At 47.9% G+C, this 72,089-nt stretch overlaps 1 pseudogene; it reads right to left on the bottom strand.

Moving 5' to 3' along the window:
* Positions 1-34,094: 34,094 nt before the first annotated feature.
* LOC144177792 (uncharacterized) lies at positions 34,095-38,582 on the bottom strand (annotated as a pseudogene).
* Between the last annotated feature and the right edge of the window lie 33,507 nt (positions 38,583-72,089).

Below are 72,089 nucleotides of genomic sequence, written 5' to 3'. Positions count from 1 at the left end.
AAATTAAATATTTTAAGCTCAGAATTTGAATTCTCCCCCTAAATCGCATATTTCGTGATGTCGGCAAAGACGTATCTCGAGAAGTGCCTTAAAACTAAAGATAGTATGCTCACCACAGGCATTCTACCATCTCACAGACGGCCGTTTGGTCATGGCCTCCGCTAGCAACGGCGCGCTGCTTGGGTAGTGGAAAGAGAGGCGCCTGCTCTTCACGGCACCCTTGAAGGCGAACATGTTAACCGCCAGTCCTGGCTCTGGTGGGCCCTTCTTTCTTTCGAGGTTTTGAGGGGGGGGGGGGGGGAGGAGAAAGGGACCCGAAACTGTCTGACTGCTTATCGACACCTCATCAGGTCCGAGGGGAGAGGGGGGAGGGGATTGAAAGATTTTAAGGAAGTGTGGGTGGGAGGCGGGGAGGTTGTTGGGATTTTAATCAGAGAGAGAGAGTTTGAATTGGAGGGCGGCCACCTGTATAGGTGTGCACGCGGGGGAATAGCGCCGTGTAAATAGAGGTGCCTATGAGGCCGGTGGAGAAACAACGGCGTCAGTAGTTAAAGAGGGTGGGTGGGAGTTGGCTTATGAGAGCACCTCGGCCCCGGCTTGCGTGGCACAGTTGACTTGCGAGCGGGCCGTCGCAGTTGTCCTGCGGGCGCATCGGCGCAGGTGTCTTGCGAATGTGCCGGCGCAGTTGTTAAGAGAGCGTGCAGGCGCAGGAGTCTTGCGAGCGTGATGGGGGCGGCTGGAGGGGAGACGGGTTGCCCAGGGCCGTTGTTGTTGCGGGGATGAGCGTCTGTAGGCAGTCTCGTAATCCGCACAGCTCAGCACGAGCACCAGGGGAAGACAAAAAAAGGGGGGTAAAAGAATAAAAATAGTTGTTCAGCGAGCGCGCAGGCGCAGGAGTCTTGCGAGCGTGATTGGGGCGGCTGGAGGAGGGGGGGGAGGGGGGGGGGCGGGTTGCCCAGGGCCGTTGTTGTTGCGGTGAGGAGCGGCTGTAGGCAGTCTCGTAATCCGCACAGCACAGCACGAGCACCAGGGGAAGAAAAAAGGGGGGAAAAATTAAGGTAAAAGAATAAAAATAGTTGCGGGGGGGGGGCATCCGCTGCAGTTCAAAGGGCGGGCTGTCAAATTGTTCATAGCACGCGCGTCGAGGGGTTGAATCGATAGCGTGGCTATTCCAGCATCCGCGGTGCGAAAAGAGGAGAGATAATTTTAGAGTGGCTACAAGAGGGTAGGAACAAGACAGCGGGGTTTGTCCGCTGCAGCTCGGGGTCGATAAAGACTATCGATAGTCTTTATCGATAGTCTTTATCGATAAAGCTGATAAAGACTATCGTCTTTTGACGACATTTGCAACGAAAGTAGCAGATACGCGGCCAATTTTTCTTCTCCGCACCTGTCCTTGCTTCAAGAGTTTTAAGTGCAGAGCACTTTAGGCGCTCGCTCGCCTCAAGTATAGAGATCACCAAGGCGGCGTTCCGGGGTAACGCTGTTGTTCGCGGCGTACCCAAGAGGCTTTGAAATCCAAGCAGTTTATAGAGTCATAAGCGTTCGAAACTCCCGAAACGCTGGCGCCTGTCATACATCTTCCCGTTGTTTAGCGCAAAGAAAACTTTAGGTACATTTGAGGGAAAAGGTACGTAATTAACCGCCACCACCCGCGTTCCTTTAGTTAAGGACACCCGTTGGGTTGGTTTTTCCGATAGAAAACGCAAAATGTGGCACTGCAACGCCGGCACGTGCGAGGAGAAAAGCACAAAGAGAACAGCACTCCCGCTGGAGCAGTTTCAGGCAACGGGAGCGCGAGCTCTGCGAAAGCAGTGCTCGCATGAATTGCATGAATTTGAATTGCATGGGGTGGTAGCAGTAAGCGGCTAACGGCGATACAGCCCATTATGGCGAATGAATCAATGCTCTGCCCTTTCAACAGCTTTCACATTGAGTGAAACGGCTTTAATTTTTTTTCTTTCGCACTTGCATTTTGACGCTCACTTGTGGTTTCGGTTCTGCTTTTCCCTTCGTGTTCCTATAGTTAAACGCGGCGCGCGTTAGTTGTGCTGCATGGGCGGGAGCACACATGTGGTAATTATTTACATTCCGGAAAGCGAACAGCTACAATCAACAGATGACACAATGTCATTGCCTCCCAGCAGTTAAGCCGCTGCACATGATCCTTAAGGGAAATGGAAACCAGCTAACCCGCTGCACAGGATCATGCTTTGTGAAACTGAAGAGGAACCTAGCAGGCACCACACTTGTGTTAATGTTTGCCGGTTCTCTCTTTGTTTTTAATCAAGGGTGTAAATAATTAAAGGTAAAAAATGTGCAATTATTTTCTTTTTATGGGTGTTTTAGTGTTCCAAAAAGTGTGCAGTTTTAAAATGATCGCGCATTAATATGATGCCATGTGACGGTGCTTTTCTGAGAATTAAAGATCGCGCAATAAGATGATGTAGTCTGACGGTACTTTTCTGAGAATTAAAGATCGCGCAATAAAATGATGTGGTCTGACGGTGCTTTTCTGAGAATTAAAGATCGCGCAATAAAATTATGCGGTCTGACAGTGCCCTTCTGAGAAGTGCGGTCGCGACTCCTGTATTCGCATTATAGTCGTTGACTTGACTGAAGTTCTAAGACATTTTCATGCGTGCTGCGTGGGTCAAATTTGGAAAAAGACAAGGGAAACGTTTGCGTTCGTACGACTCTGTTTCCTCGATAGAACGTGATAGAAAAATCAGCAAAAATAAAGAAAAAAGCACAAACATTGAAGAATGAGAGCCAGTCTAAAGCACGCCGCTCTTGCCTCAGTCGACACAACCCGATAGGAAAATCATCAAACAACGGAGAAAGAAGTATCCGTGCGCTAGCCTCGATCGCAAAAGCACGGCGTGCACGGTCTGTTCGGTTGGCCAAATGTGATGAAAAAATGAGCAAACAGTAAACACACGACGTAGCCACCTGCCCATAAAAACCTTGGTACATTATTAGCATTCTAAACGATTTTTACTCGGAAAAAAAGACATCCCCCTCGCGAGGGGCACGATCAAATGCACAGCATTTCCGAGGGGGTGCGCCGGCAAGTCGTATCTCTCGATCGCGGGACCCGCGGGATCTTTCGGAGGCGCGGGACAACTTGTGGCGCTTTCGAAACAAACCAGAAATGAGTGAAGGATATAAGGCGCGTTCGGTGCATCGAAATCTGTGTCGATTTCGTAGCTCAGTCGGTAGTGCGCCGGGCACCTTGCGTTCCGCCCGCGGCGTCATGGGTTCGAAACCGGGCGCCGGAAACTGTTATTTCTTTTATAGTGTAGTGGCCTGGCTGCGGACTACGACAAGGCACGCCAACGCCGCGTGACATTGAGAGTTACTAAAATGCTATGCATTTAAAAGAACTGCACCTTCTCTGCAACTGCCCACGACGCATTCCTGCCCTCGGCTTCCCGAGGCGAAAAAGCACACGATGATAATGATTATCGGATTTTCTTTCGAAACGGGGTGTCGGTTGTCGGCAACCGACTTGCCTGTTTTATTACACTTACTTGCCCTACTCCTAGCTAACCTAATAGTACCCCGCCACCTCCCCTCGGCCCTGTTTTAAGCTCTCATCGCTCCCACCCCAGGTGGTGCTCGGGCGGGGCACGCGAGCGCCACCTCGTGGGGTTGACACTAAGTGCTTCACTCGGAGCACGGCCTCCGTGATCGCGGTAGCCGTGCTCGGAGCATGGCCTCCGAGATTCCCCCGGGCGCGTCGCGGGTTGATCGCGGAGGCCATGCTCGGAGGCAGCGGCTTTTTCCACGACCAGAGTATTCTAGTTCACTGTAAGCCGATCACGGAGGCCATGGTTTGGTCATGGCCTCCGAGATCAGTAGGCTGTAGGTTTGGGCAAGTTGGTGATCCATGCTGTACTTCAATTGCGCACTTCAATGTAAAATATGCCAACCCAGGCCATTTGCCAATTTATTGTCGGGATTGCTAATGTACCCCCCTGTTTGATAAGTGTTATATTATACCGATGAACAGGAACCAAACGACCCGCGAGATCATTGAGGCGAATGAAATTGCACGTGCAGGGGGCCGCTGCGTAAGCACTCCCTCCCTCGGATTTACGGAAAAGGAGATGCACTTCCTTGGGCAAGACAACGGTTTGTCGTGAAACCGCAATCGCAGTGGCACGTGCCCTAAGATTGTGGTAATGCACAGAGGGGAGGAGGCGTTTGTTCCTTGTTTTTTGGATGAGTGTGTATGAAAGACAGTGGGCTGTATAAATTTGTGACTTCTTCTTAATAAAGTTTGTTGAAAGTGCGCTCTGTCTCGTGTCGTCTCTCTCTCCGGTCTCCGTTACTTTTGTGTGCAATTGAAGTACAGCTCCGAGATCACCCCGCGCGCGTTTGCCTCCGGCCGTACTAATCGCCGCGCGCCCCGGCCAAATTTTGTAATTTTTGTAAGCGCGCTGCTTGCGCAAGGCTCCGCCAGGCGACGGTGCTCACCTATGCATTGAATGCGTCGTTTTTTTAGCCAGTTTAGCGGCATTTCGTGGTATATCAACGCTGCAGTTTTTCTAGTTTTGGCTCGCGAGTGTATTCGCGAGTTCATTTGCCGCATTTCTGCTCAGCTCCTGACGAAGGTGTTGACACAGAATGTCTGTAATCGATGTGTCCTTCATTCGAACAGGCGAGAACTCGACACTTTCAAGGCACAGGCCTCCGGCATGGCCTATCGACCCCCTCGATCTGATTGGTGCATAAAGAAACCCCACCATCGCTCCCTTGCGCTCTTCCGAGAGCGGGAAGCCAAGATAAAACTGTAATATACGTTTTAGGCCATGAGGCATACAATCGCATTTAGAAAAGGAACAGCCTATCATTGCTGGCTGGTTCTAGAGCGAACACACACAACCACCGAGTACCCAAAGTACGGCACCAAATGTGCAGCCCTGCATTTCCACAGAAATGCAAATTGGCAGAGCCAGTACAGGAAGAACTGTGCGCAGGCTGTGGCAGGGAGCCAGAAACATGCGACATATTGTTACCGAGTGCAAAGGTATCCGTCGTCATCGGTGAGGGTAACATCCAGCTTCCGGATGCGCAGAAAGGTGAATTAGATAGCAGTAGAGATGAGTAAAAGAATGTCAGAAGGTTGGTGAGAAAAGAGAAGGATCTGGGAAGGCCTACGAACAAAGAGTCAGATCAGCACAAAAACTCCACAAAGGGCTTCATTCTCTTACTTTTAGGACGAGGTGATTGTGCAGTGGCGTTACGCACTGTAAAAAAAATTCTCCGGTGTACGAAACAACCCGGAGGTAATTTATTGCCGATAACTTTCCGTAATTTCAAAAACGGACAATTTCAGGATTACGGAAAATCCGTAATACGGACACTTTGACCTCTATTACAGAACTTCCGGGGAGATAAAACCTAAAGTGTCCGTTTTCTGCTAACGGAAATTCTGTAACTCGGAATTTTACGGAAAGCAACGATTCCGTTACTCAAATATAAGGTGCCCGTTATCGGGTAGCAATTCCGTAACTGGTATGTATAAATCGGGGTCGCGCAGCGGCTTGAGTGACCAGGTGTCGAAAACATAAAGGCGTTCCATGGGAGCCCAGTATATTTGATCATACATGTTCACCGTATGCGTGCACGCAGGCAAAGCCTGTAGCTCTGTCTGCAAAAGTTTGACGCGCGAAGGGTTGAACACAAATACATACAACTTTTTTGCAAACTGAACCATCTGCCTTGTTCTGTGGCATCACCTAAAAAGATAAAGAAGAAAAACACAACAGCAAGCAGCCACTCCACACAAATTGAAATTTAAGACTAATTTACAACTTTCTATGATCCATAAATACAGACAGAAAAAGGAGTGACAGAAAAGCTGTAGTAGACAGCTTTACATGGCCGCAGCTACCTTTCTACTCAACAACAGCGTCGTGAGAAAGTGAACACAGTTATAGCAAAGACAAGCAGAAAAATAAACAATTAAGTGCTTCCAGTAAAACGTTTCTTTGTATAAAATGTAATTCCCGTTATAGTCAGCGGCTGCACAAAACAATGCTAACAAGAAAGCGAAAAAAAGACAGAAAAAAAGGCTGATCACTGATTTTGCTACATCTGGCACGTAGTTGATGCTTCGAAAATGTATGTGTACACATCAAAATCAGCCCTAGATACCACCCAAGGTTCTTTATTCCTTAAAGGGTAGTTTTTTTGTCCACACTGAGCTGAATTACGCATATGGATTATATTAGTGTTTCTACTTTAATTGGGGCATGAGGGCAAAATGCAAGTTTTGGGTCATTTGAATGACTCGTTAGAATAACACTGACTTTTAACACATGCTCACATCCCACTCTAGAACCTATGACGTATTACGGGCAGCTGTGAGATTGGCTGAGGCCGCCAAACGCAAACACAAATTAGGCCAGGCTTATAAGCTTGCAGAATGAGCTATTAAACTTAACTAAATGCATAATATTTTTATAGCAGTAAGAATGATGGGACTAAACCACGGAAGTTACAAAACTACGCTCTTCGCACTCGGTCTGTTTTGAGTGGATTTGCACCTGGTTTATTTTTGTTGGGGTTGACAATAATTGTTCCTGGAGTGAAACAATTATTGTCAACCTTCCTCTATTTTCCAGTGTGCCTGATAACACATCGAGAAACATGGGCACACTCACAGAAAGAGTTCGAAAAGATTGTCCTTAACCAAATGTCCATTAATCTTGCCGATGGCGATATCGCTCGTGTTCATGGGGTTGGCACACCGCATCGCGACAAAGCACGCCCAATTATCGTAAATTTTGCAACCTACAAAACTAAAGAAAAGGTACTGTGCCTAAAAACCTAACTTAAACGATCAGACATCACAACAAATGAAGACTACTCGCCAGCTACATGAGATGCTTGTAAAATGTTAGTGGATTCAGCGGAACACTCAGCGCCGAATGAAAAGTTCTTCTCCACAATAAAAAGCTCACCTTAAACGATAAGTGTTACGAGTATTGAGGGGAAACCTGTGGCCATACGATTACAGGCGGCTGATACCCGACCCAAGGCTGTACATGCTTTCGTGCAGTGCCGTTTCCACTACTACCATGATACAGTGCTTCGTGTACCCAGACGCCACTAAAACTTGAGTCTTTGGGCGGTTTATAAGTTGCATATTTTTTAGCAAACCTGCTAGCCTCTCCTTAGTCGGAAATTTTCGGGTCGTAAATAAAACACCCGGGCAGGACCCAGCAATTCGCGGCCAATACACCGAGCCCTTGCTTCAGGCCAATCAAGGTTGCAGTATAGAGCTTAGTATCCGCGTAAAAAAAAACATAAAACAAGCATCGATACCGCACGATGGATGATAAGGCGCCCGGTAAAAATGTGTTCTGGTGAAATGGTCCATGTGTTCTGGTGAAAATTAGGTTTGCAGCTGCTTTCGAAACTGGAGGGAGGGTTGGCGTCATAGGAGGGCTAGCGCATGCAGCAGGGTAGGCAGCACCCACCACTTCTCGCCCCAGACACCGAGCGCATGCGTCAGGACCCAGCATTTTCTGCCAAAGAAGCCGAGTGCAAGCGACAAGCCCGCGGAGACAACTAGGAATATTTTATACCTTCCTGATCAGCACGTGCAGTGCTTTACGACAGCTGCGCTAGACATCCGTTCGTTTCCCGGCCGCGGCGGCCGCTTTTCTGATGGAGGCGAAAAGCAAAAACGCCCGTGTGTACGAGATTTCGGCGCACGTTAAAGATCCCCAGGTGGTCAAAATTAATCCGGAGCCCTCCACTACGGCGCGCCTCATCGCCTGCGCTGCGTCGGCGCGTTAAAACGTATACAATCAATCAATCAATGCGCTAGACATCCAGTTTCTCAGGGCGGGACGGAGTCATTTTTTAATTTACTGAAGTAACTTTATAAAACTTTTATACTTTGTATTTTTGTCATTTTTATGGTTATTTTCGTTTGGCCAATTACTTTGATTTACCTGATTATAACAAGTAAGTATGTCATTTCCGCAAATTATGCGTTTCTGTGCAAATACAGGGCGCTACACACTCTTGGATTAAGGGGGGGGGGGTACTCAGCAAAGAATATTGCTATGCATTAACAGATAATACAAGAAACCCCGGAGCAAGAACAAAGAAACAAGAAACCGAAACAAAGAACATATTGTTGAAAAAGCAGAAGCCATGTAACGTCCCGTATTGCCACACAAGTGTATTTTTGGTGACGTTACCACGTATTCAATCGCTTTAATAGTGTAAATGTCGACAACTGTACCAAAGAACCAAAGATGGAGCGAGCGACGTGAAAATGTCTCTTCATTATTACGCAGTTCTCTGTATTTCTGTACAACTGTGATTGTGGGATTGTTTTCTTGTTATTATACTGCTATTTTTAACATAAAGAAACCTGGAGCTAATCCCCGAACCTGCCTCTCATTCAGAATTCCAGGCTACTGTAAACAAGCAGCTCCTCACAAAAATCCCAAAGAGTCAAACCAAATCTGGCTCGTCACCAAATATAAATAAGTGACAATAACTACACGGAACAAGAAATAACGGATAACTTTAATAGTAAAATGAGCCAAGTAGGTTACAAAATGTCAGGCAAGCTCACCGAGCCGTATACCGTAGGTCAAGGAGTAAAGGAACCGGGGCATGAACTTTGAACTAAGGTTTCTGACCTTGCAAACCGCTAGTAAAGACACAATGCAATGATTAATGGGTTAATCTAGGAAATAAGTTGAGATAGCAAATCCATTGAAAACCGAGTTCCACAGTAAATATTTAAACAGTTGCTCAACGTCCAACTCAATCCAATCGAGCGCATTGATTCGCTAGGTGGGTTCTGATTCTTTGAACACGCTGCGAAACAACGATGACTAATGCTGAGGTGCATTGGATTCTCTGACAAAGTTTGAAGGTTATCATGCGGAAAAGTGATACAAACGCAGAGTTAAATATCAGAATATTTTTCTAAAAGCGTTCGGTACGGTACGTGCGTGCGCGGTGGGCTGTGATGCTCTCTAAGAAGGACGCAACTGAGCAAAAGTTTCGCTCTTTTTTCCGTGAGCTGCGACACAGGGCTTATATTTAAAAACGCTTATAAACCACCGGGTGTAAGTACACGATCATGTGGCAGGTGTAGCATGCTCCATGATCTTCTGGTTCTGCCCTTTCGACCACATGAAGTCGCGACAGAAATGAGAGTTCGTAATTGAATTGCCCAACTTGCTTAGCTGAATGCAAGATGCTGTTCACTCGAAAGCGCGATCTCCATAATACACATGTCTTACTAATTTCACAAACCCGAGTAAATGCACATGTACCCCCTTCAGAAGTCGTACCGTGTGCCTGGAACCCTATTTGTTAAAGAGGAGGTGAAAGAGTAGTTATTGCATTGAAAACAATTGTATGCACTCTTTTGATATTAACATAAAAGGGGCATTGCACTCCGAAGTCTAATGGCAAAAGTGTCCTTCTTTACGACCCCTGAATGCGTCATAGAAGTTCTTAGAAGTCACGCACGAATATCTTGCAGATAATACGAATTCCCGACGAAAGGTTGTGATAACGGGAAACTTCAATTGCTGGCAGTAAATTTTTCAAATTTTTCAGATGATTCCAAAATTTCCAAAAAAGATGATGAGTGCTCACTACTACCTTTAACTTTTCCTTACACCTAGTGGTCTCCGGTGCTAGCAGGGTTCTTAATTTAACTCATTGATTTAGTACTCGTTGTTTGTTAGTAAGCTAGTGTTGCGTTAGTGTGGCATATCAGATATATAATTCCACGTGTATTGCTCTGTTGTGTGCCGCCTCAGATACACGTTCTTTTACTAATCCGTCTGAAATTCTCGCGAGAGATTACCCTCACGCGGACAATACTGTCCTAAAGTTTTCCGTCATGCTTACTTCAGTTTAGCCAAACAAATGATGGTAAGGAAACTTGGTCAAACATAAAGAAATTGTTCTCTTTTACAAGAAAGTGTCTGCCTTCAGTAAGAAAATGATCTAATTGGGAACACCATGATTTTTATCAGATATCGATTAGGACGTAAAATTAAGCAGTGACGGATCAAACGTATTAACAGAAGTGACTTATTTCTCAATTTTCGGGTGCTGGCTCACTGGGGATAAGGCGACAGTGTGCTGGGCCCAAGGATGCCGGATCAATCCGGACCGCAATGACCGTCTCTGTGAGGAAGAAAAATATAAAATAAGCTGCGTGCAGAGATTTCGACGAGCTTTGGAGGTTCCCTAGTGGCCTATATTGTTGCAAGCACCTTCACTACCACGCGCCGCTTTCCACTGGTGTAGCTTCAGCGTGTAAAACACTCGTATTTTAGCAGTTCCTTTTGCCAACCTGATAGAGAAAATGCTATCGGGAAAAGAACGCTTTTTTTAGATACTTTGCAGTCTTTGATGAAACAAGAACGCCGAAACTTTTTGTGCTTTTATGTCAAAAGAAATAGAGGCAATTCGGAGAGAAATGTTTCGGAGCAAAATATCGTTGTCTAAAAAAATCCTGTCGCATCTGCTTACTTCGCTGCAAATTTCTTCAAGATACGATCGTCTTCCGCCGCCTCTGCTGCGTGCATGCCAGTCTTTTATCCCCTGACCACCTCTCGTGTTCTTCCCCTCCCGTCTAATTCCACCCATAATGACTACGGAGGAGGTTGGTTAAAGTCAATTAAGTTTTTCCGTATTCCACTTCTCGTGCCGTGTGCTGGTACTGTTTGTTTCTGTTCAAACTGAACACTGCCAGGAGGTCCATGCTGGCCCCAGCTCTTTATTGTGGGGTGCAATTATGGTTTTCAAGGCGTATTCTTTATTTGCTACTGCAGATATGACGCACACATTTGTTTGGAATTTCAAGAACACTGCAATTATCAGTTGTGTATTGATGCTCTGCCTCAAATATGCCTAATGTTTTCGTTTTGGTCAGCAACATTGAAAAGTGTCCAGTATGTCTCCAGATATACAAACATACAGACAGGAAGGCCAGATGTTGCGTTTAAGTAGCCCTAGAAAATCTATTGCCTTTAATAATTAATGCCTTTTTTTTCTTATCAGTGTTCACGCGGAGAGCCTCGCATGCGCTTTTACAATCACATGTTCTTGATTGCCTTATGACAGGTGTAGAAACTTGAGGCTGGTGTTCTTGGGCTTTTAAAATGGACTGGGTGTAAAAGAGTCACCTGGTTTTGACCAACTATCACATGCCTTTTTGAGTATATATGCTTCATTATTGGTAAATTCATACTTGACGGTTACGCAATATTTCAATGTTCTGAAGCAATTATTAATAACTGCCGCTTAGCACAATATTTACTACTCGATAAATATAACTTTCCTCTTAAAATTCACAACTGCACGCCCATTTCTTCACATGTTGCTAAGTTACAACTAGAGCAGATAATTTTAACCCGGTTTTTAACACACTCGAGATTTCATCGTTTGCTTTATCCATAACAACGTGAGCTCACATCTGGTTGATCTAGAGTAACCCTACTAGCTGAAAAACTATTGAGTTACAGTCATTATGCTCAATTCCGCCTAACTGCAGCTTTCTTTTTATTTCTCTATGCCTTTTGATATCTTTTCTCCACAGGGCTCATCACAAAACTGCTAACAACTGGCAATAAACAAGAAGTAGCCGTCGCAATTTATACTCGTAACACAGGAAGCAGCGTATTAATTACCATAAATGAGCGCGTGTCTAAACAGTTGGATAGCTATCCTGTGTTTCATGGGGCGCAGTCTTCAGACCACTCCTTTGTAGTGATGTTAATGATATTACAAGCAGTAAACCAATAAACGTCTCACGTACAACGGGGCGCTGAATCAGATGACTACAGTTCACTTTTAAGCACATGACTATCATCCATGAAAAAAAAAAGAAACTGCTCAGACATTATTTCGCAGTCTGTTCAATTTTGTCACAACCTAGAGGCGAGAATCCAAAGAGGAGTCACCAAGAAATGTAAGCAGGGCTTTAACGGCTAGGCTTTGCTTCCTGTTGTCAGCCCACGTGCCCAAATTCTTTTGTTCGGACAGAGGGCGAGTGTCCAAGCGTAGTAAAGCTGTCTCAAGGTTCATTCGCTCACTCGAGTACTTTGGACAAGCACTAAGCAAATGTTCGATAGTCTCAGGACAACCGCACAGAAGGCAGTCTGGGCTGTCCTCTCGCCCGATTGTGTGAAGATACTTCCGAGTCAATGCTACTCCAAGACGCAGCCTGTGTAGCAATGTCTCTTGACTTCGACGAAGACGAGGAGCATGACTGACCCAGAACGTCCGCTCTGGATCGAGCTTGTGAAGGCGTTCATGTCGATTCTGCGGGTCTGACGAATGCAAGGCTGCAGCTTGTTTACGCGCTCCGTAGAGTATCGCGTTAGCATCCTGCCTTGTGATGGGTATAGACAGGAGAGTTCCATTGTGGTGTGCCTGCTGTGCTTCTGCATCCGCCAACTCATTTCCAGCGATGCCACAGTGACTTGGTATCCACTGAAACACCACCGTGTGGCCCTTTTCATTCAACTCTTTAAACAGGATAGCGACATCAGTGGTCAGCTGATCGTACGCGCCTCTCTTCATTGGGTACCTTAGTACCTGCAGCGCTGGTTTGCAGTCGCAAAAGATAATTCACTGCTGTGGCCTTTCACAAGAAATGGTGCGGAGCGCTTCGCGTAAACCGACCAGTTCTGCTGTGGTAGACGACGTCCTGTAAGCAATCTTGAAACGTTTGGTCAGGTCCTTCCCAGGTGTAAGGTCCACTTATGAGATTAGCGGCCAGGTGCCCGGGCTGCGCGTGAGAACGCGCCGCTCTGTCTGGCGACGTAGCACTGCCGACACTGCGCTGCAACCACCGCTAATTCGTCGCGGCGTGCGCGGGAGACGGATTGTCTGGCCCTCCGCATTCCTCAAGGATAATCCCCCATTGAGAAGGCAGACTGCGGCGCCGGATTCCAGGAACGCCTGCCGGACCCGCTGGGATTACCGGAGTGTCCCTATTGTTGTCGCGTCCTGGTCAGCATGACGCACTGTCGCCGCCTTTCGTTTTCACCCCGCGGTGTCGCTCGAACCTGCTCGTCTGCGGATGTGCCGTTGACCATAAGGTGGCGGCGCCTCAATGAATATTCCGTGGCGTGCTGAGTGACAGCTGTCTACGTGTATTTGGGCACGCCCATACGCGTGTACGAACGCTACAGGGGCGTTCCCGAGAGAGTGTGATCTCGAGGTTATATAAGACCAAACTTGGCCGTTGGAAATCGTTCTCGTCTGAGCGCTGAGCTGGCAGTTCCCGGCGAGACAAGGAGTCTCGACCGTTAACGCTAGGTTGGGATTTAGGAGCCCCCTAGTCGAAGTTAAGATCGCGTCGGAGGTTCAGGGTGCAGCGCCGCACCGGGCAACTAGACGGATCTTGCGGCGAGACAGAGTCTCGGCCGTCGTTTCTCGAGCGGTTTGTGTACGCTCCGAGAATAGGAAGAGTTAGACGAAGTTGAGGAGCTCGAGTGATTTGTGCGCACTCGGAGCTAGCTTCTAGCTGAAGTTTGAAGTTTTTCTTTTCATTTCTCATGTACCCAGTTTTCATACTGTAAATAGCTGTACATAAACTCCCGTTTTACTTAATCGACTTCAACGCCTCGAGTTCGTCAATTCGACCGCCATCTCCAAGAACTTCAACACCATCACCCAGCCAGCCTCCTGCCAAATCAACCGGAGCCTGGGCGATTGGGTTCCTGATCGACACCGGACTTCGGGGAAACGATCTTCACTCCAGGCATAACCACTGCCGCTGCCGACGAAGACGCCGTGACCGAGCCGTCAACAAAAACATGCGACGCCTCTCCGTACATTTAACTGATGTAAAATAGTGAAAGTTGTCTTAGGACCGAAGACGCCATGTGGGATTTTTTACCGATTCCAGGAATCGACAACCGCACCTGTAGATCAGGTACAATCCATAGAGGCACTTCTGATATTTTGGCGACTGCAAATCTGAAGGGAATCAAATGTTGCTGCGCCGAAATACTTCGGGAGTAGTTTGAATTCGGCCGGTACCTGAAAACAATCGACAGTGGATGGCACTCATGTCTTGTCAGATGTCGGAGGTGCACACGAAGAGGTTCTTGCGCGAGGTAGACTTGAATTGGGCAGACTCGCGCTTCTGCGATCGTTCCACGTGTTGATGTGCATCGAGGCAACTCCAAACAGATTCGTAGGGCTTGTGCCTGTGCACTTTGAAGCACGCGTAATGACGATCGCCGAAGGTTACACAGTATAGGGGCGCTGTATTGCAAATAGCCAATAAAGAGAGCCTGGTAAAGGCGCAACAGCGATGAAACCGATGGGCCTCATGATTTCCCTGCCATATGTTGAAGGACGTGGGTGAAACTTTGTAATTTCCTTCTTAGTGCCGAGACATGTTTTGACCATGACAGATCTCTATCAATTGTCACGCCGAGAAATGTATGATGCGTGACACATGGAATAACAGCTCCTTCGATCTTTACAGAGCAGCATATCATGGGTTTTCGGGTAAATGCCAATGTTGCACTTTTTGACGTTGAAATTTCAAGTCCTTGGCGACGTAGGTACGTCAAAGTGGCAGATACTGCTTTCTGAAGCCGTGCTTGCACGTGAAGTCGCGTTAAACCTGATGTCCAAATGCAAATATCATTCGCATAGGCAGATACTGATACTGTTTTAGGGAGCCCTTTAGTGATTCCTATGAGAGCCAGGGTAAATAGCGTAGGGCTGAGGACTCCTCCTTGTGGCACGCCGCGCGTGACGGGGTGATCGGATGTCACTCCATCAAGTGTGGACATAAAAACCATCCGTCCGCGGAGATAGCTTGCAATCCACTGATGCAACCGTCCTCCAATACCAATGGACTCAAGGGCATCCAGAATGGCATAATGGGACACATTATCAAATGCTCCCTTAATGTCCACGAACACGGCAGCTGTAAGACGACGGCGGTGTTTCTCATTCTCGACGGTAGTCACAAGGTCAATAACGCTGTCTATTGAGGAACGTCCTTTGCGAAAGCCTGTCATGGCGTCTGGGTACAAGCCACGCTTCTCCAGAAACCATTCCAGACGAGCGAGCACCATACGCTCCATCACTTTGCTGACACAGCTAGCCAATGCCACTGGCCTGTAGGACGAAATGTCTCGTGGAGACTTGCCAGGCTTCAGGACAGCCACTAAACGACTTCTTTTCCAGTGGTTTGGGATAGACCCAGAACACCAATAGGAGTTGTAGAGGTCTAACAGAGCTTTGTTTCCTTGCATGCCGAGATGGCAAAGTGCACGCTATGTTATTCCATCAGGCCCAGGAGCTGTAGAACGAGCCGAAGCAGAGAGCGCTACAATGAGCTCGTGGAGCGTAAAAGGCGCGTCTAGGCGGCACCTTGAGTAATCTTGGTGACCGTATTGGTGACACCGTGGACCCAGAGCCCCCAAACATAAGCTGTATCCAACAGTGGCGATGTGTTTATAGGTGGAGGTTGAGAAACCACGAACGGTGGCCGTCGGAGCCCAGGTCAAGCTCCGGTGAATGGGCTCCCTGTCTGTATACCAGGCAGGGACCTCCGGGACCTCTCTCGGTATAAGGGTAACCCGAGCGAAGGAAGTACCCCCGTTCTCTGCTTTTATACAATAGCATGTGATATTTTCAACCCCCTCCCCTAAACATGATCGGTCCCTGAAAAGGGGGCACACGGAAGTTTCTTTTCCTCCTTTTCCTTCAATGTCTCTTCCAAAGCCCGATAATTTCTCCCGCTTTTTGATAATAGAATCCTGGGATAAGTCAAAGCCCATCACCTCCCAGTCTGGCTTTCTGATTTCCAAGTTTCTCGAAAGCCTTATCGGAAAGTCGTACAAGGCTAAGAAACTCACTACGGGAGACAATTTGATTGAAGTAGAAAATAAAGAACAATCCTCTAACTTCCTCAAGCAAACATGCATGGTCGATGTTGACATCAAGATCACGCCCCATCAAGCCTCAATAGCTGCCAGGGCGTGATCTCTGATCGGGATCTAATAAATGAGACTGAAGCAGATCTGCTAGAAGGCCTCCGAGATCAGGGCGTGCCAGCAGTGAGGCGAATTATCATACGCCGAAATGACCAAATAACACGAACCAAGCACGTAATTTTGACATTTGACCGCTCAACACTTCCTGAGTAGGTCTACGCAGGTTTCATGAGACGTCCGATCCGACCCTACGTGCCAAACCCACGCCGCTGCTTCGAATTTCAGCAGTTTGGGTACGGCACAACCTCTTTACGTGGTAAACTGGCATGCGCAAAATGTGCAGAAAACGTGACCATTTAACCGACAAATGTGCATCCGAGAGTTTCACGTGTGTGTACTGACAGGGACCACACGCAATCTATTCTAGGAGTTTTGAAAAGTTCAAACAAGAAAAACAAATCATCACCTTAAAAGTCAATGAGAACATCACCTTTCCAGAGGCGTGAAAGAAGTTCGCCTGTTTCCATCTGGGGAAGTACGCCGACGCAGCTCGCCGGGGGGCGGAGCGGCGTCTGGTTTCGGCGGGGACCCAGTACCGAGAGTCGGACTTTGTCCCGCCCCGCCCCCCATCGAGTTGCCTCCGGCGGCCCGTCCCGCCCCCACACAGCTTCATAAGCCAGCAGCGGTTGTGGTGGCTGCGTTGGCGAGGCCGCTGCATCAACTGCTTCCTCTCCACCGGCCCAAAGCACACGCAAGGGCATGGAGGAGATGGAGACGGAGGCAGCCGCAGCGACCCCCTCTCCCGCCTGACTGCCTGTGCTACTGTGGGGCTACCCACGCCCTCGGCACTGGCAGCGCAGTCAAAGAACACCCGAAAGGGTACCAAGTCAAGGGGGCCCAGTCCGCTGGGCAACCCCTTGCCTTCAGATGACAATATGAACGTCGAGCCCTTCCGACTTTCATCGCAGCGGAAGGAACGGGCTGCGACGTCAAGGTCAGTAGAGAAGATCAAAAAACCCTTCCAAGACTCCAAGACCCGAAAAAGCTCACATAAATAGACACACTCCAGTAGCTCTGAATACTTAATAATGGGAAGAGAAAATATTGTTCAATAGAACTGCAGAGGCCTTCTGAATAATCTTGAAGACGTGTACGAGATTCTGCATGCTAATCAGCCAAGTGTAATGTATGTACAAGAAACACATTTAAATTCCAATCATACTATTTTCTTAAATAGCTATATGGTATTCAGAAAGGACAGGGATGGCTGCACACTCTTCGGGCGGTGTGGCCATAATCGCCCGGAAATCCTTAGCATGCCACCCTATCACCTTGAACATTGTCCTTGAGGCTGTAGCAATTCGCACAATAATGTTTGATACGGTAATAACGGTGCCCTCCATTCACATTCGTCCTGATTTTGCACTTTCGAGATCTGACTTCGAGGCGCTGGTTGACCAGCTGTCCGAACCATATATTCTATCAGGCGACCTTAATGCGCACAATTCTTTTTGGGGCTCTTCTCGCACGGATGCCCGAGGTCGCCTGATAGAAAAGTTTGTAACATCCTCTGGAGCATGCCTTTTCAACAAGAAACAGTCTATATACCATAACTTAGGACACAACACACACTGCTATCTTCACTTGGCTATTGGCTCGGCAGTTGCAGTTCTCTTTCCGTGTCTCGAGCGGGGCGTGGAGACGGACCTATATGGTAGTGACCACTTCCCCACTTCACTAACATATATAGGTAAAGGCCCACGCAGTCCATCTTTCCAGAACAGGTTCAATGAAGCAAGAGCTGACTGGAATAAATTTACAGAGACATCCAAACTACACTACACAGCCATAAGACACCTACACATTGAAGAAGCTTCCCAACTACTCATGGTGCACATCCTCGACGCCGCCGAAAAGTCCATTCCGCCCGCCTCTGGTGCCCCGCGCCACCACAGGAGACCGTGGTGGAATGAGGACTGTAGGCGGGCACGAGAGGCCCACATCAAGGCGTGGGGTATCCTCCGTCGGTACCCCACGTCAGGTAACCTCCTGTTGTTCAAACGGGGCAAGGCGTTTGGAAAACGTGTGCGCCGTGAGGCAAAACAAGAGAGTTGACACACCTTCTTGACATCCATTAATTCATACATGGACACACACCACGTCTGGACACTAATACGAAACCTCAAAGGACAAAAAACACACAGCCTGCCCCTTGTACGTACTACAGGGGACACACTCGTAAACCAGGCTAACACTCGCACAACACTTCCAACACGTGTCCAGCTAAGCACATTACACTAAAACTTTAAAGCAACAAAACCATCTGCAGAGAAAAAGCCCTTACATGACAAAGACAAATCAAAAACTTCTTACAACTCTGAATTTACACTCTATGAGTTGATTGATTGATTGTGGGGTTTAACGCGCCGACGCAACGCAATCAATCAATCAACTCATAGAGTGTGAATTCAGAGTTGTAAGAAGTTGTAAGAAGTTGTAAGTAATGAGTTGAGGGCTGCCTTGAGATCGTGCAAACATTCAGTTCCAGACGCAGATAAGATTACATATGCCATAATACAACACCTACACCCAGACACTCTTGAGACACTCCTACACCTATACAACAAAATATGGCTTTCGGGGCAGCTTCCAAGGTCTTAGAGGGAGGCCATTGTAGTGGCTTTTCTTAAGGAAGGGAAGGACCCTTCCTCTCCCGCTACCTATCGACCCATTGCCCTGACCAGCTCCTGTGCAAGCTTCTCGAGAAGATGATCAACAGGAGACTCAAGTAATTCTTAGAGTGCAATGATCTTCTCGAGAGCTGCCAGGCTAGCTTCAGAGAGGAGAGATCCACCAACGATCAACTGGTTGCGTTGGAATCATATATAAAGGATGCCTTCGTTCACAAACAGCTCTGTGTTACGGTGTTTTTCGACATCGAGAAGGCCTATGACACCGCTTGGCGTTACGGCATACTTAGTGACCTCAAGTCATTCGGTGTTCCGGGTAACATGCTAAACACCCTTATTAGTTACTTGTCGAAGAGAACGTTTCGAGTGAGAGACGGTAGTGCACTCTCAAGGGTTCACGTTCAAGAAAACGGCGTGCCGCAAGGTGGCGTGTTGAGCTGCACTCTCTTCATAGTAAAGATGAACTCTCTTGGGAAGGCATTGCCACCTACAATCTCTTATTCCATGTATGTAGACGACGTTAAGATTTCCTTTAAATCATTTAACATGTCAATCTGCGAACGGCAAGTCCAGCTGGGCGCGAAGAAACCTGCCGGCTGGGCCGACAAGAGTAGTTTTAGACTGAATCCTGCACAAAGCTCTTGCGTTGTGTCCTCCAGGAAGCGTGGGGTTCATCCGGACCCAGACATTACTCTGAATGGCGTGTCGCTTCCTGTGAACAAACAGAATACGTTTTTGGGTGTTGTTTTTAACTACAAACTGACATTCATTCCTCAAATCAAGCAACTGAAGCATAAATGTCTCAAAACAGTGAATATCCTTAACGTCCTCTCACACCAATCGTGTGGTGCCGACGGAGAACTCCTGCTACGCCTGTATACTTCTTTGATTGGGTCTCGTTTGGACTATGGCAGTGTTGTGTATGGGTCGGCGACAAAACAGCATTAATAATGCTCGACTCAGTGCTACACATGGGGCTTCGGCTTTCGTCGGGTGCTTTCCGCACTAGCCAAGTCCAAAGTTTGTATGCTGAGTGTAACAAGTGGTGCCTTGAGGACCAACGAACGTACATGGACTTGCTCTACGCTTTTCAAATTTCATCGCTGAATAACCATCCTTGTAAACTTGTTTTTAATTATACATCCGCATCTCGACTGTTTGTAAATCACCCGTCTGTTTCTTTGCCGTTCTCACTTAGGGTGAGGCAGGAAGCTTCGGGTTTCAACATCTCCTTTTTAGACATTTACACATCTTTTTTACTGACGTTTTACGACCCTGGCAGCTTCAACCTGTATCTTGTGACTTGTCCTTCCTGAATATTGATAAAACCTGGGTACCACAAACTGCTATTTTGCAACACTTCTTGTCCCTGCAGTATAAGTATCAATGTGCAGAGTTTTATAGTGACGCGTCAAAAACAGCAACCATGGTGTCTTGCGTGCTCATGGGCCAAACTTTGATGCATGCAGACCCATGAGCACATACACCAAAATTTACTCAGCTGAAGCATATGGCATCTTACTCATTGCACAACACATTCTTGAACACAAAATTCTGAAGTCCTTCATATATACTGATTCCTTGAGTGTTGTGCGCGCATTGGCATCACACAAGCCGTGCAACACTATCATGTCTCAACACTATCATGTCTATATATGCCCAAAAACTATTTCTGGTCTTGTGATGGATTCCAGGCCACGCTGGGATCGCTGGCAATGAGGTTGCTGATGAGAGGGCCGCTGCCGCCGCACTCAGGAACACAGTAGGCATAACAACACTACCACACAGTGACCTTAAGCTAGAAATTCGACAATACTTTCGTAACAAAGGGCAAGCACAATGGAACGAACAGACAGATAACAAACTACATGTAATAAAGCCACACTTGGGAGGATGCAAAACTGACTCACAAAACAGACACACCGAAGTGACCTAACGGAGTTTGCGGATAGGCCACACACATGCAACGCACTCGCACCTGCTCACTGGATCTCCAAGACCCACGTGCAGCGGGTGTGGAGAGGGCCTATCCGTAATCCATATACTCATTCAATGCAAGACACTAGAAACAACGTGGCACAAACACTTTGCACAACTATACAGAAAACACATTCCACTACACCCATCGTACTTTTTAGGGGACGACCCTATAATCACCCACAAGCGTACTTTTAAGTTTCTTAGCGATGTCAAGTTTTTACACCTCATTTCTTACCACGCGTAGTTTTCAAACCTTATTTCATGCCACGCACCATCACAACCTGGCCTTTTACACCATCCATTCTCATTGTCTTCTACTGATTTTACTTTTGTTTTTGTTGAACGATTTTAGAGTTTACGTTTACATCCTTCATACCTAACCACAGTTTTGGCGCTCTTTGCTCTAGCTGACCTTGCGCCATAAACATCCAACCATCATCATCATCATTAGTGGAAGGAGTGGAGAAGAGCACCTTGTATGTGAAAATAAACAATATAAAAATGTCCACAGCTTGCACTAGTGGTGCAAGGCTGGAGAAACACCAGACCTGGCGGCCCCTCTACCTTCGCGGAAACCCGGCTGTTGCATCTCACATGAATTTCCGAACTTCTTCTCAAAGCTTTTTCTGTCTGCGGGGCCGGAACGTTTTGTCCGCGGCCTTCGACATCTATCCCAGAGTGGACCGCGTTAGCGCGTGCTAAAACCAAAGGCAACCGGCTTCGTGAACTCGGCGTCTGTAGCGCAAGCTGTCTTGCGCTCCCCATCTGAGGCGCGGGAGCATGCAAACTGTTTTCTTTGTTTTTTTTTCGAGCTCCTCCTGTGACGCAAGGCAACGTGCAAGCCTGGACGACGCCATGCCACCGGACCAAGCTCAGGCTTAAACATCTTCGCTGTTAAGAGCGGCTGACAGCAGCTGAGTTGCGGCAGTGAGGCCTATGCGAGCAAGCGAGCGAACGAACGAACGAACGAATGAACGAACGAACGAACGCTCACGTGAAGTCCAAAGCCAACGCTACAAATAAAAGTAAAGGAGCGACCGAGGACTACTCTTCCAAAACGGGAGCGACAGAAAGCCCAATCCAGCGGGGTCACCGTTCTGGGTGACGCTGTTTTTCCAGATGATTTGTTGCGTCTAGTACAGAAAGGTCCCAAGTACAGTGTGGAACCGCCTGCTACAAGGTCCCGGATGCTCGCCATGGTTCGGAGTACTGGCGAACGTGCGTGTGAACAAGAACGCGAACAGGCTACTGGGGATGGAGTGGACACCCTGCTGAAGACTGTGAGTACTACGCCGGCACTTAAACTTCCTTTTAGGAGGATCGTTTGTGCTCTCAAGAGGGATGAACGGTCCATCGTTCAAGCGGATAAGGAGGGTGGCTTTGCGATCCTTCCTCCTGGAGCATATCAAGAAAAAGCCTTGAGTGCCGTGGAAAAAAACTTCAAGCATGTACCTTTTGACCCTAAGAAACAGAAAGCAAGGGCCCTCAATCTAGTCACCGATGTCAACTTGGAGTCCCTCAAAAAGGCTATGACCAAGACAGTGACGGGAGTCCTGGAAGTATTCTTCATGGCCAAGACACACAACCCGGAATGCCCGTTCCGTGCTATAGTTTCTGGGAAGGCTACGTGGCAGGCTCAGGTTGGGCTATACCTACAGTGGCATCTTCGCCTCTTGCCACTACAAGATCCTTTTTTGGTACGGAGTTCAGATGAAGTCGTACAACTACTAGAAGATGGTCGATGGAATGGAGTGCATGCCTTCTCTATGGATGTTGTAGACTTGTATTACAGCGTTTCCCATGATGGTCTATTCAGTGCCTTGAGAGACAAAATAGATGACTTCGGTGAACTCATATTTAACGGAAAAACCGGTGTTATCAGTGACAGTTTTTTGGAACTTGTTCATTTTTACCTTCAGAGTACTGTTGTCGAATTTCACGACAGGTTTTATGTCCAATGGCGTGGAATTTGTATTGGTTCGTCACTAGCTCCCATTCTTTCTGATATTTAATTTAGTGCCTTTCATAAGTGCGTAAAGACAAAACTGGCAGATGCTCATCATATCACCAAACTTAGATATGTGGATCTTGTTTTACTTAATCAAGTGGCTGGAACCAGCTTGAATGATTCGGTAAATGGCGTCATTTAAACGTTTGTCAGCTCTTCAAAATCACTTAAAGGTGTTGTGCCACCAAATTTTAAGTCTGTAAAAAGCCTGCTGTAGGCTTCCTCTGCATGCAACGACCCTCAACACGAAGTGCTGGGTACAGCAAGCGCTTAATATATTTTTTAATTCGCTTCTAAAAATTACCTAAATGCTCTTCTGGAAATCGGGACCCATCGCTAGCGCCACTAACCATGACGTCAGTGAATTGCCAGCGCAGCAAAGTTTGTGACGTCATACAACGCTAGCGACTCGAGCGACGTGAACGTGAACTCCAGTTACCACAGTTTGTTTGGTCGCTTGGTCGTATCGACACACTATACCGATACGACGGCGACGACGACGCGACGCCGACGAGTCGTTAAAACATCGGCCAACTGCCGAATTGCCAGACCGCGTTGTCACACCACGCCGACGGCGACACAAACACGTCGGCCGATGGAAAGTCGCCGTAGTGTGACTGACTCGCCGACCGAAGACGCCAACAAAACCGGTCGCCTGACTGGACGCACGACGCGTCGTCAATCGACCGAGAAGCGAAAACTGCGCCCCGACAACATTCGTGCCGCAATGACCGCGGCTCTATTTTGTTAGTTTCTGGAGGGTAATAAACTCAGTAAGTTCCATGAAGCCCATACAACTCAACACTAGCGCTAATGCGATCCGTATTTTGGCGTTCGACGCTTCGGCCGTGCTCTTCGGCGACGCCGCTACCCCGGAATGCGTGTGCGATCGGCTCGCCTGTAGAAAATATAAGGTCAGTTTCGTGCAGAAGAACAGTTACGTAGGGTAATTTGGGTAATAAGAGATCAGTATCGGGAAAGGTTTTTAACGTAAAACGTAAAACCAAAGTACGGCAAGCACTATCCCTTCAGTGCAAAATCGCAGTCGCAGCCGGGCACACTTATTTTTGCGAGCGCTTTCGCAGAAGAGCAGAGTTGATGGCGATAAGCTGTCGCGGGGCCTTCGCGGAACCTTGCTGCGCAAGCGCTATTTAAAAAATGTGAGTTTACAAGCCAGGAATTCTGTAAACTAGCAAGTAAACACCGACGTACGACTCCAAGGATGGGCCTCCATCTAGTACACCGGCTATATCGCGGGGTGGAATCGTTTGTTCGCTGGCTGAGTGGTCTCGCGCGTTCCGCCCATCCGGTCAACGCTGCCGGTTCGATTCGCGGCGGGGGCAGCTTTTTTTTTTTTTTTTTGAGCGTTTTTTTAGCATTTTATGGTTTGCAAATCCATGGTTTTCATTTGTCTGCATCCGAGGATGCAGACAAAGAATCCGCGTCAGAGCTGTCGCGGCTTGACGTGTAGAGTCGGCGTGTTTACTTCCGTGGTGAAGCACGTATGTGGGGGAGCAGACGCCGCAGTAAAGTCGCAACGTACCGCAGCGCCGCCGTGGCAGAGCCTCCTCGCAACACTGTGACGTCACTGCTTGAATCGGCGCCCAGAAACCGAAACCGAATCCTATTCACATGAATCGTGCGATAATAAATTTTTCACTCAGAATATGTGCGTGTGAGAGCATGTATCATGCTTTCTAACGAATTATAAAACGTTTGCAACAAAGAATGCACAAGCAACAAATTTGGTGGCACAACACCTTTAAGTTTACGTTGGAGCTGCCAAGCAATTACTGTCTGCGGTTTCTAGGTTTGAGCCTGACATTTCAGAACAGGCACGTGTGTTGGTAATACAAGCCGCGCGCTAACAAGCAGCTGGTTTCTTTTGATAGTGCTCGCTCCAAACTAATCGAAAGGGGTGTGGCCATAACATGCAACAAGGCAGCGTTAAACAAGTCGTGCGAGCACAAAGTACAAGACGGGTTTAATGAAGAGATTGCCCGGTTGGGCAATGCGGGATTCTCTTGTGAAGTTGTTTAGGACGTTTGCGAAGCTTTTCTGCAAAAAAGTAAACGAAAACCGAGAAAGGTGACATGTAAACGAAAATACAAAGAAAGAAAGTTCACGTCATCCCGTATTGGCACAGGATCTCGCATAATCTCAAAAAAGTTGCTCAAAGGTACGATATCAATGTGGTGTTTAGCGCGCCCTGCAAATTGGCGAAGGTTTGCCCTATGATGTCGCAAAGGAAGCGGCAATCGTGCTCCAAATAACACGGCGAATTATACACAGATTGCACCATGGGACATGTCTACGAGATTCCCATGAGTTGCAACAAGTGTTATATTGGCCAAACAGGCAGATGTTTCAATGACAGAGCGCGCGAGCACTGTTGGGCAGTAAAGAACAATGCTGGGGGCCACATGGCTTAACACTGCAAAAGGTGCACTCTGCAGGGTACAAACTGCACTCCGCTCTTCAAACAGGCCACGTTTCTAAAATGGGTCAGAGATAGGCAAGGAAGAGAGATAGTGGAGGCGTACTTCATTCACAAGGCGGGAGACAAATGCATCAGTTCACCGTTGGTCTCATTATCACTCAAAGAACTCGAGTTCTTAGATGGACACGTGCAGGCTGGCACACGTTGTTGGCATGACGTTTCCGTGACGTGAGAACAGTGTATTTACCTTAAGGTTTTTCACTAATAAAGTTTAGTTGGAAGTGGCACCTTGTCTGTGTCTACGTGTTTCTTCTGGTCCCCGTTGATTAGCGCCTCAAATTTATTCAGAACGTAAAGGAAACACTGCTGTGTGCCCGTAATGCGATGATGGCACAGTATTGTCTATGCCCCAGTTTTGTACCAGTTAAGCGCTATCGTTACTTAAAGAGAGCGCTTTTATTATATGTACCGCTGTTTCTTGATTAGGTGTGAAACCGGCAATAAGAAAAAAAATGTGATGATAGCTCAACCGGATAGACGACGTTTTCAGAACGCGATTGTCGTTCCCTCCGAGGGACGTGTTTTTTTTCTTACCAATTGGAAGGTATCGGTTGGCGTTAGAAAACTTACGGCCCGGTTAAACAACTCCGCTGTTATCACAATTTGACATGCCAAGATCCCCACTTTCAGCCTGGTTATTGAAGCACTGTATGAAATGGAAGACTCTAACTTTGAGATGGTTTGCATTAACAAGCACTCTCAAATAGTGAGTAGTACAAGGCTACCACTGTCATTAAAAATGGCATCCAGCCAATCTGCCCTGCCAGTGATGACTTACGATGCAGCAGTTTCAGGACTCACAGAGCCCCTCGATCTAAAACCGAGTACTACAAATCATCAGAAGTAGAATGATGAGAATAACGTTTAGGGATAGGAAACGAGCCTCTGGGATTAGAGAGCAAACTCGGGTGCACCACATTTGAAACCGAATTATGGTAAAGAAGTAGACATATAACATTGAGACATATAACATCGCTGGACATACAACATCGAGAAATTTAAACTGATGGACAAGGATAACAAAATGACTACAAAGAGACCAAATTAAAAGCAGCAGAGAGACCTTGACGGAAAGATGTATAAACTTGGCGGCAAACAATGAATTCGGATAATGGCGGATACAAGCATAAATGAACCCAGATGTGGCACATCTCCATGCCATGAACGAAAAAGCCGCCATTTTTCTCGCCATGGTATCGACCTCAGCTACGGTCATTGTGTCTACCTTCAAGGCTGCTATTCATAACCACACTCCAACATGGGCTTAAAGAGAAGTAGCTAATATTTCCGCCCCTTCATCGCGATAGACTTCGGCACGTTAAACTGATTTGGACATCGGCCCACATGGCCGTCCCTGGAGATGAGCTGGCTCACTAGGCAACCTCACATGAGGGAAACTGGACTGGCCTCGGGGAAGTAATTCAGCCAGGCTGAATGAAGGCAAGGGCAAGGAAACAGCACTGCAAATTCGGCCGCTTTGTTTACCCTGTGGTGCTCCCACCCTGAAGTCGATAGCACTCTTTCATGGAGCAGGTGACGGCCACATCATCTACGGTGTTTATCTGGGTTCATCAACGCGGACCACAATTGCGGCCAGGTTAAGCCACAAAACGTCCGCGACCTCATAACCTTGTGCTCTGTGCTCTGCTTTGCAGTACATTAGGGACAATAAGCTTTTGTGTGGGTGATTTTCACAGATTCAAGGGCAGCACTTGAAGAACTAGCCTCTTTCCGCGGGGACTTGTCAACGGAATGCACACTCCGCATACACAGGCCACCAGCTGGCTTCATGACATACTTCTAGAGTGGCTACATGGACAGTGTGGGGTGTTTGGGTATGTAGTGGCCGATGAAACAGCTTGCGTGGCCCCCAACCGGTCTAGCGTGTTCATTCCGATTCCCTTAACTATACGTGTTGCCGCAACGCTTTCGTACTTGATCGCGCGGCAGTGAATAATGAAGGACATATTACAACATTATCAGCCATTGTATATAATTGATTCCGCCTGCACTTTCCGAACGCCGTTTGGTCTGGAAAAGCGTGAAGAAGCAATTGTTCACCGCATTCGCCTGAACATCGCTTTTACCAACCAATACCTGCACAAGAAGCACCGAGTTGCCTCCGCTCACTGTTCCGCTTGTAGTGTTCGTGAGGACATAAAACATGTACTGTGTATGTGTCTCCGTTTTGAAACTTCACGGCTAAGCACGAAGACAACTTTGGGACTGCGTGCTGATGCACCACAGAAACATTGCGACGTCATCGGTCCGTGACACTAGCTGCCGTGGCAACACGGAATACAAGCGCCTTAGTGTCATTCCTCCGTGACTCCGGCGTGAACGAAACTCTGTGAACGTTTGCCCTTTAATAATGTAGAGTGCGCAACACCCTTGTCTATAACACTCAGTTCAACTTCAACTAGTCACCTCTCAAAACTGCGGACTGAAACGTTTCACAACAAACGCTAAGGTCAAAATATATGGTTAAAACTTCAGAATGACACAATAGTTTTCTTCAAATGCTTTTCGGACGAGGCAAGATAAGGCTATCAGCACCAAACCTGTGTTATAGACAAGTGTGTTGCCCTCTGTACGTGTGCTGTGTGCGTGTTCCTGCGTCTATCAGTTTCTGTGTGCTTATCTGCGTTTGTTAGTGTTGGAGATCTGTATCTTCGTTTCTTTCACTCGTTTTCGCCCCTTTTATGTTCATATGGTGTAGAATGCCAAAATCGCTGCCAGGCTGACTTCTCTTTGTCATTAAAGGCATCCCTCTCTTCTCCTCTCCCTATACCACCGCAACTCTTGTTGCAACCTGGGAATTAGAAAACATCTGGACGTCCAAGAATTCCTGCATGGCCTCCAGAGCAAAGGCTACGAGTTCATCTCATGGAGTCCTGGAGTAGGGAACCACTCCTGCCTCAACGACTCAAATAAACGTTTTCTAGTACTGACACTACCACTACTACTACTACTACTAATACTACCACTTTGGCTACTACTACTACTTTTGCTACTACTACTACCACTATTACTATTACTACTATTACTACTTTTACTATACTACTACTACTACTTTTGCTACTACTACTACCACTATTACTATTACTACTATTACTACTTTTACTATACTACTACTATACTACTACTACTACTACTACAGTAAAAGCGCGTTAATTCGACTCTCGTTAATTCGGAAAATTGGTTAACTCGGACACTTCATCTGGTCCCTGTAAATATACGCATCACTCTATGAGACAGGGCGCTCGTTATTTCGGACAGATTTGACCGCAAATCGGATAATTCGGCGACTTTCAGGCCGCTGGCGAGGCTCAAAAACGAAAAAAGAACGATTCGGAACAAAAGTGAAGCTCAAACGCAGCATCGCCATGGACATCAATTATCGACTTGGCTTGACTTGAGACTGGTTGAACGTCTTTTCTTCGCGTGTAGGTTTGGCGGTGCCATCGGTGCCATTTTGTGGCTTTGTTCCCGTTGCTGAGCACCTTGAAGGGCTCAGAAAAATTGTGTCCGCGCGAATTTCTGCTCGAAAGCAGACAAGCATACGCGATTACTTCGTGAAATAAAGGTATGTAGAAAAAAAGTTGCATTTATTGTGTTTATTTCGACCATTCGATAATACGGACATTCGGTTAATTCGGACATTTTTTCCGGTCCTTAGAAATCCGAATTAACGAGCTTTTACTGTACTACATATTTAGAACCGTGTAAATAGCCCGAAATCCTCTACTTACGCACCTGCTGTGGGCTTGGCGTCAAAAACCTCCCACATTAACAGCCCACATGGCTACCATTGACACTGGACAAGGCTGAGGAGCAGAAAGCAAGCATCAGTAAAAAAACGTCATTAACCCGCGGAGGATGAAGCCACTGTACAGGCTACTTCCCGCCATCTGGCGAAAAGGAGCTGACCCCCTCTCACGCGAATTAACCCTTTTTAGGCAAATATTAGCAACAAAGTTTATCTAAGCCTCTCGTTACCTGTCCGGGCAGGAGCAGAGGGCAGTATATGGTACAATACTCCGTTGCAACATTCCGTTGTTATGTAGATACAAACCCACGGATTTCCGTACGCATCCGGCGCCATCTACCGATTCCCTTGGAACACTTTATCCCCTGTCTTGAGGAACTGCTAAAAAGACCCCGCTATTTCTTTCGAGTAGGCTAGCCGTAGGGGCGTTGGTAGTGACACTGACGGCCTGAGTTAGAGCACCTTTGATGCTAGAATTTTATGCCGAGACCGGTGACCTTTAATTGAAAAATGATCTCGTACGTTAATTCTATGCATTATTTTCGTAGAAAATGTGATTTGGTATTCTATGAATGATTTAGATGTGGAGCGCCGCATATAAACGCTTTTAAAAACGTTCCGCATTGTACAAAAGTGCCGGTCATATAAATATCTCGGAACAGAACGTCACCGATTCCTTCCTGCAGTGGACATGAATGCACTGTGATGAATATTATGATGATCATTATGATAACTAACATGATCATGATCGTGGTGACGCAACTGTTAAAGCGGATGTAACATGCGCGTATGTGGGTTTGATTACCCATGCAAGATATTAAAAGGTCCAGGATGCCTATTTGTGAACGTTTGAACTAAAAAGTCGACACAAGAATGCCTGAAAAATATATCCAGTAATAAACCTGGAATGTGGCCAAAAAAGCCTCGGTGCATTGCATCCATTACGGAGGATTCGGAATTTCTGGCTGAAACCAACGGCAAACAAAACATTGGGTACACAGCCTCGGAAAACGTTGTAACAGCGGAGAAAGGTCGCTTGTAAATGTCGGCCGAGCATAAGGCCGCATTGTCTTCTGCAGCGGCTGAAATCCGTGAAGTGCGTCAGCAAATATCCCAAGTCGTTGACCTTCCTGCACAACTGTCATGCCGAGTTCACGCAGTTAGCGTGTTTTTTATCCGTACAAATGCACGTTACTGGAACCTAAATATACCCATTTCATTTCTCCGATTTACCCTCTGCAATGTTCTGTTTGTCCATATGATGAATAGTTTTACAATATTCTAGGCCACCGTTACCGACCCAACCGAAAAGTAAAACGCCTGTTATGCGAAATTATGGAAATATATTGTTTTTACGGAGAGTGACACACCGAAGCCTTACTTCAGAAGACGTTCGTAGAAGTTTTATTAAGCTGAATTAACTGATTAGTATGTAAACCCCACATTACAAACCCTTTTTGTTTCTACTACTCGTGTAGACACGCTCCGGACAACCGTGTTTTGTGTCGTGCACTCGATTGGGTAAGCTTACCTTCCAAGTTCCCACAATATCGAACAGTTTTAATGTGTATTGTTCCTTTCTTTTATCTCTTTCTTTGGATACTTTGTCAAACACTCATAGCGTTATTGAACATTTTAAGCCATCCAATCTTTTAAGGCGGACAACCGCGGATATTTTTACCGCACGCTGACGCAGAATTTAGGGGAAAGGTATCAGCGAATTTGATTTCTTTTCTTTGGTGACGGCGGTCATTTTTAACGAAGAGACCTACGATTCCAGCCGTTTTCTGCTGATAATTCCCGACAACGTTGGCTTAGCCAAAAGGCGTTCTTGTGCACTCGGAAGAAAAACATACGCTTCCCCTTGCGGTGTCGGCACCACACTATCGACGCGTTCAGGACGTGTGCTGCTCTTCAGACCAAGTCGCAAGCTAATCTAGTGAGGAAGACGAACATTTCGGTGTGTTCAATAACTGCGCGGTCACCGTTGATACAGTGGGTCAACTGAAAATTCTGCAGAAATTCAGAGAATCGTCTACTACTGGTTAGCATTTCTATGCCGCTTGTGTAGAGTGAGACTTCTTTACAGCCAAATATTTTGGTTTTCCTCAGTTCTCTCCGACCAATAATCTCATTTACGGTAATATAACGATTGCAGGCATTCCTTCCGCCAAATCTGAAATATTGTGTAAAGGCGTTACGCGGTTGCTTCCGCCAAATCTCCATTTTTGTGTAAATGCAGGGAGTTGCACGGTTCACCATTCTCGCTATTTCTTTTCTATTTTTACAATTTCTTCTTCTTGAAAATTCTGTCCGACCATTAAATACGCTGCTATAACGATTAAAGGTGCCACTACCACCAAATCCTAGTTTTCGTGAAATTGCATGGTGATACACGGTTCACCATTCTCGCTCGTTCTTTTGTATTTTTCTTATTTGAATTCTTCAAAGTCATGTCTGACCAAGTATCTCCAACTACGCTATTACAAAGATCAAAGGTGTCACCTCCACCAAATCTGCATTTTTGTGGAACTGCACGGCGTTACACGGTTAACCATTTTCGTTTTTTCTTTTTCAGTTTTCTTTCGGTTTTAGCAGGTATTTACAAATTTTTAGCTGTTTAGAATTCTAAATTCTAATTTTTCCAGTCGGCCGTTAGCACCCGCCCGGCCGTTCAAAAACAAAGCAAATGCCGAACAATCGTGTGTGCATGACTCACGACGACCGCCCAGCGTCGCAAGCACACGTTTGCCAAGCCTAGAATACCCACTTTGGGAGATTGGCCAAGGTTGCGGCGACCGCCGGGCAGTTAAAAAAATCCAGAAAATGTATCGTTCACGTGTGCGTGTCTAGGAGCGGCCGCCCAGCATCCCCGGCGCACGTTTCTCAGGCCAAGCATACCCGCTTAAGGGATTAGCTAAAATTGGACAAAAAGAACTCCAGCGTTCGCCGTAATCATAGCAACACTTTCTCGAGATAAGAAATACTCCAGTGATAGCCATAATCGTGGATACACTTTCTCGGACCTAGAACGACACATCATAGCGTACGCCCCTCCAAGGTGATTTCGCGTGATTATCACTTCTAACATAATGAAGGACGCCCACACTTAAAGCAACAATGATGCAGTAAAGGTCGTTGTGGCAGCGAAGAAGAAGCAACTTGGCTGCAATGGGGGATCTAGAACGTGGTGATGGTCGTGAACGTTACGTACAGCTTTGCTACCTTCCAGTATTACGTGTTAGTGTGAGCCTCCTTCACTTTTTTTTTCGAAATTCTGTACGACCAATTATCTCCATTTCCGCTTTTTAATTTCATTTCATTTATTATACCCTTAAGCGCCCGGAGGCATTACATGGGGGGGGGGATAACAGGGTTTGCAGGAGTACTATTGAACGAACAGAAAAAAAACAAGAAGGTGAACATGAAAGCCGTAAAATAAAAAACAAAGAATACCTTAAATAAAAATTACACGAAATTGTACAAGGGTAGCAGGGAAGTCAGAGAACAGAATTCAAAATACAAAAAGCAGTTGAAGCATCAATTGGGCCATCAAGCCAGAACAGTAGAATTACATCGTTAATGCATCATGTGAACGTCTTTTCAAGCTTATTTCTAAATTGTTTGGTATTGGTGCATGTGGCGATGTCGGGGGGGTAAAGCGTAAAGTGTTCCATAGAATAATAGCGTTAGGAAAAAATGACGAAACAAATGCTGACGTTCCGCCGGTTATCGGAGCTAATGGGCAAGTGTGATTTAAGTGGGGTGATATTCTGTGAGGCGTCCTTAGTAGCGTGTGTCTTGATTCTGGCCGATAAAAGAAATTATGGAAGAGGCATAGGCGAGCAATAACGCGGCGTGATTCAGGAGTCGGAAGGGATAGAGATACTTTAAAGGGGTCCTGAAATACCTTCCACCGATGCATGGATGTACATGTAACCAAATAAAGCGATGTATTAGCAATATCCTCACGCAATAATTTTGTTAAAGCGATCAGTATTAGCTGAGAAATCGTAAATCAAAAACCGCGCATTATCGTCGCGCCGCGTTTCCTCCTCCTTTCAACTTACTCTCCGCTGTTGACGGCGCGAGAGCCTTCCCTCCCATGATGCTGCGCTCCTCAGCGGTGACGTACTTCCGCTATTGCTCTGCTCAGAGTGCCGTCTGTTACGGGCAAGCTTTGTTGACACCATGAATCCCGCACTCCGCTCACGGCTGGAGAAGCGAACGAAAAATCTGGCCGCATGTGTGCGGCGGCCTGGCCTTGCCCTTTCGCGGTGTACGTTGCTGAAGTTGCTATCGGCGGCACATGACTTTTTATGGGCGGCGAACTCGCAGCCGCACGGGGAGGATCGTGCGCTCGTTCTCTTTGATGCACCGCGCACTGTTTATCCAAAAAGCGCCGTATCAGATGTGGCCCTGCTGATGCCGGGTCTTATTTTGCGGCGGTGGTAATTCCTGCCGGCGGCATGTGAAAAAGACATTTTAAACTGATACAGAACCCGTGCACAAAACGTTTCAATCATGTGACCAGTTCAGCTTGGGGCGACGCGTGGTGGAGAGCGGCAACGTTGGCAAAACATGCTCCGCCGCGGCTCTGAGATTTCTAGCGATGGAGCGAGCGCCATTTCTTTGACAATCTCAAACATCGGTTGCCTTGGCAACAAGGCACAAATCACTCTAGAAGTCAGTTGCGGTTCCGTGATCCCGGTCTAGCTCGAGGCTCCCCCTCGCGACATGTGGGCACTGCAGGCGTACCACTCACTCCCAATGGGAAGTGCGAGATGCGTTTGGCATTACAGGAGGCGATGGTGTGTGTGTTGTGGACGCCTTTGTTTCGCGATGAAATGCGACGTTGTGCTTCTGCGGGTGGATAGTGCTTCCCATGGTCTGGATTATCTTTCTCGAGCGACGTACGACTCAACCTCGCATGCGGCATGTGCAGTGTTCGTGGCTAAAAGCCATCTCGGCTTGTGCGCGAGAGTTAAGCGACTTGCTGTTCGTCCCCGCAAACCGCGCGCGAGGTGAGTGCCGAATTTACGACGGGCAGGAGGAGGCAACCCATCGTTTCTCAATCGCGGTTCAGACTTGAAACGCATGTTGTGGCGTTGTGTTCGTTCGAAACGCATCTCTCGATTGTTTTGAAGTTGAATAAAATGTGTGCGTCAAATCAGGGCATCTGGCTCAGGGCGTTCGCTGCGATTGCACGAAAGAAGTGCCACGAGGCTTTAACGCTTTTATATGGAACGTACTCAGGTAAGAGAATATCCATGTCGTGTTATGGCTGTGTTGCATTCAATACAAACGGTTAAGCGTTTCTTTACACTTGTTTCGTTGGTCATAAAATGTCCAAGCTCTCCGGCACTACGCTGAAAGATCAGCCGGCGAGCCGACGCTGAGCAGAAGACTCATCTCTTTGCCGGAAGTGCGTGAAAAAGTCGCCCAATAGCAGGATGTCTAGCTCATGACGAACATCTGGGAATCGATGACGTAGACATGTGAAGATGGCGGCGTCCAAAAACACGAAGGGAAGGGTGAGAAAAAAGCGACAAACTTTGCAACAAAAGTGTGAGCTTTCCGCTGCGCGTAAAAGAGTAATGGCACAGATGGCGTTGACGACCCAATCTAACGATTGCGCTAGTTTATTTAGTGTGCTCAAAACACCTTTCAGGGCCCCTTTAAGGGCAGTGACGCTGACATGACTTGAATATTGCGAGGTGATAAAGTGTGCAGCGTGGTTTTGAATGGATCCAAGTTGTACAGCTAGGTATGCTTGTAATGGATGCCAGATGGCTGATGCATATTCCAGTTTCGGCCTTACGAATGTTAGATAGGCTATTCCTTTTATTTCTTGAGAAACAAGTTTAAGGTTACGGCGAAGATACCTGAAAGTGCGTGAAGCTTCTGAGAAAATGGTGTCGGTATGCGTTGACGAAGAAAGAGATGACGTCATGTGAACCCGGAGGTATTTATATGATAGGACTGAGCTGATTGGTATATTATTGACGTGATAGGTGTATTGAGATATGGCATGTTTCCGAGAAAATGAGAGCGATTTGCATTTTTTTTAGGTTTAATGTCATGTGCCATTTTGTACACCATATTGAAATGCTGTCTAAGTTTGATTGCAGGTTACAATGATCATCGGCGGCGTGAATGGTTTGGTACAATACACAGTCATCTGCAAAGAGCCTCAGTTTTGCTGTAATGTTAGTAGGCAGGTCATTTATGTAATTAAAAAGAGCAGAGGCAATAGATTTGCTCCCTGCGGGACACCGGACGATACGCTGGTTAGACAGGACTTGGGCTCATTAGCGGAAGGGAATTGCGTGCGTCCTTTTAGGAAGTGTTCGATCCATAATATCAGGTTAGAAGGGATGTTTAGTGATGATAGCTTATCAAGTAGGTGGTTGTGGCTGACACTGCCGAATGCTTTAGAAAAATCCAAGAAAATTGCGTCTACTTGATGGTTATTGTCCATTTCCTCTAGTATATCATGTATGAATTCGGCGAGCTGGGTATGACATGAGAACCGTTTACGAAAGCCATGTTGGTGCGGATAAAAAAAATTAATTGATCCTAGGTAGGTCATTAAGCTAGAGGTTAGGGAAATTGGTTGGGAAAATTGGACGGTTGTTTGTAATTAGTCAGCGAATACCGAATTTAATAATGGTACCATCTGAGCAACCTTCCAATCGTCCGGAACGCAACCTGAGCGCAATGACTGGGTGAATATTAGATGTAGAATCAGGCTGGAATAATACTCAGTGTTTTTTAGAATCTTGCTACTAATGTGGTCGCAACCTGATGATGATAGCTTAAGGTTACGGATCATGTTCGATATTCCATCCGGGTTGATCTGGATATCGGGAAACGGGGTGGAAGAAAAGGAGCGTGGTACTGTGATGGTGTTGGAATTACATGTAAAAACGGAGGCAAAATAGTTGTTAAGAACTGTTGCGCATTGATTGCTTCCTATCGGCTCCCCATTAGGGCTAATGAGTTCAAGTTGCTCAGTCCGGGGTTTGGGAGAGAGTATTCGCCACAATTTGCTAGGATTTGTTTTGAGGATTAACAGTAAATCGCAGGAAAAAACTTGTTCTTTGCTTCCGTTATTGCTTTAACGTACTGTTTAGCGCACGCGAGGTACTTTTGACTTGTGGCTGTCTTGTTACTGTGATTAGCTGATCTGTAAAGACGCTTTTTTTCCGTTAGAAATTGTTTGAGGTGTCGGTTAAACGACTGGTTCTTTGAATCAGATGGGTTAGCGTCGGAATGTATTTGTTTTGCAATTTAAGAAGCTCATTTTTACACAGTTCCCAGTTCGCGTTTACGGTGCGGGTTAAATGTGAGTCTTTGAATTGTTCGTAGAAACTGCATAGTTCATCATTTATAGCTTCATAGTTCCCTCTTTTGTTATCAGTTATATGTTTTTTGTTGGTAGTTTCTTTCTTAGTGGCAGAGACATAGAAATATGCAAAAGATTATGATATGCATAAGGATATGCAAAAGGATATCTTATCTTAAAAGGAAATATGCAAAGAAAATATCTTAAAAGGAAATATGCAAAAGGATATCTCCAGGAGGTACGTTTCCCCGGCCAAGCAAAATATGCCGTCTGGGCTGCCGCACAGCCAAGGCTGGTATGGGTGGATGAGCAGACCCATCTGAAATAGTTGGAAATTGTTGCAGTAAGGCATAACAGGGGACCAAGCAATATGCGGCTTCTAAAACACTCCCATAAAAATACCCATGTTTTTAATCCCTGCAAAGATCAATGCATGAGCAAGCCTAATTCAAAGCAGTTCCACAAAGTGTTATATTCCAGTGACATGAACCAAGCCATTTTTAAAATCAATGACCATCATAAAACAAAGTGCTGTCACTATTCAGTTTTTTTACCATTTTTTCTTTGCTTTGGCTGTTATTATTTTTTCTGAAGCATTAACTACTGTGAGGGCTAGACAAAGCATACACTCACCTCCACAACTTTAACACCTTGGTGACGCTCAAACTCCATCCCAGCCAGGGGTTCTGTGCGAAGTCCTGTGGTTGAGTACGGGAAATAAAACTTGTTTTCAAGCCCTATCATTGTCAGCCCTTAAATATGCAACATTGAAAAGAAAAATCATAGCAGGTAGGAACTATTGTATGTGCATGGCTTGTCCCAATTTTGTACTGCGTATTCCACAATAAAAAAATTACAACTGTACACATACCATACGTTGTACCATCAGAGGAAAATGCCCTTGTGTGCAGGATGACTCTCAACTTCTTCTGGACTTTTACGAGCCCGTAATATCCTGTGAGTAGTGGTACTGCTGATGCGGAACTTTATTTCTTTCCGCCACCTAAATTAGAATGCACATACCTGAAGTCAGAAACACGCAGTGCTAATGTCCCTAATTCATAAATAAACAATTATGTCTGCTGTCACCGTTTTCATACCTTACACAGCTTGACTGGCCCATAATCCCCACACACAGGTCAGATAGTGATGCGCAGGCAGCAGTTGCATCGTAAAAAACTTTCTGCTGCTGCGAAATCCCCTCTGTGTGATCTTTTGGCTTAACAGATTGCCTGGGATACATGCCCAACACCTGCAGCTCATGTAAGGCCTTGCAAGGGGTCGGAAGCAGCTGCTTTAATTTTTGCAGCTGCAACAACTGCCTGGCTTTTTTTTTCTGCTTCCATGGAGGCTACCTCCTCCTCTGTCTTGGTCATTTCAGCTAGTGTTTCCGTGAATGGGCAAACAATGCCCGAAAAGTACTCCAGGACGTAAAATGGATACAGCTCTGCCGGTTTTCTGTTCCCTACAAAGGGGCTGTTGTAGTCTCGGAGGAAGAATGACGAAATTCACTGCATATTAGGCAAAATGTAAGGGCTAATCAGTGTGCTGATCACAGAACCACATCAATAGTGATAGCTAGAAACTCGATAAAAAAACGAAATACGGGATAGCTAACGCTTACGAGTAGGACACATGCAAGCAATTTTGCACCCGAAAGCATCTATGTAACAAAACAAAGTGCATCATAGCTCCGAAAAGTTCTTCAATGCTGGCCTTATCGTTCAGCAGCGGCTTCCCTGCAGGTTTTCCCCAAGCCTGAGGCTGGCTCGTGCATGATGCATGGTCGAAGTTATTCAAAAAGAAAGCAACTGCGGCACAGTGCTTACAGTTGCCCGCACTGCCGTAGCGACAGCTGCACTGGCCGCTTTCAATTGTCCGAGGCTGCACCGTCAGCTGCGAATTTAAATCGGGCGAAAGGATACCTCAGGCACAAGGCGAACCCAAATAAAGGCAAGCATTGTCGTAACAAAATACTTTTCTCGAGCTTTGTTGAAATTCAGACTCATCTCCCATGCGTACATGTGCTAGGCAACGTTGGTTTGTTTACTTACATTCAAACCAATGTCGTAGACGTGTTTGCCCTGTTGGGAAAGGCATCTCGCTGAAAGTTCTGTGCCGTCCACTTCCTGGACCCCGTACACATGCTTGTTGTCGTACAGGCGGCGTCCTTTTCGCAGTATCGACGGCCGAAAGTATCGGTCGAGGCCGTCGACCGACTTGAAGCCGCAATGCAGCACCTGCGACATCGCGGTTGCTTGTCGCCTTTCACTCGATGCAGCCGAACTACTGGTAAAGAAAATCGCACCAGAATGACGTGCACGGAAAAACTAAGAGCCGCGCACCGTTTAGAATCGTTAAATGACAGCTGCCCGCATACCACAAATGAATGCTGGCACGGCCACAGCACTTCACAGAGCGCCTGAGTGTTTGGTGCCGCCGCCGTTGGTGGCGCGCATGTCAGCTCCACGGAGGCACCGCCCGACGATTGCAGGGTGCCTATAGCGCGAACTGTCCTGTGCGCCCCACCTCAGGTCCGGAACAATGCGGATAATATGCTTGTATATGAAAAAATTGCTAGAGTAGTATGTAAAAGACCCCTTATAAGATCAGGTGAGTTCCTTCATAAATCGTCGTCTCTCTTCAATGTAATATTTCTGTCTGTCAGCCTTGGCATACGTACTTGCCTCAATGTGTACATGTGCGTGTGCGTGCGTGCGTGCGTGTGTATGTGTGTGTGTGTGTGTGTGTGTGTGTGTGTGTGTGTGTGTGTGTGTGTGTGTGTGTGTGTGTGTGTGTGTGTGTGTGTGTGTGTGTGTGTGTGTGTGTGTGTGTGTGTGTGTGTGTGTGTGTGTGTGTGTGTGTGTGTGTGTGTGTGTGTGTGTGTGTGTGTGTTTGTAGAAATAAGGGTTGGCAGTCAAGAATGCCTCGGAAAGCAACTAGAGAATGCGGGAGAATGCGAAGTTCCCCGTCACCACGACTTGTCCCAGTGGCGCTGGCTACCAGCCCCAAGCACAGGAAACAACACAAGTGAACATAAATACCCGAGAAAGTGGAGGGGAAACATCCCCGCCGGGAGCGTAGTGGTTATTGCACCAGATGCGTATTCTGGAGGTCGTGGGTTCGGATCCCACCCGGCGGGCATTTCTCTCCACCTTCTTTATGTCTTTCAAAATTCATCTGTTTGAATGACCTACCGCATTCTCCCCTATGCTTTCCGGGGCATTCTTGACTGGCGACCCCTATTTCTGTCTTAATTCAACGAGCCCCTCATATCCAATTCTGATTCGCTAAATATATATAAAACATTTCTTCATGTGAGACGCGCTCCACCCTGGCTTGACGGAGGTAAATAGAATGCGGTCTAAATTATGCGCATGTGTGATTCATGTGTTTCATGAGTTTATTAAGGACGCTTCTTATTTTCTGAACTTCATATTCATAATTAACACATCCAACTCGTTTCTTAACACAGGTTCAGCTTGGCTGCGCCAAATACCAGGCTTAAACAGCAAATTTTCCAAAAACACCTGGTCTGCTTACTTGTGCCGATTACCTCTCCCCATCCGAACCCCGGCGTCTCCGCGAGAAATTATTTATCATCGCATGTTGACAAAATCGCATCGAAACCCTGCGGAGAAAAGCCGGGAAAAAAGAAAACAGAGGCTGGAACTAACGTTCGGTTTTTCTTTTCAGTACTAGTATATCGCGCGCTGATTTTGCTTTAATAAATGGCCTGGTATTGTTGGCCTGCAAGCTAACGTTACACACTTAAAGGGTGCGGTAACCGCTGTTGCATTGAGGTAGCAAATGGCTTCCCAGAATACTACATGGTTCGTGTCTAAATTCGCTGACATTTTATAAACAGACTATACACCAGTAGAAAAGTGAGTAGAATAAATTATCGCGGAGAACCACACGTTTAAATTGGTGACCCAAGGAATTATGTGAATAAACTTAAAGGACATGACAGGAGATAAAAAACGCATCCTTGGGTTGTTCGGAAGAAGAACCACAGATATTTTCTTGGGAAAAATGTTCGCCTACCGCGGTCATTCACTCTGGTTAACGTAGCCAAAAGTGGCATCATTGCTGCGGACCACCTGCCGTCACAGCTTACGTGAACGACCGATATTGTTATGTTTTTCCTGTGAAAATGTGTGCGATGCACTTAAGCGAACCCATTAGTGCAAAAAAAGAAAGTCCTCGTCAAATAGTTAAGAGTTTCTTCCAAAATAAAAGGACATTGTCTTCGGCAACGTGAACGTGGCGAATAGACAAAATGACCGCATACCTGCTCGTTTGGCGGACACTGTAACGGAAAGGGGGTAATCTTAATATCCCCTGTCCATAACAGCCTCCCCTATTGCCCCAAGCCCCCTTATGCTCTTCCCTCCTTTAATTATACCAGTGCAAAAAACAAGGATACAGGCAGTACGACAAGGACTCTTCAAGAAAGATCTGCTGATATTCAGAGCATTGACTACCAATGCGTAGCATTGTTATGCCGTTTTTCTAGAGTCGGTGAGCTCTCCTTGAATTTCCTGGTTTATCAATATTCTGTTCGACACATTATCTCCATTACGCTATTATAACAATTCAAGGCAGAATTAACTTCCACGAAATCTGGATTTTTGTGGGATGGCAGGGCGTTACAAGGTTCGCCCTTTTCGCTATTTTCTTATTCTTTATTTTTTGGTTTTTCAATATTCTGTTCGACCAGTTATCGCCTTTTACGCTATTGGAAAGAATAAAGGTGAAGTTTCATGAAATCCACAGTTTTGTGTACATTCCGGTCGATACACGGTCCTGGCTGTGGAGTACTCGGCAAAAATTGCTACGTATTAACGTAAGGAGACACACGCGAAGACGTTCGTTTTTCAACTCTCCGATGTATACAACCCATGGCGCTTTACAAGAACTCTGGTTTCGAAGCCGCGTGCAGTTGTGGTAATCTATGTTGGGAGATGCAAAAAACACAAGGTACGCTAGCCATATAGGCTTCTCTGAACATTTGCACCTCGTCTATATGTGCAAAGTGCATACGTCATGGTTAAACATGTCTTGCCATGGCATAAAACGAACAGCGCTCTCATACACAGACCTTTAGCCATGTAAGCTCCGCTTACAACAACGAAGCTGTATATGTCAAATCCCCACCCCCCACCCCCCGTTGTCACGCCAGTGTGGAACGAAAACTCGCCGTGTGGAACCGAAACTGGGGACTAATGCTCCGGGTATGGAAATCTTAAAAAATATGTATTATATTGCTTCTGAAAAAATGTCTTCCCTGCAATGCATATGTGTTTGAAGGGGGTGGGGGGCACTGGGGATGGTGTGCACGCGCAAGTGGGCATGACGCGCTCACCATTGATACGCCCGGCTTGCTGGGGCGTGAATTCAACGTGTACGTCTCGCAGCCCGATGGAACCTGTCCTCCCTGGTTGAGCAGTTTGGGTTGGTGTGTGAGACAGAAAGTAAGATGCCGACGACACGGGAAGAAACGGACAGCCCCGTGGTTTTGCGCTAGAATAAAACTCGAGTTTCAACCGGCTGAAGCGTGGAGGTAGGATTGTAGACAACTGCCAATGTTGTTCCTTGGCTCCTATCGCTCAACCTATGAGCATTAATGAGAGGTTGAGAAGGCCTTTTGATGTGTTTTATAGCACCTACACATGCCTTTTTGGTGTTTGTGACTAAATGCCTTTACATGCCTCTCTTTCAAAATCTGTGCCTATATGAGCCCTATTTAGTCTCCACTTGTGCTTTCGGGTACAGTTTGAGATAGTTAACCATGTTACCGGGCAGCATTTGCTGTGCGGAATTATACGGTGTTCAACCTACAGTCCTCTAGTTCACGCAACACGCGGAAAACAACCGCTAGCAGCAGTGTAATGGGACGCTAATTCCCAGGGACAAGAGGCATAATTTTCAATCTAACAATTAGGGATTGTGACAGTTTTCAATCGATTCTACCATTTTTCCAATAACTCTTCGACTACGTTCCGCGTGCTCTTCTAACAGATTTCTTAAAATATATGTGCAGTCGCATCCTTCTTTCTAGAAGCAAACTCAAATCTAACTTCCCCGCAGAGGTCGAGCATCGCACTCCCCTTTTGTTAGCAGATCATTCCTATATTCAAGAGCCAATGGTTAAACATTACTGCGCAGCTGCATTTCCTTGTACCTTTAAATCCACGCTAGCGGCCTGATTTAACACGCTTTCCCATCAAAGTTATGTTCGACTGCTAGAGACCTCTTGAAAAAATTGGCGCACTTTGAACTAGTGGTGCAAGTCTCGAAAAACAGCAAAGCTGGCGGCCCTTTTTCCTTCGCCGAAGGTGCTGTTGCCGAAGTTGCCGAAGGCTGTTGCACCTAACATGGATTTCCATACATCCCGCTGGAATTTCTGCATAACTGGTGGGCCGAGGTAGTTATGTCCGATGCTATCACATCTCTCCCAAAGTAGACCGCGTTAGCACGCGCTTTAAACCACGGTATCCGGCTTCGCAAACTCGGCGTCTCTAGCGTGAAGTCTGCGGTGCACCCCATTCCAGGCGCGAACGCACGCGGACTGGCAGCACAACAGCACACGAGAGCTCACGCCACGAACGCTGGGAACAGTTTTCTCGAAGGTCGAGCTGGCCGGCGCCGGGAGCTTATCACAAAGCGCACGCTCACGTGCACTCGGTATTTTTAAAGACGATAGTCTTTCTTGGGCTACTTAAACGCAGGAATTTTGGTCTGTCTGTATGTCGGTCTTTCTGTCTGTGACTCACTGTTCCGACACGTATGGTAGGCCGGAGTGTCACCCCGCGACGCAAGAGCTATACTCAGCCTCGACCTTAAAGGGGCGTTTAACAATTTTCACCGCGCCGCTATTTACCAAGGACTCTCTGACACCAATGTCAGCCTCCACACCTCTTCAATTATGTTCAAGTGTTTCTCACTGGTCGCACAGCATGCATAACCTTGTGAGATCTTGCGCCTGACATTCTGCCACTTTGTATTTGTGGAAAACCGCAAGGATCCCTGCTATTCCCTTCCTCATTTAACCTATCTCTGCGAGACATACCTCCAGCAGTCCAGCATATACCACAGCTCCGGCACAGCCTCTACGCTGATGATATCACTCTATGGATGGCGGGGGGCTCGGATGGCAGTATCCAGGAGGCGCTTCAGGAGGGCATGCTCGCAATTGAAACGTTGGTAACAGCTAAAGGACTTACCTGCTCGCCACAGAAATCGGCATTGCTTACCGTACATCGTGGACGATATCAACCTTCGGGATCGCAACTCATCCCAGTATATACAACCCGACGGCATCCCATTCCCTGAGCGACCACACTCCGTATACTTGGCCTGATCATGCAGGCCAACGGACGTACCACAACTACGATTGAGACCCTCTCACACTTCTCGCGGCAGGTAGGGCGAATGCTTGCCCGGGTGGCCCACCGGCACCAGGGAATGCCTGAGTCGACACTTCCTTGACTGGTACGCACATTTATAGTTGCTAAATTTGCGTAAGCACTACCCTACCTTGAACTCTTAAGGCTGGAGACACAGAAAGTCGATGCCCTCCTCCGCAAAGCTTATAAGAAGGCCCTTCGATTCCCTCCCACAACTTCCAAGGCGTTATTCTCAGCCCTTGGAGCTCACAACACAATTCCTGAAATTACAGAAGCAGTGCGTACGGCGCCCATTCAATGTGTAGCGAAATCTCCGGAAGGTCGCACACTTCTCACGCGTTTGGGGATCCCCATGCTGCTACGAACCTCTGCCGTTCGCTCCTTAACCGACGACTGTTCAAGCAGCCCTGCAAGTCCCCCCGCTTCCTCACATGAACCCGGATCTGCATCCACAGAGAAGGCAAGCACGAGTTCGGCAGCCAACCAAAACACTCCGCAAGCAGTCCAACGTATGGTACACTTACGCTACCCCTTATGCCCAACGACCCAGCTGCTTCGCGGTCACCTGCAACTATCCAGGGACCAGCTTCACAGCCTACACCGTTCCAACGCCGAACACAGCGGCTGCTGAGGAATGCGTCATTGCCCTGGCCATAGTACAGATAACGTCCCCCGGAACCCCAGAAACCATCGTAACGGACAGGCAGGACGCCTATCGCACTATATCGAACGGCCTGGGTAGCCCTCACACGCTACCAGTTTTACGGACGATCCCCGATATGCACCCATATCCGCAAATCAACCCCATACGGGCACCGGCACATGCTTGACTGGAGGGCAGTGCGGCGGTACACGATTGGGCTTGTGAACGCACGAACCTGGACCCATTCGATTGACCCGTCTCTCCCAGCTTGCACTGGCGCACGTTGCTCACATGCAGCGACATTCTTCAGAACTACCGCGAAACACGTCAACAATATCCTAACCCCTCCCTCCGCTATACCAGACAACAGGCAGCATCCGATTCGTACAAACTAACACGTACCCACAACCCAAACTGTTTAGCCGCATATACCCAGAGACTTATACCGACCAATGTCCAAGATGCAAGACTGATAAAGTCACACTCGCACACATGATCTGGGCTTTTTCAAAGTCACCACCGACTTTTATTAAGAGTCATCACGACTGGGAGGCAGCTCTGCACAGCAACAACTCGGAGATCCAACTGCGGCTAGTCCGCCTGGCTCTGGGCGCGGCGGCACCGGTGGCCCGCCCTCATGAAGGCGCCAAGGGGTCGAGTTGTGCGGGACTGGGGGGACTTGGCCGTTTTCACACGGGTCGCTGAGGTGAGGGAGCTGGGCAACATAGGCACCGGCCGAGGCCCACCACTGAGACTCCAAAGCCTTAGCTGCGGAGCCTCCCGCAAGGGGCTCAACAGAATAAAAGTTTCTCTCTCTCTCTCTCTCTCTCTCTCTCTCTCTCTCTCTCTCTCTCTCTCTCTCTCTCTGTGACTCGATTCAGCCACCCGGCCACAGTGAAATAAAAGCTGTGCAATGGTATTACATACCTACAACCAAAATTAAACGTTTAAGTCCAGTATCAATGTTCATACTTGTTAGCAATGTTGAAGAAGAACAAACATTACAGAAATATAGAGAAAATCAATGCATGAGTGATATTTCGTCTTCCTTTATTAAAAATATCAAGGAAGCTTGGTTGTTGCTAAAGCAATACTACATGATATACTACATCAACGGTATTAAACGGTCGCCTACTGAAGACCGCGCTTCTATAGCTCCTGGCGGCGTTTAAGAACTCAAACGGCAACAGCTACGAAAGGTTCCACTAGATAGGATCCACGTTCCGCTTGGAAAGCTCGTGGAGTAGGGCAACATGGTTCTATAAACGTTCTAGAAGGCTGCCTCAATTCACGCACGTCTGCGCCATACGGCAGCGCCGGCATCGAGACACCCGATTCAGAGCAGTGGAACGTGGCAAATTTAAATTGACTTTAGCAAACCTCTAGCGTCTTATCTTAGGAGGAACGAGACGGAAGAGAAACAGCATGAGAGGTTAAGATAGAGAAGGGAGGAATTTACTTGGCAGGGGCTCCAGTCGCTATCGTCTTTCGTCGACATTTTCAACGATAGCAGCAGATACGCGGCCATTTTTTTCTTAGTATTTTTGTGATCTCATCACGTGAAGCAAGCCCACACGCATACCTGGACGCCGCCGGCTGTTCCTTACAAGGCGCATGCTCACGTGCGCTCGGCTTGGCTGAGTTTTCAGGTAACGCTTCATGGCGGAACTGAAAGCTTAAACACCTCTGCTGATGAAATGCTCTTCATATCTGCGGGAGTGTATTTGCCAGTGTAGGTATATCTCACCAGAAAAATTCGGATAATAAGCTTGAATATGACAAAATTGCTAGAGTTGCACCCAAACCTAAAAGTCTTCATGTAAGAGCCTATTCATTTCTTGATAAATCGTCATATCATTACATTATTTTTTGTGTCAGTTCTGGATTCACAAAAAAAAAATTTCGGGAGGCAGACATTATGTAGCGCTTTTTATTATCAATCCCAGTTCTCAACTTTTCTTTTTCATGTCTGCTGCTGTATATGTGGCACTCGAGCAGGCGACAGTGGCCATTGAACATGAATATGGGTAATTATGCCAATGAATCGGTATTTGTCCCACAGATTTACAGGACAATTCGATGGCTGTGCTGAACTGTTAGCGGCTTTTTTCCATCATAAATCAAAACATTTTGGGTGTGTTTGTCCAAGATACAGGTGGCGCACGTCTTTGTTTGAAATTACTTGCATTGACGACCTACCAACTGGCATTTCATCTCCAATCCGTCTTTTTGCCGATGATTGTGTAATTTACCGCCGTGTCACAACCAGCGACGACCAATCCGTCCTCCAAAAGGACTTAACCTTAATTTCCAAATGGTGCTCACGCTGGATGATGAGTCTAAATGTTAGTAAATGTAAGTTCATGCATGTTACACGGAAGCGCTCCATAACTACATTCCCATACTGCTTAGGCACAGTTAATCTATCTGAGGTCCATAGCTACCGCTACCTTGGCGTTACCATCACTAACAAACTAAACTGGTCGAACCACATCCTAAAACTAACAGCCGATGCCTCGAAGTCCCTGAACTACCTTTGAAGATCGTTATACCTGTCCCCTCCATCGATCCGTAAAATAGCATATGAGACTTTTATCCGCACCAAACTGGAATATGCCTCCTCCATTTGGAACCCGCACCAAACGTATCTCGCTGACATATTAGAAGCTGTCCAAAAGCGTGCTACCCGTTTCATCTCATCCAAATATGGCCACACTATGAGTGTCACCAACTTAAAAACATCTGCCGGACTGCCCCTCTTAGCATCAAGACGTAAAATTTCACTGCTCTGCCTATTCCATAAATTGTATTATAACTTCCCTGACCTTCATTCTACGCTTTTATTTCCACCCGTGCACTCATCACATCGCCTCTTCAACTCTATGAGCTTCAGAGACTTCACGGTTCTACCAACGCTTTCAACAAATATTTCCTTCCCGTAGCAATAGAACAATGAAACTCCCTACCAGAATCCGTCGTTGCAGAGCAAAACCCTTCGATATTCCCTGAGTTACTAAGCTCCTATATCCTTAATTACCCTACAATATTATGTTTCTCGTTTATTTTTCTACGCGTAATTTTAGCGTCCTTTCCAATTGCTTTTCCTTCTGGTTGCATCTTTACATGTCTGAAAAAATATAAAAACACCCCCTGCCATTAATACAAAAACTGTAGACCCGGTGTTTCGAAGCCGGCTAGGCTCCTTCTTCAGAGGTGACACGGCTTACATTGCAACGCCGCCTTGCAACCCTGCGCCACTGCCGGCCTTCCACGAACCCCGCCCTGCAGAACGCAGCTGGTGTGTTTACACAGACTGGGGAGTCCCTTGCGAGCTATTCCGGCTCCGTGGGGTTCGCTGTAAAAGCACTTCCTCCAGTTCGCCCCTTTTTCGAAGATGGCAGTTCCAGAAAGGTCAGCTTTTTGGTCTGCCGCCTCGCATTGTTCGGAGACGGGGGCTGCGTTCCTTGACCTGTCTGCGGTCGTCGTTTTTGCACTGTCTTGTCCTCCCGGGAATGTTTTGGGGTACTGAGCGCAAAGAGTGGGGAACTCTACTCCGAGTGCTTTGCCCTTTGTTGCATGGTCCTTAGGGCAAGGGGATTAGACGGCCTACTGACGCCTAAGGCTTGTGAATGTGTGAGAGTACGCAGGCCGGCAGGCCGGCGCCCTTCAGGCTCCTCGTTCATAGGGCATTGGCTCGCGTTTCAAAGGCCATACAATTGACGCGCTCAGTCAGTTCATTGGTCTTTCTAGCTTTTTTTTTTGTTTTGTTTTGTTTTTTCGGCGGACTGGGGAACGTCTGACTTCTTGAAATTGCTCACCTGTCTCCCTCCCCCTTCTCTCTTTTCATTTCTTTTTTCATGCCTGTCGTCTTTACTTTCTTTACACGAATGTATGTCGGAATTGTTCCTGTATTACTGTCTGAATTCTTGCTATGTGTGTACTGTTATTTTGCCCCCCCCCCCATTTTATTCTTTTCATGCCTGTACGTCTTCACTTTCTGTACACGAATGTATGTCGGAATTGTTCCTGTATTACTGTCTGAATTCTTGCTATGTGTGTACTATTATTTCGCCCACCCCGCAAGAGGCCTTTAAGGGTACAAAAAAGATTATGATTTATAGTGCATAGTTTTACAACGTTGGAGGACTACAACGTTGTTTTGGCTGCCTATTTTTGACGCCTAAAATACATTTTATAATGCCTAAACATGCGGCCTCTACTAATTAGCTAGAAAGTATGCTTATTCGCAAATTAGAAATAAACGTGCGTTCTTTCTTACACTCCTTGCACTGGGCACAGCTTCGCTGGTCGTCGTTAGTCGCCCAGTGTAGTAACGCCTATTTCTAAATGCTCCTGGTCATTGTGGGCGCATTGCATACGGGGTGTTTTTAAACGTATTGCCATGACACGGTAACGAACAGCGCTCTGATCTAGCTTGTGTTGTGAAATTATTTGAAGGAAAGAAAATTCCATTTGTTTTTCTGCTTAATCCAGTTGTATGCTGTAAATTCATTGCACTTTTTATAGCCCCAAGGGTGACACCTATTTATTACAGCCCATTGTTAAATTGGCGACTACCCGAAATGGTGCTCCTCCCTTATGCGAGAAAAGTGTAGAGCTTGCTGCATCGTCTTTCAGGGTGCCACCCTTTGGCGGCCGTCTCTGGGCTGAGCCACGTTGTCGGCGTAACTGAGTGAACGACGGCAAGACCGACGAGTGAAAGAAAAAGGGAACGATGAAAGAAAGCAAGTAAAGAGAGCGTCGCGAAATTGGGAGGGGGGGGGGGGGCGGTTCGCTGTGGCGGCGTGAGCCAGCGCACTCCCAAAGAGAAGTGTGCGGTGGGGGAGGGGAGGGAACAGTATGCTGTGCCCGCACGAGGCGCTCGACGGCGCGACGCTCAGCGCAAACGTGAGGGGGGCGGGGGGGGGGGGGGTGCGTGATTATGATGTGCGTTCGCTGTAGACGCAGTTCGCGGCCCCTTCCTGAGACGCACTTCGCGCCGTCGGCGGAGAGGATAATAAATCGCTGTCCTCGAGAGAACACACGAGTGAGCGCTGCCTCAACGCAGTGCTGCTATACGCCCAAATATCGCACTAGGGAGTATTGCAATCGCCAGCCAATTTTTTTATAAAGTTTCGCGGTCAACTTACAGCGGTTCCTCAATTTGAAAAGTAAGCTCAACGAACCATCCTTGGCACCGTATGACTCTTTGTTCATATTCCCCATACAGCGAACAGTCTGCAAAGGTTTTGAGCACGTTATTTGTTGTTGTCTTAAACGCTTGGGAGTAGCTTAGTAGATCCAGCCTGTCAGCCTCAGCGTACGCACTTGCCTCAATAGAGAGATAGCGGGAGAGAGATTAAACATTATCTCCTGATGTGGGACGCTCCGACCAGCTGTGACGGAAGTAAAATGAATGTGATCCAAATTATGCACGAGTATGATACGTGTGTTTATTGAGTTTATTAAGGACGCTTGATACTTTCTGAAGTAATCCATAACTGACTCGACCAACCCGCTTCTTCATAAAAGTGCAGCTTGGACGCGCCACATACCAGGTTCAAACTGGAAATTTGCCACAATCATCTCGTATGCTTAGTGTGCCAATTACATTTTTTCACCCAAATCGTAGCGTTTCAACGAGAATGTAATTAACATTACAAATTAACAAGTTCGTATCGATACCCTCTGGAGAAAAGCCGCGGGAAAAGCGGACAGATGGGGGCACTAATCCTGTGTTTTTCTTTTCTGTACCAGCATATAGCCCGCTGATTTTGCTTCATAAATGGCCTGGTAGTGTGGGCCTGGAAGCTAATGCTACAAACATGACAGGTACGGTAACCACTGTTGTAGTGAAGTAGCCAATGACTTCGAATACGACAAGGTTCCTGTCTAAATTCTATGATACTTTAAAAACAGACTGTACACCTGTAAAAAAACGAGCACAAGCAATTAACGCCGACAACGAGAATGTTTAAAATGTCTTAAGTATGTCTTAAGGGACATGACAAGAGATAAAAGACGCATCTTTATGTTGTTCTAAACAAGGTACATAGATATTTTCTTATAAAAAGTGTTCGCCTGCCAGGGTCATCCAATGTGCTAGCCAAAAGTGGCGTCATTGCTTCGAACTGCCGTCCGTCACAGCTTAAATGAAGGGCAGATTTGTGCTCCTTTTTCCTGTAAAAATGTACGCGATGCGCATCAGCGAACCCATGAGTGCAAAAAAAACCCTCCATGTCAAATTCCTGAAAGTTTCTCTGAAAATAAAAGGACATTGACTTCAACAACGTGAAAGTGTGTAATAAAATATGACCTTGTACCTGCTCGCGTGGCTGAAAATATCGCACAAAGACGATAATATTGTGGGGAAGCAACATTTAGTGCAAAACAGTACGTTACAGTTGGGGTTGTTCGTTTTCGGGTTTTATATTTTAACACGAAAGAGTGCTTTAGGCCGCGATACCCCAAGATTTCATTCACGTCATAGCTATCACAGAAATGACGCCAGTACACCTTTGCCGAAACGACCCGCCAGCAGGACGTCGCTCGCCAAGCACACCCACAAGACAGCCGCCGACCGGCAAATCATGCTCAACTGCAAATTTCGCTGCACATTGCGCTTTCGTGTTTTACCGATTCCTATGACAGAGGAATCAGCCCCAGTTTTTTTTACGCTAAGCTTTCCCACCTTTATGAATCCTCCCATGACGATTGCAAGGAATGTTAGCCCAATTCGTTTCAGTTTTTCCACGTTCCCACTGCTCAGGGGGGGGGGGGGGTGGAATCTTACTGTCGGCCTGCACTTGCCCCCCCCCCCCCCCCGCCGGCGGACTGGGCTGTGTCGGTCGGTTTCGGCTGACCTGCTTTGGTCCGTCGCAATGACAGGAGTCAGTGGTGTGCCAGGGGCCCACTGTATTGGGCATTCAACGCCCATGGGAGCTTGAGCAACTCCCAGGCACTCTGAGGGCAAGTGCCTTCCAAGAACACCGATGCGTGATGCGGACGCAGGCCTGGACAGCCTGGGTGGCTACCGAGGTTAGTGCTTGGAATGGTAATTCGATCAAAATTTGCGGTTGCAAATTTCTTTGGATCAACTATGATTCTCTTTGGCCGGGGGCGGTAACGCGCTCCTGTAATCCAGTACGGGTGGAGGCCGGGGGGCCAATGTTGCAAAGTGCAACTGCACCAAGCGGTACAGTTTGTGTTATAGTGGCGCACGGTTGCTGAAGCAATGTGAGCGCTACTATGAGGCCGGGGGAGTTGCGAGCCCCTGTAACCGCAGCTAGGAAGGGGCCTATAAACACGAACCGATCTGCTCGCCGAGGAAGGTGACGAGCCCTTGTAACCCAAGCCATAGGGGTACATGCAGTACAGTTCGTTTTATCGGGCCATGCTGAAGCATGGGTACACACAATGAGGCCGGTGGTATAGCGAACCTCTGTAACCGGAGCATGGAAGGGGCCTTTAATGCGAACTGGTCAGCTGACCGAGGGAACTTGATGAGCCCTTGTAACCTTCAGTCTTGTGGGCGAGAGTGCAGAGCCACTGGGTGTTCCTCAGAGGATCCCTTGTATTTCGAAAGATGGTATTTGTGGAGCAACTATGACTCTCTTAGCTAGGGGAAGTAGCGAGCCCCTGTAATCCAGTGTGGGAGGAGGCCAAAGGCTGGGGGTGGTAACGCGCCCCTGTAATCCAGCGTGAGAGGAAGCCAGCGGGTCAATGTTGCGAAGTAACTAATGCGCTCAAGCGGTACAGATCGCACGTAGTGTTGGCGTACCATTGCTGAAGCAATGGGTAAACCACTACCGAGCCAGGGGCGTGCACACTCCTGTAACCATAGCTTTGGGCTCGTTGGGTTGAACTTGCGAACTGGTCTGCAGGCCGGGGGTTGTGACAAACCCTTGTAACCTAATGTCATAGGGGCCAGAGCGTGGAAGTACGGTAATTTTACGAGACCTCCTCGAGGAATCGGGGAGGCCGCACAACCCCTGCCCAGGGAGCGTGCTAAACGGCCGCCACTGCGGGGGTTCCTGGTCAACTGGAATCAGGTCCTACGCGGAGGTCGGGTGGTCGGGTGTCAACCCGGCACTTGGCAATGCGATTGAAGTAGGAAGGCGTGTCGAGATCGATCCACTATGACTTTCTTTGGCCGGAGGAAGTAACGCACCCCGGTAATCCAGCGTGAGAGGAGGCCGGCGAGTCAAGTTGCGAAGTAGCAAGTGATGTCAGCGTACAGTCGTTTGTAGTTGGCAGTACCGATTATAGTCGGGAAACCACTACGGGCCGGGGGACTGGCGACCATTGTAACCGCAAGCTTTGGTGAGGCCAGCGACCTGATCGCAATAAGTCGGGGGGAGTGACATACCCCTGTAACCAAACGTCATGGGGGCTAGATGTTGTACAGTCCGTATGGTGCCGTGGGCGTCGCGCCCCCCTGTGACCTTGCTGCGAGGGGCCTATAGACTGATCTTCTCTAGCTGAGGCGCAGGCGAACCTCGTCACCCAAAAGCCGCGGGACGTGCTACCACGAGCTACTTAGTGTCCCGCACGGGGAAAACGAGGAAAGGTGAAGTTAGTACACCGACCGGTACTCTCTTGGCTTAGTAACGGCTAGTAGGCCCGGACCGATCTCCTCTGCCATATGCAAGGCAATGTCCGAAGGCTCTTGTTCCTATGAGCGAAAGAGTAGGCAAAGAGGAGGACATAAGAATAGGCCCTTATATGCCAAAGGGACCTTGCGAACGGGCCGTTGAGGCACCGTGCGCATACAAACTTCCGGTGTCCGGAGACCGTGAAAAGCAGGTGTTGCAAGTACCCGTGTATAAAGGAAAGCTTCACTGGTGATGCGTGAGTACCTGGTGCGGGGCCGTCGATCGAGGACGTTAGTACGCATCGGCCGCGGAGCAGGGGGGCGGGGGTGGGGGGGCGGGGGGGCCGGCCGTCGCCACCAAATAGGGTACTTCCTGTCTCCGACGGTTGGGGCCCAGTTATCGGACCCTATGGGTGAGCGGTGACCCATGGCAGGGACCGCACATTTGGCAATTGGCACTGTCTGATGCCCTCGCTGAGCAATCAGTCTTGAAAAAGAGTCAGACATCTGGATTTGAGCAAAATTGCTCCCCCCCCTTCCCACCCTTTTTCCCATAACCCATCCCGATGTCCAAGTTCCCGTGCCCAGCAACCCACCCTATCCGGCTTTTTCCTAGGGGGGACAAGGGGGGTCCCCCCGGGCTCGTCCCCCTGGCGGTGGGTCGCAAGAAAGCCTTTCCCGTTAATTTCTCTCCACCTTCGGGTGGACAAAATTCTTTTTCCCGGTTGGCCTGTTTTTGTACTGTTGCAATTGGGTATAACCGGTTATACTACGGTGGTGCCGGGGAGCTATTGAAAGCTCCATTTACTCGATGCTCAGGCACCACCCGTGGGACCTTTTCTTACTTTTGGGCTTGGGGTGCCGCTATATGCTTAAGTGTATTTCAATTTTTAAAGACGATAGTCTTTCTTGGGCTATTTGAACGGGAAAGTTTTGGTCTGTCTGCCTGTATGTCTGTCTGTCCGTCTGCCGCTCGAGTCAGCCAGCCGGCCAAAGTGAACTATTAGCTGGGCAATCATCCTGTATACTCACAGCCAGATCTAAACGTCTAAGTCCGATGTTAATGCTCATTCTTGTGAACATTGCTGAACAAGAACAGGACATTACGCAAATATACGCCCGAAAATCGACGCATGTGTGATATCTGAAGTGTTCTTTAATTTAAAATTTTAAGGGTGCTTGCTTTTTGCGATAGCAAATAAATACTACAGCGATTGCAGAAAACGATCGCCAGCTGCTGCCCGGGCTACCTGTCGGAATCCTAAAAATCAAACGGCAACAGCAACGAAAGGTTCCACTATTGTACTCGGACGTGAGCGTTCGAATCCTTGTCAATGGGTTTTTAAGTAGCCCGTTCTCTTTCACCCGTGGGATAAGGCAGGGCTGCCCCTTGTCGCCTTTGCTTTTTGTCATTTGTCTCGACCCGCTGTTCCGCGGCATCGATGCAAGCTCTGCCATCCGCAGCTTTCCGTTGCCAGGCATACGCCAAGTTAAAGTGTCCGCTTATGAGGACGACGTGTCCCTGTTCATTCGGGACGAGGACAGCTATCAAGTGTTTATGCGGCTATGTCATGAGAACGGCGAGGTTTCTGGAGCTCGACTGAACAGGGAAAAAAGTATGGCGGTGCGTTTTGGCACATTTTCGTCGGCTTGGCGGGCCACGTAGAATGCGTGATGGGTGTTCGAGTACTTGCTGTGGTGTTCCATTCTTCGGGTGAAGTGGCGCGTAGTACGTGGAAGCGCCTCGTCGAGACTGCGGAGCAGTGTCTTGTAGTTGCAGCAAAGTTCAGGCTTTCCCTCGCAGAGCGCAGCTACATAATTAGGTCGTCCGTCCAGGTGGTGTTTTTTTCTGTAGCACGCGTAGCAAAACCGCCGCGCCAGTTTACCCGACCGCTCGCCACGAAGTTTGGATCGTTCTTCTAGGAGTGCAGGACAGAAACAGTGTCGCGAGCGCTGCTGAGGCTGCCCAAGTCAATGGGTGGTTTTAGTCTGCCTTGCTTGCAAAACATGTGTAGTGTGCTGGCGGTACGCGCAGTGATCGACCTTGTAGAGTCGGGCGAGTACCCAGGGAAAGTGCTGCTACAGTACTTTCTAGGAATTTCAGTCTCAATATTTTATGACGTACATATCACCGGTCCTTCTGCTGAGCAGCTGCAGCCATTTTGTGCGTACGTTATAAAAACATTGCGAAATCTCCAGTCTTCTTTGCCAAGCCTATGTTTCAAGGAAAGTACGGCAAGTGAAGTGTGCGAAAAATAACCCAATGAGACCAACAATAAATAAGAAGGTCACGCGCTGTCCGTTGGCATCAGCTGACTTCGGCGGCACTTCCGGCTGATTTACGGGATTCCGAATGGTTACGTGGCTGGGAAGTTCTCCCGACGTGTGACCGTCTGGCGAGATTCGGCGTTGGGCGTTCCCGTACGGTAACAGCACTCAGGCCACACTGAAACATTAGAACGTGCCTTGTTTCACTGTCATGTAGCGGCAACGTTTTGGACTGTATTAAACAGGCTGTTGGCACTCGCACTTCGAATGAACACGCGTTCAAATAATGTGTTGGTAAACTTTTGGATGTGTGCTGGTGCTTTTGTTTTGTGGAGAAATCGTAGTGCCGCATGTCTTCGAGCCCCGCCGCAACAGGCGATGTTCCCACTGCTGTCACGTGTCCAGTTGATTGTGATGAGCCATTTGAAGCACGAGTGGGCAGCTCTAGGAGAAGAAGCCTTTCTTTTGGGTTGGTGTACGCGCTTTATAGAGGTAAGGAGCAACCTTGAGCGTTTCTCCAGTGCCGTGCTGAGTTCAGTATAGTTTAAGAACTCATTCGTTGAACGCTGATGAACTTTGTGTGACTTGATTTGTAGTAGCTTGTTGCCATCCCAAACATTTTTGTGCAGTGTGTAGAATGACAATGTTACCTGAAAGTAACAGGATAATGTTCTGTTCTTAGTGTAGCGCTTGTACCAATAGTCACTGTGCCATGATATGTGGGTTATATTAAATTCTATTTACCCCCCTCTCTTTAGGCCCCACGTGTCTTCGAAGCTGGTGGCGTTTTTAAAAATCTCGAGGAATTAGAAAGCGGACTTTCTAGTGGGAAAGCTATTTTCACGCATTCGCCAGCAACATCGCACACTGTTCAATCCGTAATGGCAGCTCAAGCTAATCCATCTCATTGCTTCGATATCCATCTCCAATGGAATAGTTAATAGTAGGCAGCAGTTTCACGACCACAACATGCCTCGCACCTTAGCTTATACACTCCATCACTTCTATGTGCATTTTGAGTAGATTCCTTAACAATGATCACCATTTTCAAGGTCAGTATAGTCATATAAATATGTGTGCGAGCATGTACGTTCCTCCTTAGAAATGACCGCCGCCAACACTCAGTCGCAATAACATTTTCTCATACCTTTCACCTAATCATGTATCGCTATTACGCCGTGTGCTCAAGAGCGTCGCTGGTCTCCACAATAACAGAATGAAATGGTTATGATTCTTTTTTATTATTTTTTCTTTTGTTTCCTGGCGCGTAAGCAACGATGCCGCGTTTATTCTCTTTGGTCCGTTCTCCATTCTGCACGGCAGGCCAGTAAAAATCACGACCGACGAAAGGGTCATAGCCTCGCTGTAAAAGGAACTTTCACTTGGTTGTGCACAGTAACGGCAACACTTAATTGGAACGCAGGTAGCCTGACATGGCTGTCGTTCATTGTCACGCTAACCACGTCGCAGATACACAACCAGCGATTTTTATAGCGTTGCCTTTATTCCAATGAATCAACCAATTACTATTCAATCAAAGACATTGTAGTTACACATGTAGTCAGTCGAGATTGCAGTTCCTTCCTCCGTATCTACTCGAAGACGGGCGTGAAGGGGCCTAACTGATTTAAATGAGTGCCTTACGAAAAAACCACCCGCAAACGGACAGGACAAGGGAAAGGAAGGCGCACGACACAAGCAGTGATTCTCAACTAAAGGTTTCTTAGAAAGACAAATGATTTTATACAGAAAATGTGCACATGCTTTTGCGCGCAGAAAACCGAAAATAGCACGCAAGGAAAGTACTGCGCGAAAAAATACGAAAAGCCACATGTGCGCATACAGGCCGGCAAATCACTGAACCATGGAGCTGACAACACATGATTCCTTTTCCTGGAGTGTGGTCCACGTGGAACTAACGCTTTTGTCTTTATCGCGGTTAATCTAGAACGCTTCTAGAAGCTCTCTTGTCGTCTGATATTTGTGTTTTAATACCCCCTCGGAGCTATCTAAAAGTATGTTGCATCCATGCAGCTTACAAGTTTTACAACAAGAAGGCAGGTTTTCAGATGTTCCAGTTTGAACGTCCCCGAGTGCTCCTTCAGCCGAGTGTTGAGGCAGTGGCCCGTCTGCCCCAGGTACTTCCCTACAGGAAAGGAGTATTCGATACACAACACAGGTTCTACACCGTACAAAGGAGTGTGTGTCCTTAACAGTGCATTTGTATGGGTTGTTCCCTCATTTGCGGTCTTTTTTGTTCATCAACAAACACAATCTGCCTATTTTATTTCTGCCTGAAAACATCTCTTCTACGCCATATCGGGATCCAACTTTCTTCAGCCCGTGGCCATCTTGTGCGTTTAGGGCATGATAGCACGTTTCTTTGCTCCTTCTTTTTGCGGTTCATGCGTACCGTACTTAATCTGTCTAACTAAGCCTTCGAACAGGGAAATTACCGTATAAACCGGAATATAGGTCGAGTTTTTTTCCAAAAAAATCCGCACAAAAGTCACCCCCCGTCTTATATAGCGGTCATTGGCAGAATGTAAATCGTTGTCTGGCAACAACGTGCAAGCGTAGTCCGTCGCCAATCGCCATCGCCATTCGTGTCGGACTGCTCTCTCGCTCTATCAGGCCATTATTTGATTTCGCTTTTAAATGCAGAACATTTCAGTAACTCACGATGTCACCCGCGTTGGCGTCCGTAGTCCGCGTCCGCATCGCTCCCCCTACACTATATAAAAACTTTGCATGCCAAGCATGCTGTTGCACAGAAACGAAACTGGAACTGGCTGGAATTCCAATCCGGGACATTGTGCTATAACATCGCCATTCGAATTCGCTCCAGGTTGTTGCGGCCGGCACAAATGACCCACGGTATTTTTTCTCGGTTCAGGGCTTAGAAATACTCTTTTATCGACCGAATCAACGATGACAATTGTATTTATTTGGTGCAGTCTATGCTGTGCATTAAAAAAAAACATCCGCCTCGCGAGGGGCACGATCAAATGCAGAGCATTTCTGCGGGGGGGCGCCTGCAAGTCGTATGGATTACGTATTGGTTGTTGTTGTTGTAATTGTTGTCTTCCAGCGCAGACATTGTCGATGAAGTCGATGGTGAAACGTGCCGTGAACCCCCTGCCGCGGCTATGACGCAACGTGGAGCGGCTATGACGCAACGTGGCGCGGCTATGACGCAACACAATCCAACAACATCCACTTTAATCCAAATCCAAGCCAATCCAAGCCAATCCAATCGAATCCAATCCAATGCCACTCGCGAGAGAGTGTTATAGCGCCGAAATCGCCACCACGCGAACGCGTGATGCTGACGTCACGATCACGCCACAGATGTTAGCGACCGCAGCGCGCGCGAACGACATGGCGTTTAAGCGCGAACCGACCGCGGCGAGAGAGCGCGATGCGAGCGCCCCACCTGTTCTTGCGCGCGAACCTAACGCGGCGAGAGAGGGTGTTGCGCACGTCCCCACCTGTTGTGCGCCCGAACCGAACGCGGCGAGAGAGGGCGTTGCGAGCGGAGAGAAGGCGAGGAGGACGCGGGGGAGAGGGCGCACCTCTGGCCGACGGTTGAATGAGTCAAGGATATAAGGCCCGTTCGTAACCTTCCGTTCTGTGTCGGCTTCGTGGCTCAGTTGGTAGAGTACCGTGCACCTTGCCTTCCGCCCGCAGAGTCGTAGGATCGAAACCTGGCGCCGGCAAGTATTATTATTTAAATGCAGAGCATTTCAGTAACTCACGATGTCACCCGCGTTGGCGTCCGTAGTCCGCGTCCGCATCGCTCCCCCTACACTATATAAAAAAATAGTACTTGCCGGCGCCAGGTTTCGATCCTACGACTCTGCAGGCGGAACGCAAGGTGCACGGTACTCTACCAACTGAGCCACAAAGCCGACACAGAACGGAAGGTTACGAACGTGCCTTATATCCTCGACTCATTCAACCGTCGGCCAGAGGTGCGCCCTCTCCCCCGCGTCCTCCTCGCCTTCTCTCCGCTCGCAACGCCCTCTCTCGCCGCGTTCGGTTCGGGCGCACAACAGGTGGGAACGCGCGCAACACCCTCTCTCGCCGTGTTAGGTTCGCGCACAAGAACAGGTGGGGCGCTCGCATCGCGCTCTCTCGCCGCGGTCGGTTCGCGCTTAAACCACATATGGCTGTGGTCGCTAACATCTGTGGCGTGATCGTGACGTCAGCATCACGCGTTCGCGTGGTGGCGATTTCGGCGCTATAATACTCTCTCGCGAGGGGCATTGGATTGGATTCGATTGGATTGGCTTGGATTGGATTAAAGTGGATTGTGTTGGATTGTGTTGCGTCATAGCCGCGCCACGTTGCGTCATAGCCGCTCCACGTTGCGTCATAGCCGCGGCAGGGGGTTCACGGCACGTTTCACCATCGACTTCATCGACAATGTCTACGCTGGAAGACAACAATTACAACAACAACAACCAATACGTAATCCATACGACTTGCAGGCGCGCCCCCCTGCAGAAATGCTCTGCATTTGATCGTGCCCCTCGCGAGAGGGATGTTTTCTCTAGTATTTCGTCTTTTACTCGCCTATTACGCGTGCGTGCGTACATTTCTGTACGTCTCTGTTCCGAGATAAGTGGTGGCAGTCGACGCCAGTTTACCGCGGCGTTTAAGCTGACGGTGATTGAGTCACCGAGCAGAATGGGAATATGGCGGCGTAACACCAGTTTGGTGTTTCAGAGAAAAGTGTGCGGTACTGGCGGAGCCAGAAAGCTAAGCTGTGGGCGTGCAACCCCCGAAACCGATCGTTCTGTGGACGTCAAGCGGTGCACCCCGAGTGGGAGAACAAAGTGGCGGACTTCGTCCGGGAACTTTGTCCGGGAACTTCGCTCACGATCGCTCCGGAGGCCATGCGCGGACCGGCTCCGCGAACTGTACAATGAGTGGATAGCCGGCGACAACAAAAAGACCTATACGGGCCGGTTGCGACCGTGTCAAGCTGGGTGTCCTTCTCTGGGCAGTCGCTGCCCGACGACATGGTTACACGAGCGTTCAGGAAGTGCTCCATCAGCAACGCGGCTGATGGCATGGAAGATGACAATGCGAAGCAGTCATCCTCGGGCGACTCTGAGAGCTCGGTCGAGTGACTTCGGCAGGCATAGTGAGTGGCAGTGACGGACGGGCGTCGAAAATAAATATAGACATTGTGAGTGCGCTTCTGTGCCCAATTATTTTTTTTTGTCAACATTTCCCACCTCAAGGTAGGGGGTCGACCTATATACCGGGTCGACCTAAAATCCGGTTTATACGGTATCACTGCATCTGAAAATCCCTCTGCCTGAAAGCATCTGACATGTTAGTAAAAACTTTTGTCCTCAACGCGTTGGTCCGACTTCTTTACCGCGGATCCAAGGTTTGACTTGGCGATGCCTCGATGTCTTCACTATTTTTGAGAGCCCAGAGGCATAATTGAGAAGCGGTTTTACTGATCTACCGTTGTATCTCTACCAGGTATGTTTCTCTGCAAACTTTATGTCTAGTAGTAGAAATTGTATACCCCCTTCTACGGGAAGCTCGCTGGTGAACCTTAACCCCATACCATTGTCTTCGAATATTCTGAGGATTCCCTCAATGTTTGGTGCGTCGTAACTATGGGGAATGACTACCAAGTAGTCTACCTACCTGGCAATGCGGATCACCGTGCCGGCGTGCATTTGTTCGTCTAACGTCTGCATTCCCTACGTATATGTCGCGCAGTACCGTGGCAAACTTGGACCCGATGCAGACGCCCTCATTTTGTAGCAACGCTTTTTGCTCCCAGATAGTGAATGTCGATTGCAAATATAACTTAAAAATCCCCATAAACGCCTCCAGAGACGGATTAAATTAATTTGGAAATTTCATCTCATCATTACAATCCATTATGCAATCTTTCACGCATTTCAATAATGCGGGCTCTGGCAGAGAATAATACAAGTCCACTACATCACCGCTGAAGGCTTTCCCAACCACAAATCCTCAACTACTTCCTCTGAGTTCCTCAACTTAAACGGACCGTGGATCTTTAATTTTTCTGGCTCCTTCTGCAGATGGGCCGAGACCAGCAGCTGCCACGTACTCTTCCCAGACACTATGGTGCGGAAGGCCTGATCCGGTTTCTGGGTCTTTATTGAAAAGAACGCTTCAAAGTAAAGCCCTTAAGACTTTGTAACCGACTTGTGTAGGGTACTAGGATCATTTCCTGCAGAAGCCACTTTACGCTTTCCTTTACTTCTCTTAGCTCTACTGCCACAGAGGGAAAATTACTTCCTTAGGCGGTGCAGGCTTTCTCTGAGAACTGAACCTTTGTTAGGAGGACGAAAAAAACCTTGCTTATCCGCACTTTGAAGCATTGTGTTCTTTTCTATCAGCGAGTAAGCAATGGGAGTCAATTGTGCATTACTTCTCACCTTCTGCCGAAGGCTCCGCAAAATCACATTAGCATATTCAGAAGCACATCGCGTCCATTCATCGTCCGTGACAAGTCTGGAAACAGCTCTCGCCGTGGCTACCTTTTCGACAGGGCTAAGGCTACGTTCCACGCAGAACTTCGGGCCGAGCTTGAGGACCTCGAGACGCTGCTCCCGTATCTGTGCGCCATCCTGGTTCTCTTTCCCGGTGCATTTAGTGGGACGGGGTTTTGCGTGTATCGACAGGAAATCTGTGAAAGTCTCGCTGTTTCTGCACCACTCACCGCGAATTCGCCGCCCATTTCTTCTTGCCGTTTTGAGCTCGCAAGTCGTCCTGAAGCAGTCCTTAAGGAGCCGGATCTGGCTCCACATTTCCGAGAACCAAATTCAACATATGCCTTTAAAGCAAAGCTTCCTAGCTCTACCAGCCAATGGTTCTTTGGTGGCGTGCGGGACAACAAACTCCCAACGCGTCGGAGGTGGCGGGGGGGGGGAGGAAGGGGGCGGAGGGTTTCACTCACGGAGCACAGTAAAGATGGCGCGCGAATTCACCCAGCGTTCCCCGCGCGGAAGTGCCTCTTTGTCGGTGGCGGCGGCGGCGGCGGCGGTACCGCTTTGTCGTCTGCTTTAGCGAAGGTTGTTTTGGACCTGTTTGGTTTCAACTGCACATCCAGTGCGCGGTGCCTTCGCACGGCTTGATTAAATTGTTCAACAGCACCTCCACGATAACCCGAATTCGACGGAATTAAGTGGTCGCGTCGCCTCGCGTCGTGAAGACTGAATTCGCGTCGCCTGTCTGTGGGGCGTGGGGAGGACACTGCGCCTTGGCATACAGCATCCTCTCATGGTCAAAGCAAAGATGACCGACCGAAACACTCCGCTATTCTGGGGTTGCAAAAAGTTGCGGCTGCAGGTAGCTCCCAGGCGATAGCCAGTCTTTGTCCGCGCACCCCATGATCTGCAGAATTCGGCGGGAACGGCTTGTGTCGAGAGGGCACGTGGTAGCTCGGCGAGTTCTGCTCCCACATTTACCGTCACCCAGAGAAGCCATGAATAATTCAGTGTACTGAGCTGTGTGTTCGGCGTACAAGTGGTACAGACACTTGGGCAGCGTCTTTCCGTTTCCTCGCAAGGGAGGCGCGTCCGCTGAGTGACTCATGGGTTGCCTTAAAGCACCTTTAGGCAGGAAGTCTACACGTTCCGCGCAGTTATAAAGTTTCTATGTCTCGGGCATCCGCGAGCCCGCCCTATACGTGACCTCCCTATCGCAACAAGACAAAGAAGTGAAACTCAAAATGGAGAACGCCGCCTTTCCGGTCTTCTGGCACGTGCTCACGTACAGGGACATACAGAACAGGTTCCGTACTTACTCTCGCAAATTTGCTAGGCTCGAAGTTTTTCCGATTCAGGGCGATGACCCATTGGCGGCGGCACTCAAGGGACGCCGGAAATTTGTACAGCGAATGGAATTTACACATGCAGACACTTCTTTTGCTGTGGTAAACTTCACACGTTTCTTGCATGAACATTCGCGCTTACGCAGATTGTTGGTGCAGCCAACAACGCAGTAATGACGCCCGGACGAGTAGCTTCTGTGCATCGCCAAGTAAAGGCAATGACGGCAACCTGCCCAGAACTAAGAAAATAAACATAAATTCTTGATAAAAAGTCGGGCGTGCTGCTGACACGGCGAAACATAGCCTCACAGGCAACCGCCATACGGACAAAGCACGTGTGGGGTGGCACGCCGCCTTAGCGGTTTGTGAACATATTTTATTGGCAAACCTAACAGCTCTCGGACGCTTTGAACATTCTCCCTAAATCACCCTTAAACTGTCAAGGCACTGCTAAAGCGCTGCTAACATATGGAATAAATGACACTTAACAATTTTCGGTGCTCCTTGGACGTCTGATACCCTCGCACTGCACGGATCAACAGCGTGTGACTGCAGCGCAGTGTTGTACACGTTACTCTAAAACAGGAACGAAAGCTGGTTCCTCGTTCCTTCACAATTTTGAAACGAGTTCCCGTTACAAGTTCCTTATTGCGAAAGGAACGCATTCCAATTCCACTTCGAAAATCGGAACGTGTCGTTACATTACGTTACATTTCATTTTTTTAATTAAAATATGGTTTCCGATAATCGTGACTCGAAATGAAGTGAGAAACTTAAAACTCACACCGAACTACGTATATTATACGAATAGGAACACCGCTGGCAGCAGATTATCTGGAGATAAAACACTCCAAAGGAACGCTCCTAGACTAATTTTTTCAGGGAGCACCGGAAAAACTCCAGACATGTCTAACTGCGATTTTGGTGCTTGTCTATTATGGGTGCAACACATATGACACTTTCCACTTCGGTCTTACAAATGCGCAGTAAGGTTAGTGCGCTTCAGTTTGTGGTAATCCAGCAATAGTGGCGGTGGACAATCCCGCGCGATGGACATGTTCCGGCGGAGTATGAAGATGTGGCGCGAGATGAGAGAGGATGGGACATGGCGGACTGGGCTGGGCGACGTGTGTGCAGCCGGATCGGCTGAGCAGTGGACCTTGGCGGAGCGGGACTCCCAGTAAAGGTGTGATCGAGGGGGCTCGGTGTCTTTCTGGGGAACCGCGGCCGGGTGCAAGAACCCCGGTACCACATTTGGCGCCCTGAACGTGGGGCCGGCCGTGGTTCCTAGGAAGGGCATTGTGGTCTTCTTCCTCGTTTTGGTGTTCCGCGGCAAATGTGACCGACAGCTCGCTGAAGATGTGGTCAGACACGATCGACCTGGCGGACCAGTCTCTGGTGGTGGACATCTCGGATGCCCTCAGCGAGAGGGACAAGGTCAAGTTCACTGTCCACACCAAGACGACGGTGTCGGACTTCCAGAAGCCGGAGTTCTCTGTGCTTCGGCAGCACGAGGAGTTCATCTGGCTCCATGACGCCCTGGAGGAGAGCGAGGACTACGCCGGGATGATCATTCCCCCGGCCCCTCCGCGGCCGGACTTCGACGCCTCGCGGGAGAAGCTCAAGAAGCTCGGCGAGGGCGAGGGCTCCATGACCAAGGAGGAGTTCGCCAAGATGAAGCAGGAGCTCGAGGCGGACAGCTGCTGACGACTGCGCCGGACACCACCCCCGCGGAGCAAGGCCCGCGAACAGGACCTTGCCACGTTTGGACCTTCTGCAAGGACCCCCGGGTCTTAGGAGGCCACCTGTGGCACCGGTCTACTGCCATCCGGGCTGAGCCGTGGGAGTCCCTCGAGAGTGCCGACGCGACCCGCGGAGCAAGGCCCGCGGACAGGACCTTGCCACGTTTGGACCTTCTGCAAGGACCCCCGGGTCTTAGGAGGCCACCTGTGGCACCGGACTACTGCCATCCGGGCTGAGCCGTGGGAGTCCCTCGAGAGTGCCGACGACTGCAGCCGAGGGCAGCCAGCGTCGGCCTTTTCTTCGGAGGGGGGGAGAGTGTGGTAATCCGGCAATAGTGGCGGTGGACAATCCCGCGCGATGGACATGTTCCGGCGGAGTATGAAGATGTGGCGCGAGATGAGAGAGGATGGGACATGGCGGACTGGGCTGGGCGACGTGTGTGCAGCCGGATCGGCTGAGCAGTGGACCTTGGCGGAGCGGGACTCCCAGTAAAGGTGTGATCGAGGGGGCTCGGTGTCTTTCTGGGGAACCGCGGCCGGGTGCAAGAACCCCGGTACCACAAGTTGTGCAGATAAAAAATTACTCCCATGCCGAACATCATTAAATTTCTTGCTGAAGAATTTGTGTCGAAAGGAACAATACATACGTGTTTAATGAATGATTTTCAATATTGCACTTTATTCAAAATATTTTCAGACCCTTTGCAGGGAATTGAGTGTTACAAAAGTGAAGATTTGCGTATCATACTGCAGAAATTTGCGGTAATAAAACACAGCAGAACAAGTAATGGCTACGATGTTCGTACTCACACATGAAATCTACGCACAATAATTACAAAGTATACCGAACACAATCAGGTTAGTAGATAAAGGAAACAACCACAGATAGCCAAATCTGTGGACGCCACGCACATATCAGTTGCTGTGGTTAGAAATACGCGTAAGGGAAAAAAGCCCAATACATACCACGGAGCCTAATCACGTGCATAAAAGAAAAATTAAAAAAAAAATCAAAGCACAGGTTCAAACACTCTGAACGCTGCCCGTCCACGTTCGGGAGGCCTCTCTCAGATACTGTCCATACGACACGCGACGAAGTTATGCCCAAAAATGACGAAATTCCTGCCCTTTGTCAACACGACGCGTGCAATACAAAATGACCGGGCACTCCCGTCCATCCATTCCCGCCAGATCGGCGACAGACTGCGCCGTGACGAACTGCGTGCGTACTCTGTAACTTCGAGCAGTCCATCATCCCGAGACACTGCTGCGCGCCCAGCCCTATTGATAGCCAGTGACCTTTCGAATGACCTCAGCGCGAGCGCAACTCCCAAGACAGCAACGCACCCGCGCCTCGCGCGCACTAATGCGGTGACAATATACAGATATGGTGGTTTCACAAGAGACCTGCAGCGCCACCCTGCAGGAAAGAATTCTATCGCCCAGACGGGCAGTCTGGCCTCTCCAGACAAACGATGAAAGGTGAAAAGCATTCTCGCGGCTGCGCTATTCACCCGTCGCTTGACGCGTAAGCTAAACCGGCATGAAAGCAAGCACAAGCTGCAGCCCGCTGCGTGGTTATTCTTCCGCCTTAAACTTTCGAGGAAGCACGTTCGGCTGAAGGGCCAGCTTGTAGGAAGAGAAACACAGCAGCGAGTAATGGATTTTTATACTCGAGCCTTGGCATAAAAAACAGCCAAATCCTAGCAATGTAACGTTTGCAGAAGGAACGCCGTTCCTGCCGTTCCTTCATAAACCTAACGAGTTACCGTTACAGTTCACCGACCTTTAATGGAACGGTGGCGTTTCTTCGTTCCTCCAAAAAGGAACTAGTTCCAGGAAAGCCATTCCTTGGAACGCCGTTCCGTACAACACTGCTGCAGCGTCGTCTGCTAGCCCCGCGGTCCCCAAGCAATGGCCTCATGATGGCGCATCTATCGTTAAAAAATGGCGACGCCTAGTGCACGATGGAAATTCTTGCATATATTACGTCAAGTTTTCGTACTGACGTCATGATTCCCGGGCGCGCGAGACAAGAAGAGTGACGCCAAGATCCTTGAGATGCCGTCCTGTCATTGGGGCGCGCCACGGCGAAAGAGGCGGCCGTAGCCCTAGCTCTAATACTCGGCCCCACTCGCACCACGATCATTTCTTATTCTAAAATTACAATTCAAAATTTTTCCACCTGACGAATCTTACAGCCGGCGCTCAAAATTTTGACAGGAAACTCTGTCCGACCCGTAAGACTGCCAGTTCTTCTGACCTGGACGCCTGCGTAATCCGGCCTCGAAGGGAACGAGGCGGCCCACGAACACGCCACGAACACGCCCGGACTCACGATCCGGGCTGGGCCCAGCCTGTATCTCTACCACGGAGCGCGATCTGCGCGGGACCGCCTGGTCTCTTTTCACGACGTAACTATGCACTATCGCCTCTCCCGCTTGATTTACCATCCGGCGGACAAAACTTCAGTCAGTTCTAAGGCTCACACGTGGCGACTTCTTCAGAGAGGCACCTTTCCAAATCCCACCGTCCTGACGCACATCCACCTAACTCTGACCCCTACTTCGGCTTGCTGCTTATTTGGCAGTCATGCTTAACTATCCCACATCATCTGGGCTTGCCCCAAAAACCTCTTTCCCGGAATACCCTCCAAGGAACGGTGGGAGGCCACGCTGCGCAGCTCGGACCAGGACCTACAGGTCCGCTTCGTCGCCAGGGCGGCCAAGGTTACTGATCAGTTCACGCTGACAGCCTTAAAGGGACACTGAAGTGATATGTAAACATTGCGGGATTACTAGCGCAAATTGTAGTCTGGTGTCCCCAGGCCATGTTTCGACCACTCTGGGCGGGTTTACGCGATTTTATTTAGTATAAAAATTAATTTGAAAATGCTGTCCTCCTCTCTTTACGCTCGCCCATTTTCTGTGGCGTTTTCGTGTGACGTCAGAAGGAGCCAAACTCGCAATTGGCTCCCTGGCCTTCAGACAGCATCAGTCGGCCCAGCGTTTTCGTCCACCGGCCGCCGACGGGTCGTCGCAATTCGTTCGCTGAGTTGAAACGAAGCCAGGACACGTTTGTGAATGGAAAAATGTGCCTTTCTTTACTTGGTTAGTTTGTACACTGTATCTAGCTCCAAGTCAAGGTCGCTTCACACAAGCGCTGCACAAGCGCACATGCGACGCCTCGCTGACTGGTACGCCAATAGGAAAATATAAGGCCTCTCGAAGGCGGGAGAAGAGTAAGCGAAGTCAATATAGGTACGAAGGAAATAAAATCAACTGATATTTTTTACCGTACAGCGTAAAACTAGGGTGCGGGAAGCACTTTTTTTGCGCTGGGCGAACAAGCACAGCGGCCAGCAGCACGACTACGCATCTGCGAACGCTTTTCCGTCTAAGAAATGCAATCGCTAGACGTGAGATATTGTAGAAACTTGGGGGATGCGTACTGCACGAGCGCAAAACAACAAATAGTCACCTAAGCTGCTTGGAATGATAAAACTCAATAAAAATGTAAACAGGTTATACATTATATATCTTATGTTTCCAAGCATGGCCGCGTTGGCTTGTTTCCGAGTTGCACTTGCCAATGCTTTACCGTAGTTCATTGTTTCTTCATGCAACGAGAAACGGCCTACAATTAGGGGTTATCTGAAAGAAGTAGTTGACGCAGTTAGATTCCTTTCTGTGCGTTTTTCTTTGGATTATCTCTCAAATGTTTCCCGGAAGGGTTTGAAAAAAGATCTGAATGAAATTCTCTTTCCTGTACCTTTGTACCGAGCAGTGTACTCTGCAGGCCGAGGACAGGATGTGTTGTCCAGGGTGAAAGCTATGGTAATCCCAGCCTCTGTGAAAACCTTCTTTTTTAAATTGCACACCAACACACTCCCTGTGAAAACATGGATGGAAGAGCGAGGTCTTTTTGTTGCTTGGAACAACTTGTGCGTTCTTTGTCAAAAACCTGAAACTACAGAACATGTGTTTATAGACTGTTGGGATGCCATTTTCTTTTGGGACGTCCTCATGAGAACCCTAAAGAAGGAGTATCCGGTGACACCCTATGGAATCAGGTTCCTCAGTGTAAACAATGAAGACGATGTACTGCATGATATGATCATGCTTTTAAGATTGTATAGTATCTGGCGCTCTCGAATGGCGGTGCGCCATGCGGATGTCAATGCGTAAACTGTGAGCGCATATTTCAGGGAAAAAGTGAACTATCTGTGCGAGTTGTACGAAGTGGAAAATCCTGACACGGGAATTTTGCCAGTGCTTCAAAAATTGACATCATTTGATGTTTATAATATTTTCCGCCAGCCAAAACATGGCAGGCGCTTTTTATTACATCGCTGACTTTTAAAAATGTTAAAAAGGGAAATAAAGACAAAAAAAAAGGCTTGTGGCCTAGTGGTTTGGAGTGTTGGGTATGTCATCGTGAATGTTTTGCAAGTCGCAAGTTCGAATCCCAGCGGGTACGCGTTTTTTTTTTTATAAGTTAACTTTTTCGTTTTCCGCTGATGTTTGCTATACTGAGTTCACCTTTTTTTGGGCCGCAACGTTCATTGCTCCACGAACTAGTTCACAGAACGCGTGCAGGCTGGCACTGGCGCGCTAGCGAGTTCTCGTTGGCGTGCTGTTGCCATAAGCACCGACTGCTTGCGGGCAGTGGGCACAGGCCAGAATCAACAGACACTTGGCCTGGTGCAAACACGCTTTTTACGATACAGGCATGAGTGAGGCAAGCTCCAAATATGGGGGAAAAGCGCATGGCATTTGAACGTCTGCGGGGACGCGGAGGGCGTAAATGCACTGCGTAGGCCTCGGCTAGTGAATGCTACGATTCCAAGCCGTCCTGGGAGGCTTATCTTATGCATTTTACAGCCGACAACATGACAGAAGCGCGGTACGATGATTACTGAGATATTGAGAATGCCCATCCAACAACGCCATCGGTTATGTTTTACAGAACCGAAACCGAAACCGAAACTTGTTTGATTGTTAACCTTGGGTATCGTCCAATCACGGTGCCCCTCCTCCCAACGTCACAGCCTTAGTTGGTGCGGCCGCCGCATACCGCGCATGGTAGTTTTTCTTATTTCACGCTTTGTAAAATAATTACCGATTTGTCAACCGGATAAACGATAAAAAGTGTGCTAATTTGAGCCAGTCTAGGCAGTGCAAGCAAAAACGGGAGATTGACAAATTCACTTCAGTGTCCCTTTAAACGCGATCTAACAATCAGCATCGCTTTCAAGATGCATCATCACTGACGTTCCTCAAAATAAAGTTTATTTTCTCTCTCTCTCTCTCTCTCTCTCTCTCTCTCTCTCTCTCTCTCTCTCTCTCTCTCTCTCTCTCTCTCTCTCTCTCTCTCTCTCTCGGTGTTCGTTTTGTGAAAACCAAAACTGAGGCGAACTAACGAACCTTTAAATAATTATTTACTCTGCGCCGCCCTTGCAAATTGCAATTCTATGATTACTAGACTTGTGGGCACCCATAGCAGCGATAAAAATGTAACACGAAAATTTCGTATTGGTACTCTGTTTATACGTTTACGGCGCTTTTCGCGACAGCTAGACGTCATTGGCAGTTAGGGGCTTGAAGCCTCGGCTACAGTGGACAGCACCGAAGAAAGTTGAACGGGGAGAGTACACATGCGGTGGGAGGGAATGGATAGAGAATGGAATGGAGTGGGGAGAATGAGCGGTTTCTCAGCGAAAATCTGCCACACAACCAGAAGAGCAATTTTAGCACAGACCCAACCGCCTCAATAAGAATATTCACTTTAAATGTTACTGGTATTTTTCACCAAGACTGAAAATAAAACAGGGAATATATCATAAAAAAGTGCCGCTTGCCTGCAAAATATTTTCAAAAGACCATGGCAGTAACCGTTTCTTACCCTCTGACAACTAGCCTTTGACGGTGTTCGCGATCTTTTAGGTGTATATAGGTTGGTTTTTAATTCTAGTTCAAAAGTATTTATAGGATTTGTTTTATAAGCTTTTACTTGTCTTGATTTTCAGCAAGAACGGAGAGAAATTGAGAAAATCCCGAGTGCCTGCATGAAGCGATTAAGCGTTCCCGTGCCCTTTTCGAAAATAGCAGATATGATTTATGACGATTGGGAGAAGTGCGTACTTAAGCACGAGGTGAGATAGGGGACAGTGTATATAAAGCGCTGTTACTACTTCCATATACATTTTAGCCGCGTGATATTAATAAGTTTTTGAAAGCAAAACAGCAAATGAAGTTTCATCTGATTGTTTCTTTCCTGTTGGCTATTCTCACAGAGTCGTAAGTATCTCAAATTGTAAATCGTTTTATTCACCCAGTTTTATTGGCATGACTTTTGCAACTGAAAAATTCGACGCAGTGGGGAGAAATGACGAATATATTTCCGGAAGGTATCCGGAAGGTAACATCATTTGAAGGTATCATCACTTAATACTCTTCGACGCAAGGTTTCCAGCGCTGCAGAAATGCGTATAAGGGCCAGATAAAGTGGATGCTTAACGTGTAATCCTTGCTATAAGATCCTGGTGCTGACAAGACATCGCACAACCGCAGCAGCTAAGTTGACTACCTTTACCTCTAGCCCTGAAGGGAACTCAGATAACACTTGAACGCCACACGGCGTCATAGGTGTATCAGCCCCCGTTGAAGATTTGTGTCAGCCGCCCTGGCTGATACAAATCTTGAACGATACCTGCAACGTTAGAGCGCAGTGTTATTCGACAACGGGGCGGAAAGTATTAACCCGTACTGTGGACAAGAACTTCGATGAAATAAAAGATGTTTCTGCCCCAGGAGTCTTTTTCACAGCTCCTGTCCGACTCTCAACTTTAGTAATAAGGCTGTTCCATAACAGGATACTATTTGATTAGTTATCAATCAAGCCATAAGAGAAAACAATATAAGTTCGAATGACACAAAGACGTCCTTCTCGATTAAATCATCAATGATTTAGGCCATGTGCAGTCAAAAAGCAGATAATTGAAAAAAAATAACGCCATATCCATGGAATGAATGATGAAAAGTGGGGCGAAGCTCGAGAGGGGGAGATCATCGGTAACCGTAACTATCCCGTGAAAGTTCGTTCATTACATCATTAAGAAAGACGTAAGACTGTGTGCGTACATTGTACAAATGAACTTTTATTTTCGGAGTCAATGCTCCCAGGCCCAGACCTGGTGAAAGACCCCGCGCCATCGAGGACTACCCCGCACCTCCACCACAATTTGTCACGTAGGATGGGACACAGCGGTAAAGAAAGAACTTTTATTTAGGCCGAACTTGTGCCCGAACAAGACGAGAGGA

Source organism: Haemaphysalis longicornis, unplaced genomic scaffold (genome assembly GCF_048455015.1).
Source record: "Haemaphysalis longicornis isolate Haplotype H1 unplaced genomic scaffold, Haemaphysalis longicornis Haplotype H1 scaffold_31, whole genome shotgun sequence".
Classification (NCBI taxonomy): Eukaryota; Metazoa; Arthropoda; class Arachnida; order Ixodida; family Ixodidae; genus Haemaphysalis; species Haemaphysalis longicornis.
Note: the sequence above shows the minus strand (reverse complement) of the source record. Positions and strands in the feature narration are given on the sequence as shown.